General features: G+C 37.5%; 3 protein-coding genes and 3 long non-coding RNA genes across 8 annotated transcripts in view; 4 read left to right on the forward strand and 2 right to left on the reverse strand.

The window, feature by feature from the left end:
• Window positions 1-3,043: 3,043 nt before the first annotated feature.
• Window positions 3,044-17,654, forward strand: LOC116163344 (E3 ubiquitin-protein ligase CBL). The gene is made up of 7 exons (XM_031477231.1): window positions 3,044-3,798; window positions 9,604-9,750; window positions 9,800-10,069; window positions 10,121-10,343; window positions 10,391-10,543; window positions 16,216-16,290; window positions 16,345-17,654. The coding sequence occupies exons 1-7, from the start codon at window positions 3,257-3,259 to the stop codon at window positions 17,062-17,064; spliced, it is 2,130 nt and encodes a 709-aa protein (XP_031333091.1). The 5' UTR covers window positions 3,044-3,256; the 3' UTR covers window positions 17,065-17,654.
• A 1,836-nt stretch (window positions 17,655-19,490) lies between these two features.
• On the forward strand, window positions 19,491-27,946 carry LOC116163760 (UV radiation resistance-associated gene protein). The gene is made up of 8 exons (XM_031477863.1): window positions 19,491-19,662; window positions 19,716-19,795; window positions 19,845-20,031; window positions 20,079-20,605; window positions 25,360-25,762; window positions 25,812-25,977; window positions 26,051-26,568; window positions 27,291-27,946. Exons 2-8 carry the CDS (start codon window positions 19,721-19,723, stop codon window positions 27,827-27,829), a joined length of 2,415 nt encoding a protein of 804 aa, XP_031333723.1. The 5' UTR covers window positions 19,491-19,662; window positions 19,716-19,720; the 3' UTR covers window positions 27,830-27,946.
• A 1,740-nt stretch (window positions 27,947-29,686) lies between these two features.
• LOC116163508 (glycerol kinase) lies at window positions 29,687-40,010 on the forward strand. 2 transcript variants are annotated; one of them, XM_031477471.1, is made up of 10 exons: window positions 29,687-29,705; window positions 30,162-30,395; window positions 30,445-30,540; window positions 33,699-33,916; window positions 33,965-34,180; window positions 38,615-38,725; window positions 38,776-38,854; window positions 38,908-39,085; window positions 39,159-39,508; window positions 39,636-40,010. In XM_031477471.1, exons 2-10 carry the CDS (start codon window positions 30,173-30,175, stop codon window positions 39,812-39,814), a joined length of 1,650 nt encoding a protein of 549 aa, XP_031333331.1. In that variant the 5' UTR covers window positions 29,687-29,705; window positions 30,162-30,172; the 3' UTR covers window positions 39,815-40,010. The 2 variants fall into 2 exon arrangements, with proteins under 2 accessions (XP_031333331.1, XP_031333330.1); XM_031477470.1 differs by lacking the exon at window positions 29,687-29,705 and adding an exon at window positions 29,884-30,046.
• A 3,625-nt stretch (window positions 40,011-43,635) lies between these two features.
• On the forward strand, window positions 43,636-51,727 carry LOC116164793. The gene is made up of 3 exons (XR_004143997.1): window positions 43,636-44,384; window positions 49,017-49,106; window positions 50,307-51,727. It is a non-coding gene; the product is annotated as an uncharacterized LOC116164793 (long non-coding RNA).
• LOC116164792 lies at window positions 46,479-47,152 on the reverse strand. Of its 2 annotated transcripts, XR_004143996.1 has the most exons (4): window positions 47,096-47,152; window positions 46,904-47,043; window positions 46,670-46,853; window positions 46,532-46,585 (listed from the first exon to the last, which is right to left on the reverse strand). It is a non-coding gene; the product is annotated as an uncharacterized LOC116164792 (long non-coding RNA). The 2 variants fall into 2 exon arrangements; XR_004143995.1 differs by having other exon boundaries at window positions 46,479-46,853.
• Window positions 51,728-71,928: 20,201 nt separating the features above from the next.
• LOC116165117 overlaps window positions 71,929-72,089 on the reverse strand; it is a 434-nt gene continuing 273 nt past the window's right edge. Inside the window, exon 3 of the long non-coding RNA XR_004144075.1 lies at window positions 71,929-72,037. This is a non-coding gene — a long non-coding RNA (uncharacterized LOC116165117). The remainder of the gene's footprint in view (window positions 72,038-72,089) is intronic.

The raw sequence follows: 72,089 nt of genomic DNA on the forward strand, positions 1-72,089 counted from the left end.
TTTCATTTTTAAAAAGTTACATCAACCACAATGGCGGCAAGCAGCAGTAGTGCAGCTATTTATTTCTAGATGTCGCTAACAGAAAACCGTTTGGAAATTTTACACGATTGTGTAACGCTGTCCGTATCTTATGTCTATCCTACGACGTGCATTTCCTAAAAAATCACGGGTACAAAATAGTTATTTACATGGTTAGTGCAGGAACAGTTATTTTGCAGATGAGCGCGAAGTTTGACGGCGCGAGTGCGTAACGCGCACGAGCGACGCATGTCGCGCGAATCAAGCAAACAATGTTCACGCACGTAAAATGTATTCTATTTTTTGCACGGATTAGTTAAATCGAATTTATATAAATTCAAATCCTTTTCGCGAGATTTTTGCGACATTATAATTCTTTTGAAAAAAATCAAGTCCTCTATGCCGATAAAGTAGAAATCTAGAAATTTAAAATGTCAATTTAATGTTCAAAACTTCTGGTTTACGCTTATTTTTGCCCGTGGACTACAGGGAATGATGTAAAGTGTATTTATTTTTTTCTTTTTTACTCTCCCATCATACTACTTTTTAGTTTATGATCCGCACTAAATAGATAATTTCGTTGAATTTTTAGGCACTAGTGCGCGAAAGTAGATAGTCAATTGTAAAATTGATGTTCCCGACATTCGTGTTTTATTGGGAAAAGTAAAAAAATATGAATTGCCCCGAGTAAATATTTTTTCGGCACGGTTAATTTTTTACTTCACTGCACCCTCGTAGCATCCTCCCCTGGGCATCCTCTGTCAATTTCGAGGGCAGAATGCAGATATGGACTCCACGCCCTCTATAACCACAGAGTAGGATTTCTCCGGCTTGTCATATAACGAGCGATCAAAAAAGGATTGACAATCGGGTCGCGGATTTTCCGGGTAACCAAAAATTCCAAAGTAAATAACTCTGGTAATAGTGCATGATCGTTTTTTGCGCGTACCTTTAAATGTAATTTAATCTATGGCAACCAGCTGTTTCATCTCGTTAAAATAAGCAAAGGAAAATGCACAAGGTCATGGAAGGCAACATATAAATGTAATTTAATTTAGAGTATACACAAACCAATTGTGTAAGTAGATAGTACCACCTACTCGACACGATGTGGCAGCACAATTTATTTACTACAAAAATAATACTTCACTATCTTTCGATTTTTAAACATGCTGCGACCTCTGATATTTAATAGCTGAATCATGGTTGCCTCATTTCATAAATGGTTCAATTTCTCAATTCGTATGCCGTCCTTCGTTCCCATGGATCACCAGCGGAAATTCCGCGCCCCATCAATTGTTCATCCCCATCTCCGAAAGGAAATGTCGCATTCTGACTTTCCTTCTCTAAAGAAAAATCTTACTGCGCCTCGAAAGAGAGGGCGGCACCAGCGCAGAGCTTTATTCAAAGACTTAGTGGTGGGCCAGCTACTATTCGCAAAAAGAGTAGGACTGACGCACAGAAGCCGATGGCCAGGAAACGGCGGCTCGAGGGTAAAACCTTGGGTCAAGCGGGTCCTGCACCAAAGCCGTCTAGCTCCATGGCTTGGTACAATACGGTAAAAATCTAGAGATATACAATATGACGCAACATCAATTGTCAGACTGCAATTAGAATGACAGTTACCATTTTATGGCGTATAATGTACAATATTTTATTTGTTACTCATTTGTAAACGTAAATAATTAGTTCTTAAATTGATCTTGAAGAAATGTCTAAAATATCATGTGATCCATGTAACAGAGACTTCGCATTAATTCTGGCCAATGAAATTACTAGATTACTAACTTGTAAAATTTTTACAGGTCTGCTGTCAGTTTTACAGGTCTGCTGTCAGTTTTACAAGTCAGTAGCGTTTAAACATGACGTTTACCCGTTTGCGTTTTGTCTTGTTAATCAACGTTTACAACTGAGTAACAAATAAAAATATTTATCTTGGAGAGAAACAAGCGCTATAGCCGTTTGTGTTTAGTAACACTAAATTTACGAAATTTCGGTCTGAAAGGTTGTTTCTTCTTGGCGAATCGATAAATGTTGCAAACGAAAACATGCGTTCTACTGGCGCTGAAGATTGCAAAGGGATATTAAACTTTAGGAATACTTTTTTAACTAACTCATATTTGTTTAACATTTTGAAGTTTGTATGTGGATCTTGTAAATACTGCAAGACCTGAAGATCTATTTGGCCTTTTTGCTCATATCGGAAAAAACTGTGCAAGCACTGCCTACTTTATTCCAGCAGTCAAATTCGAAAAACTCGGATGATAGGCATGGTGCAGATGCAGTAGATGTTGCAGTGGCCCGATTATTATCTACACTCTTGAGACTGTCTTGATATAGTATTTCAATTTCCTTACATAATAACTTTTGAACCTTATTACTATCACATGTATCTTTGAACTTGAACAAACTCATCCATAAGTTTTAACATTGGACAAGTAACGCTTGCTGCTATTGCACTATTAGCAGTGCAATCATATTCAGATAATTGAAAATAAGATTTAAATTTTCTTTGTATGAATGTAATGCAACTTTCTAAAATCGGTTCCATGTATTTAAAATTGCTAGATTTAAGGTTTTGTAGCTCACTCAACTCACTAGTCCGTGCCATGTAGCTCCATTTTGTAACTCAAGTTACTTTTTTAACTATAGTTACTTTCCTAAAGTAACAGTTACAAGTTACTTCGTAAAAGTAACTAGTTCCAAGATACTTTTAAGTTATTTAAAAAAAATAACTAGTTACATTTAAGTAACTTAGATACTTTCAAGGAACTTAAATACTAATTACTCCCAGCTCTGAGTGTTGATAAACGCATCCTCGATCGATATCTAGAAACGCTCCCAGGGCTACCCCCCGACAGACATTCCCTTTTCCAGCCTGCACACGAGGCTGTGTAGGGTCGTCTGCGTGGACTTAGTTCGGCGGTCGTCATCAATGCAGAAAAAGTTGCCTACACTTTGTGGAAATGTCCCGCCACTGGAATTACGGTTAACCTGACTGCATTCAAGTCGTGTAAGAGACGTCACCCGCTAACGCAGCCAACTTCAGCGCAATGTAGAAGAATGTCAACTCTGTGTGTCACGAAACCGTTTAGTCCTCAAATAAATTAGTAATAGTTACGAAATTTTAGCTTATAGAATAATAAAATGTGATTTTACGCCATGTAATTTAAATAGTGTGTTCAAAGACTTCAACCGAACCGAGAGATACGTAAGCGAGGAATTTGTTTATACAATAATGGCAAACCGGAATCGTCCAGTGCAGCACAAAAACTTTTCGACGATCTTTTCCAAACTGCAGGGCGCCTTTTCGGAAGCGATGACACAGCCAAAATACGCGACAGATAAGAGGACTTTAGATAAGACATGGAAATTAATGGATAAGGTAGTGAAATTGTGTCAACATCAGAAGATGAACCTCAAAAATTCACCCCCGTTTATTTTGGACATACTGCCGGACACCTATCAGAGATTAAGACTTATTTATTCGAAATACGAAGACAAAATGTACGTGTTACATACGACCGAATTTTTTAATATATTTATTATTAATTTAATGCGTAAGTGTAAGCAGGCCATAAAACTCTTTAAGGAAGGTAAAGAGAAGATGTTCGACGAGAACTCACACTATAGGAGGAATTTAACTAAGCTTAGTTTAGTGTTTAGCCATATGTTGAGTGAACTTAAAGCTTTGTTTCCGAACGGAGTGTTTGCCGGGGACCAATTTCGTATAACCAAATCGGATGCTGCCGAATTTTGGAAGTCGAACTTCGGAAACAGGTGAGCATTTTGCTGGGACATTTTAACTGATTTGTTTACTAATAAAGCGAAAAGCGACTTTTAATTGCGCGAATAGTTTTTCATTGTTAAAATCCGGCGTGATTTCGCCTGTGTGAGTCGGGCTCTGTGGGTGGTTATGAATGGAATATTGATTCGGGTTTTTTCTACTACGCGAATCCAAAAATACGACACGCGCGCCAAGCTTCTGCGCTCGAAATTTTGTTTGTTGTTGTAGTAAAGACAGTCAATGTCATTTACTTATTCATTCATTATGAGGCCGCCGCAATGATTCACGCTTCGCCTTGATAAGATAAATCGAAGCGAGGAGTCTTCGCGTGGGCGCCCAAACTCATCATCTGACTTCCAAATTTAGCGCGCGATTTTCGTCGCGTATTTTGACTAAAAATACACACGCTCCTGGCCGGCGCGTCTCCGTGGATTATGTCGCAATTGGCCGGAAGCGTTTTTCGATTCGTCGGAAGTGAGGCCCCTGCATAATCGAGATACCGTTATTACTTACCGTCCTTGCCTAATTTGCATAACGCCTAATTAAATGGTATAGTAAACGAAATGGATGCGTACGAAGTCGCAATTTTCATTGCGTTGGCTGCGTTCAATTGTTTTGTAAGGCCTTCGTGTACGGAATTTATTAATAAGGCGGCACGAGGGTCACATTCAAATACCAAGCTCCACCTTTCAGGTATAAAAGTTTTGTATTCTGACCCGTTCGTGAGCGTGTACGGTGACCAGTGGCGGGTTGGCCGTAAGACACTGCTCATTTTCTCAGAGGTTTCTACTTGCTAGGTTATTCTAAAAGTGTAGTAATGGAAAAAGAACGTCTTTACTGAGGGTAAGTAATCTGTGCCGAGGGACCCTCCGGTGATACGTCTCTTTTCCAAAAACCTTAAGACTCTTATGATAATTTTCGAAACAAGGTCATAAAGGTCGAGATTGCTGAGCAATTTTGTAAAAGAGCATGATACCGGGGTTCTGGGGGGTATAGAATACCCCTAATATTAGAAGATTTGATTACCTTTTCGCTAAGACTGCCACTCGGACTGCTATAAAGATGCTAGAGGGTAGTAAAGGTGCCACCTTGGGCACCCCTCCCCTGCCTTCTTTAAGCCCCCCCCCCCAGAAATCCCTGTTTCCTATTGTTTGGCGTATACTCCGCCCCTCTCCCACTCCTTAAATCTGATAAGCCCGAACCCAAACCCAGATTCGCGTTCACATTTGTAGGCCAGTCATTGGGGATCAAAAATAGGGCTTACTTGGAAATAAGTCCGGAAAAAGTTTTGAAACTTTGCCGATTTGGATGTCCAGAACTAAAATTCATAAAATGCACAATCCGAGACATGCCACCGGCACCACCATCTTACCAAGATGGCGATTTTTTGCAAATATCTTCAAAACTATGCGTTTTTCGAAAAAGTATGTTGAGAGCAAAATTGAAGAGGCAGGAATTTCTTACAAGAAATGTTCTTAGCATATTTTTGCTAAAGTGACCCGTTTAGGCTCAAGAGCTGATTCAATGACATCATATTCTGTTAATTTCTATAAACTGTGTCCCTATCTCCGTATACCCGTGCGTATAAATTTATCTTTTATAGTAAAACGGGCTATTCAATTGGTTTCTCGTTACATTCATAATTTACTGACTAATCATAGCATAAGTGCAGATGCTGATGTGCACATCTGCAATAAACCGCCACCAGAGGGCGCTGGCTATTTACCCGTCATCTCTCTACAAGGCGCCTCGAAGCAGATGGTTTGTCGTGTCGCTTAGCAGTTGTACTGATTCGATAATAAGCGTGTTTGGTAGTAGATTCGAAAAAGTGTTACGTTTCGCACGTATTTAGCGTTTACGTGTTGATTTTACTTGACAGTAGTGCAAGTGTAATAAACTGATTGTGTTATTTCTACAGGGGATACCACGTTAAAAAAACGCGCCGTTTACTTTACCTCTTGGGTGGCGTGGAAACAAGTATAGCATTTTAAATCGAAATTAATTGATCATAAATTATTAACATGGATTAATTAATGAATTAATCGGTTAATTGAATAAAAGATATGCCATTATTTCGTGATAAATATTTACTAGGAATATTTTATAGGAAACTTCCTGCTCTTTAATTTTGCGCCCCACATACTTTTTCGAAAAACGCATAAGTAGTTTTGGAGATATTTGCAAAAAACCGTTTTTAGGCGCCATCTTGGCATGTCTCAGATTGTGAATTTTAGTTCTAGATCCCAAAACCTATAAACCTACAAAGTTTCAAAACTTCCAGACTTATTTATAGGTAAAAATTCCCTATGACTGGCCTATTGAGTTTGGATTCAGATTTATCCGAAGATTTATCAGATTATAGAAGTGGAAGAGGAGCGGGGTATACGCCAACCAATAGGAAATCTGGATTTCTGGAGGGGGCGGGGCTTAAAGGAGGTAAAGTAAGGGGTGTCCAAGGTAACCTCTGTACTACTAGAAAGAACTTCTTGAGCGAGGGTACTCTGCTGGGGGGTTTTGAGCGATTTTGATAATCAACAAAATTCTGGGGGTTATTGCGAAGATTTGATTACCTTTCGCTAAGACTACCATAAGGGTGCTGGAGGTAATTTGGAATGAACTCCATGGCTTAGTGTAGTTTCCACCGGGGGCATTCCAAACCCCCCAGATTCTCCAGTAATATGTTTTTTCGAAAAACCTTTAGCACTCCCACGATAGTTTTCGAGATAACATCATGAAGGTGTTGAAGGCTGAGTAACTTTGAACTCGTTTGAAATAGAACGTAATACCGGCGGGTCTGGAGCCATACTTGGAGGGTATTTCAATACCCCCCAGCATTCGAAGATTTGATTACCTTTTCGCTAAAACTGTCATAAGGGTGCTGGGAGTAATATACCGAGTAATAGTTGAGGGCCCAAAACAAGACAGGAATAATAAATAAATATAGTAATAATACTAGAAAGAACTCCTTGATCTAGGATACTCTACGGGGGGGGGGGGGGGGGGGGGGGGGTCAGACGCCCTCGGTAATACATTATTTTCCAAAAACCTTTAACACTATTACGAAAGCTTGCGAAAGATCACAATGATAGAGTAGTATAGGGGTCCCGTATACTATTCTTGGACACTCCTCACTCTGCCTGCTTTAAGCCCAGCCCCTTTCAGAAATGCTGGTTTCCTATTGGTTGGCGTATACCCCGCCTCTCTCTCTCCCACACCTTAAATCACATAAACACCTAACTTGAACGCGAGTCGGATGTAGACATTAAAGCCCAAACTTCACTTTGGGGTTCGCGTTCACGTTTAGGTTCAATTGGGTTGGATTCGTGACTAGTAAGTATTACATGTCCATTATGGGATGCAGATAAACTGCTAAATCTAAGCAGTTGGGTGTTAGCACAAATATTTCCTTGTCCCAAACGGGAAGGTCTAATTGACGTTAACGTCTATATCCGATTCGCGTTTACCTCTGGGTTTGGATTGGGGTTAATCAAATTGAAGGAATAGGAGAGGGGCGGGGCTTAAATGAGGTAGGGAGGGAGGGGCCAAGGTGACCTTTCTACTACTTACCTACTAGTAAGAACTTCTTGGCCCAACGTACACTGCTGGGGGTATTCCAGACCCCTCGGTAATGCGTTAATTAATTAATCCCCCCCCCCCCATTCGAAAATTTGATTATTTTCGCTGATACTGCCATAAGGGTGCTGGAGGTAACATAGAAAGAACTCTCTGATCCAAGGTACTCTCTGCGGAGCCGGGGGGTGTAATACCCCCAGACCCTCCGGTAATACGTTCTTTCCAAAAACCTTTAGCACCCTCACCATAATTTTTGGGACAAGATTATTAGGGGTGAGTGAATTTGTAAAAGATGTGATACCGGGGGGTACAAAATACCTCCCAACATTCGAAGATTTGAGTACCTTTTCATTAAGACTAACCCCCTGGTCCCCGGTACTACGTTATTTACCAAAAACGGCGGAGGGGGGGGAGTGGAACTCCTCATCCTTCATGGTACTCTAATGAAAGGTCTCAACGAAAGGCATTAATTTTTACTAACCATAGCCCTCCTCCTCGACCTCTTATCGTGATCGGGTATATTCCCTTATACCTCAAGAACGGAACGGAAGAGGGTACTCACTGAGGGGGCATCCTATCATAAAATTAAAAAAAGAGGTATAACTACGTACTGCGTGATTAGTAACTGGATTTATGTGGAATAGGTAAATAGGTAAGTACTTGAGCAATAGTTAGTATACATACAATAAACAATAATAAATTTTTTATCTTATAGCAGATGTTAGCTAAATTAACATTTTAATAGGTTTGAATAAGTAGGCTAACTCGCTCTTTAACCGTAAGGGTAGATAAAGTGATTGCTTTAACCGCAAGGGTAGATAAAGTGTAACAAATGATTGTGCATTCTAATGGCATCTGTCATTCTTATTAAAAATGGGACGCGGAGCACGAAATAAAATGAAGTTGAGAATAGAATACAATATTTTTTCCATGGCAGCGAGGGGACATAAGTTTGCTATTTTTGACGCGTAAATTAAATTCAGAATTTTCTTAAGCTTTATACCTAATGATTTATATGGCTTCTGCTGCAAAAGTTTTGTCAGGCACGTAATATTGGAAAAAATCGTGTTTGTTTTTTTAATAGACCCGCAGTGCTTAATGGGTTCGAAAGTACTAATTACTCAACGTACGAGTAGGTACAGCACTCACGGAGAAAGAACGTTTGAAGTTCGAATGCGCACTCGTCCTTTTTCATATATTTTAAGCGCAGTAACAAGGAATATCCAGTGGCGTAGTGGGTACATGTAACATTATGAGTTGTATTATTTTCGTAAGTTGCTTTTTATCACACAACCAAACAAATTATTCTAGGAACCACTTAAGGATTTTTGAAAACTTTTGAGGGCTAAAGAACTGTGTCCCGCGCTCTGTCCTCAAGTGTTTTAAGGCCCTTGAAGTCCTAATGGATTCTTACTCTCATTAAGACAGTATGTCCAAAGCTTTCGCGGCTTTCTTCTTAAAGGGAGCAACACAAAGGCCATTAAAAGATCGGAGGCTTTTTGAAGTATTTTAAAAGCTCCCAAGGACTCTTAAAGAGTAAAGACCTTTAGAAGGCTCGGCGAGACTCTCGGAGTCTCTTAAACACTTTCAAGAATAGAATTTTCGTCAATGTTGGGATCGTCTATGGCATTTTATCTGCCCAAATTTCAGGAGAATCGCACTATATTATGTATTGGATAATCCGCTTAATCGGACGGCACTGTAGCTGTTGAAACATACATTTGGACGTATCATTATCACGTTATATAATTTGTATATAATTAGATCACACGATGAATCGTCGGAAACGCCATTGTCAAAGGTAAGTAACTGTAATTTCCGTGCGGTCGTTACTCATCTGACACGATTACTATTTATGTCAATATTTCCCCGTTTGTGTCTACAACCACTTCGAGATAATCCTATCGCATCGCACACATTACATTGCAGGGCACTTATCTGAATGACGAACGCCGGAAGTGTCTACGAACTGTGTCTAATAATTAACCTCGGTTGCTGTCTTTGTCATTTTTGGACGTTTCAAGGGGGGCTTCTGCGATGTTCCCCAAGGCACCATATCGGGTCCTGTTTTTTTCGGTCACGCGAATAGAAACCATCGATTCGGATGCTCTCTTCGGCGAGCAGTTAAAATTTGAAATTGACATTGTCACAAAATTGGTTCTTTGCGCCGGATATTGACGCTATAACACTCATAATATTCTGAAATATTTTCTTTTGTTTTTCAGCACATTAGTACCATGGAAACTATTTAGGCAAGAATTAAATCAAGTTCATCCGATCAACTCGGGTTTAGAAGCGATGGCGCTTAAGTCGACAATAGATCTCACGTGTAACGATTACATATCAAATTTTGAGTTTGACGTCTTCACTCGGTAAGTGGCCTCGATCGGTCGGATCGTCCTCTCTTACTATCAGTTGCAGTTTATTTCAACCGTGGGCGACGCTGCTGCGAAATTGGCAAATTTTGGCGGTCACCCATCCGGGGTACGTGGCCTTTTTGACGTACGACGAGGTGAAGGCGCGCCTTCAGAAGTACATCAACAAGGCTGGTAGTTACGTGTTCCGTCTGTCGTGCACGAGGCTGGGACAGTGGGCGATCGGTTACGTTACGTCCGATGGTGAAATTTTGCAGACGATACCTCAAAATAAAAGTCTGATCCAGGCGCTTCTCGATGGGTACCGAGAGGGGTTGTAAGTACGCGTCAGTCGGCCGCAACCGATGCCCTTACCGCAAAATTTCAGCTACCTGTATCCGGACGGGCGATCGGTTAATCCGGACCTCTCCTGGGCGGTCCAGCCGACGCCCGAAGATCACATAGCGGTCACGCAGGAGCAGTACGAGCTATATTGCGAAATGGGCAGTACGTTTCAGCTGTGCAAGATCTGCGCCGAAAACGACAAGGACGTGCGCATCGAACCATGCGGGCATCTGCTCTGCACCCCCTGCCTGACGGCGTGGCAAATCGTAAGTAAAACCCTAACTCATCACCTTCCCCTAAAGTTTCTCCTCAGGATTCCGAAGGTCAGGGTTGTCCGTTCTGTCGGGCGGAAATCAAGGGCACCGAGCAAATCGTCGTCGATCCCTTTGACCCCAAAAAATCCCACAACAAATCGAAGGTGGCGGTCTTGGCGCAGAACATCGACGACGATGACCTGGAATTAGAGGTATCGTCATCAAATCATTGCACGAACGATTACACAAAATAGCTCTGGGCTGTGCTTCGTATTATATTTGTATTTAATATGCTTGAGCTTTATTTATTTTATTTTTTAATTTTAGTACGGTTAGGTTTGTGTTTAGCGTTTATTGTGATATGCACTATTCGCTTGTCGACGTGATTTTGGGTCATTTTGAAAATTTGCATGTACTTAACTTTATGTGGTATAATTGGCACTTATTTTTGTTAAATCACTTAGAGAGTATTATTTACAAATAATGGAAATTTTCGATTTCCTTGTATTATTTTTATCGAAATATGAATTAGTATTGTGTATTTAATTTAATTTACAACAATTATACAAATATATTTAGTTATCTAATTGTGTTTTTATTTGTGATTAACCGACGGTTCACGCTGCATGTACATTATAACATTAAATGTGCTTTCTTCTTTTTTGCGCCGCTTTCATATGCACGGTAAGTAGTGCTTGGCATACCGCATGTTATGTGCATGTTAATTTTAACGATTTGTATACCAGAAGGTGCAATACAGTGTGCCCTTGAACATTTTTTCCATTTGTAATTGTGTGCTTTCCGGTGATTGATCGATATGCTATTTACAGCATGGAGCAGGTGATGATGATCAGAAATGCTTGGATGGGAGAGGGTATCTAAGCGGGTTGATCCATGCGCATCACGTTAATATACAGAAAAGCTCTTGCTGTATTTTTATTAAGGATGTCGTTATTTTGTAATGGGTCACCCTGTATGTGGAATATCAATTTCTTAAAGTTTTGTTTAAATTGCTTATGCCCGTTTGCACTGACAAATTTAAGTTTGCCTTACTTTAAGCGTAGCTTAAAATCCGTGACAACCAAGCTCAGCTTAAATGTGGCGGTGCAAATGGCCATTGTGAAAATAAAATTATGTCTTAAAAGGTAGGACTATCTGATCGTATTTGCGCGTTGCATTAGAAGATTTTATCTGGCCATTGCGATATGAAGATTTTGTTATCGCATTGTGTAAGGTGAAATTTAATTAGTTTCAAGATAAGCCCGTGTTATCGGCGATACAAAAGGGTGGGCCAAATAGAAGTTTTTTTCAATTTTTTTCAAATTATATTGACTTTATTGGAAAAAACAAATATTCCCATTATTTATGGAACACGATTTCATTCATATGGCTCCCTCGATCATGCCTCGGTAGCGCTCTCCATTAACCGTCAGGGAGTAGCCAAATGGTTCACAATCTTCACCAAACTGTCTCTCTCTGAGGATGGATTGCTGCTTCTCGACGTCTCACGTGCGAGTTTTCCGAGCTTGTTAATATAGTGGCCAAGATGGAAATGCGCCTCATCGGAAAAAATCTACGTTGATTTCAAGCTGAGAAGCGATAACGAAGCAAATGGTCTTGGAATTTTAATTCTTGAGTCAATTGTATCTTGTGAGTAGCTACGTGGACCGCGAGTAGGTATGCCCCTCTCTCGAAATTTTTGCACAAATTTGCGTGTACAGCAGGCGCAGTGGGAGCCTCATTTCGGCCAGAATTTATGTTCAAAATTCGCATTGTTTGAGCTACACTACACTGACTTTGGAAATAAACTTTCAACGTTGTTCAAGTGTAAAACGATTCATTTCATTCCGCGGAGGTATGATACTGACTTTTTCATATAATAAACAAGACAGAACTGTCAGTGTCGAAATAACCTATGATTAAAAAACAAACCACTAGATGGCCCTCCCTTTAAAACAGGTGTGCAGTTTATTCTGAAGCTGCAGTTAATCAAATTTCTTGATTTCTCCATTGATACATATGATGTTCTATTCGGTTTATCCAACTTGAAATTCCCAGATTAATAACTCTCAATCCTTGCTTGATGAAGATAACTGTCCTGAGCTCACAATTTTGAAATTGAAAGCAAGTTCGTCAGCGACGTCGGAAGTATGGGTCAGAGGGGGCGAGTCGCCCCCTCAGTTTTTCACAAGAGGGGCCACGCTCCCTCTAAGAATGAGTAGATAAATCACTCAAAAGCGAGCTAGTTCTTTATTATTTTTTAAATAAAATATTAATGATCTACTATAGGTATGGCTATGGTTTTCTCAATCGAGTCAAGTATCCCTGAGTTGCTCAGTTGCATATAACTAGCCATCCTCCGACACTTTTTTAAATTTTTTTTCAAAACTTTTCTTTCAAAAATACATTATTTGATTGATTAAATAAACAGGTTTCAAGGTCACTTAAAAAACCCACTGCTTTGCATTAATTCGTACACAATTTTGCATGGGAGGGACCTTTCAGACTCCATGGTCGCTGTTTTTGCCCCCCCCCCCCAACCCCTATTCACTTCCGACGTCGCTGAAGTTCATGTGCATCTCAGGCAGATGGAGAACATTATTCTAACACTTTCGTTCGTATTATTGACGTTTCCAATGTATTGTCCTTCCATTGTAGAGTTATTTGCTGTCATAATTTCAAAACTTGAAAATTCACGAATGGATTAAGGTCCTTGCACGTGTGAGAAGTTGCGCTAGAATCCAAAATCCATTCTTTTTCTGGACACTTCAACGCCAGTGTAGCACAAAACTTGTTCTTGCCGTCAGTTTTCTTCTTATGACGTATGTCCGAATTCATGATATCTATACCACTTCACAGATTTCTTGAAGTCCCCAGACCATGGCCCCCCAAGAAATGCAGACCCTTCATTTTCACTGAAGTTTTTAATAATAAAAGCATTTTAAATAATAATAATATTGCCCGTATTTAACCAAAAAAAGAAAATAAACAGGAAAAGTGCAAGACGAAGTTCAGATTGATAATTAAATAATGCCATCTGTTCTTCCACTTAACCTCTTGCTATTTTGAATTCCGATGCACGAAAAAAAGAAGAAAATTACATTATAAAAATAATAAAAAAGAGTATGAGAAAAGATAAAGAAAAAAACAGATAAATACAAATTGCATCAAATTAGGTGTAGGTACTAATCTTTCAGGTATAAATATTTAGAAATGGAGCACTTACTTAAGCTGTATTTGTTTGAACCCTGTGCAGATCTGTGTGAATAGTTTACTTGTACCGGATGACCCAATAAGACTGTTCCTCGGCCATATCTCGAGAACCGTTCGTCATATGACTTAGGGGTAAACAAAATTATTGGGTAAATCGGTCATGAAGAATCGTTGGAAAATATTTTCAAGTTCTAAAAATAACCACCAGAGGGCGTAACTGCACTTTTAAATTTTAAAATTGTATTTTCTTTAAATTTCGCATAATAAACTAAACATTTTTTTTCACATTTTTAAAGAGAACCAATTTATCTAACATTTTCGTAAAAACAAAAACTCAGTTATTTCAAAAACAAAGATGGTGTGGGGCGTTCAATTGTTTTCGCAATATCCTACTTTAACTTCTTAACCGTTTGACCGATTTTAACAAATTTGGTGTCGTTGAAAAGAGCATTCCTTGGGCAATAAGAATCAACCAAAATATAGTTAATTTAGTTGAATCCTTCTCCGTCAGGGGGCTAGTTTTGACACTATGACCCAAATTCCTAAAAAAAATCATAAAAATCAAATGGAATGATATTGATTTTTCTTTATGGAAAAGTAGCCAAATAACATCCAAAGAGACCAGTGAAAACCGTTTTTCAAAATCTCGTTCCTAATCTCAAATATTGGGAAAATGAGATCAATTAATTAATTAATAAAAATGCTTAAATTGTATCTTAAATTTACTTTTGACGTATTTCCGGTTTTTCTCGATGGCGCGTAAGATTGTTCGGAAAAGCACCCTACACTTTTCGGTAGACCTTGGAACATTAAACAAATGAAACAAGATGCATTATAAAATAATAACAGAAGTAATTTGTAAATTATTCTACTGTGTTTACGCAATTCAATGGTTTACGCATTCAGAAAGCGCAGTTTTTTGAATTTGTAATCTTTTCTAAAATGTCGATTTCAAGCCAAGAAGCATTTAATATGCTAGCGATATATATTTAGTATTTTCAAAATGCGGCCATCGCTATCCGCATCTTCTATTTGCGTGATCCGAATCAACCACCAACCATCGCCGCCAGCATATTAAATGCTTCTTGGTTAGAAATCGGCATTTTAGAAAAGATTACATATTCAAAATACTGCACTTTCTGAATGCGTAAACACAGCACAATAATTTACAAATTACTTTTGTTATTATTTTATAATGCAGCGTGTTTCATTTTTTAATTTTCCAATGCCTACCTAAAAGTGTAGGGTGCTTTTCGCAAACATCTACGCGCCATCGACAAAAACCGGAAATACGTCAAAAGTAAATTAAGATACAATTTAAGCATTTTTATTATCTAATTAATTAATCTCATTTTCCTAATATTTGAGGTTTAGGAACGAGAGAGAGAAAAACGGTTTTCACTGGCCTCTTTGGATGTTAGGTATTTGGCTACTTTTTCATAAAGAAAAGTCTTATTATTCGATTTGATTTTTTTAGGATTTTGGGTCATACTGTCAAAACTAGCCCCCTGTCGGGAAAGGATTCAACTAAATTAACTAATTTTGATTCTTATTGCCGAAGGAATGCTCTTTTCAACGATACCAAATTTGTTAAAATTGGTCAAACGGTTAAGAAGTTAAAGCAGGTTATTGCGAAAACAATTGAACGCCCCACACCATCTTTGTTTTTGAAATAACTGAGTTTTTGTTTTTACGGAAATGTTAGATAAACTGGTTCTCTTTAAAAATGTGAAAAAAGAATGTTTAGTTTATTATGCGAAATTTAAAGAAAATGCAATTTTAAAATTTAAAAGTGCAGTTCCGCTCTCTGGTGGTCATTTTTAGAACTTGAAAATATTTTCCATCGATTCTTCATGACCAATTTACCCAATAATTTTTTTACTTGTAAGTCATACATACGACAAACGGTATGGCCGAGAAACAGTCTTATTGGGTCACCCGGTACATCCCCTGAACTAACTCTTGGCGGTCATTTCTATACCTGAACCCTCCAGGCCCATAATCATTTGTTGATATTTATCTGCAAGACCAGCCAATGGTTCCAATGTTCTTTCAGTTCCAAACTAACACTGTTTAGCTGTTTACAAATTCCTCCATCGATATAAGCAATGATCAAGCTTTATTTTTATAAACGTAGAAAACCAACTTTCCTAGTTAATCCAGACTCTTCAAATGCTTTAAAAAGAGTATCCGAAATTCCTTGGCATTTTTCGCGAATGTGGACGAGTAATAAGGGATCAAGCAATAAAATCAGCTTGGTTCTGGCTGCAACGAGTTCCTTTTTATCTCCCTCCTTGCCTTCAACAGAATTCCTCCATCTGGTAGTATGCCTACACAGCAAACTTCCAAGTATTTCAGTTTTCACGTCATTTTAATCTCTTCATTTGTGGTAAATTAGGAAGAGCCATTCTTGATATTTTCGCAGCGACTAATTAATTTTTAGTAAAAGAGCGTAGGCCAATAAGGTTTAAGTCCTCTAAAATGTACCTAGTCGTTAATGTGTTGTTTTAAATAAGTAGACGAAGTTCTATTTCAAGAGAAACTGACACTTTCACAGCAAGGGGTGATAAAGTAAACACAACGGAATGCACAATCTACACATACAAAATTAGATTATAAACAGCATCTTCATATCTAAACAAGAACTGAAATTGATCTTAAAACTTTGTAGGATGGTAGCGATTTGTGGAGTTGTTCAGGTAGCAGTTTGCAGGCGTTAGCTTTATCCCCGAGGTCGGAAATTTCTGTGAGTAGCTAACCGACGTTATAGGGAGACGCTGACGAACTTTCTCTATTGCAGAGTGCAGTAAGTCCAATGATATCGCCTCGTAGTAGTCCTAGAAGCATTCGTCGCAGTATAACACCGACAACGGCAATTCCTCCTCCTCTACCTCCCAGAAAGAACTCGCCCACGATGGAGCAAACGGTCCCGACGACGAGCACAAACGGTAGCGCAAGCTCGAACGGTAGTATAGAAGAATCAAGAATCAACCTGCAACAGCTACCGTTAGCGCAATTAACGTTGAAGAGCAATTCGCTTCAAGATATTAATCGGGAGTCGAGCGTTTCCACGACCGATAGTTTAGTCGAATTAAGTTCGCCGGCAACGATTTACGGCATAGTAATATCCGATTACAACTTAGACAGTAAAAGTTTTTCGAAGGAGAGTCAATATTGGCCGACGTCGCAGCTGAACGCGTGCCCAACGAAGTCGAACACGACGCCGAACTTTAACGATGCGCAGATCGACTTTTTAAAAAGTACCTTCACTCGCGAGCCGCCCTACGAAAACATCCGAATAAATATGCCGATGCCGCCTAGAAGCAAGGAAAGGTACAATCCGTTAACGTCCGACGAAAACAATTCGGTCTGCTACGAGAACGTCAACATCGACTACATTAAAAAGCTGGTGGGCGAGGGGTACTCGAGGGAGTCCGTGATAAAAGCGCTGGGGATTACAAGGAACAACGTCGATATGGCTTGTGATATTTTACACGAATTTGGTACAAAATTGGGATAGTGGGGCGGAGATTGGTGCTCCGTCCGGAGTTGGGCTGGGTCACACATATTTTGACCCACCTGGTAAACTGAATGTAAGAGTAAGTGACACAGAAAATTTTTTTGACCCAGTCTAACTTTGATCCCGTCTTGCAATAATTATTTATCTTTCGGCTTGCATTTGTACATCACTAATAATACCTACATGCAAATTATAAGTCTTGTAAAATCGTTCTACTTTGTGTTTGTTTCAAGTCGTGTATGTGTAGGTAATTCACATCTCACAATCAAAATGTATTTTATAGAAATTTCGATGTCTTCAAAGCAACTAAGTAGGACATATCCGCGGTAAGTGTGAACAATCGAATACTACAAAAAGATCTAAATGTATTTTAAATTAATTATTCTAAAGGCTCTCTATAGTTTTATTTCACTCTTATTGCGACGTGTGAATCAGTGGATCTGTAAGGATTATTATTTCCTCAGGACAACCCCATGCCAAAGTTTGTATATAGCGCAAAAAGTATTGGCTATGTTTTTTATTCATGTACATATTTTCTCATGTACCATTTATGTATGAATCGCCCTCGACCATATTAAAATTTAACTAGATTTGTCTTTATTGTATAATCTTTACCTTACGCTAGAATCTCCTTAGCTGAGCAGTATCTGCAGTCCCAGGCCTTGGTACCCTCGGCAAGTTCGGATTTTTTACTAGTTTAGCTTTGTATTGCCGTGGCCCCACGTTGGGCGCCAAATGAATAGTACCGTGGCCCCACGTTGGGCGCCAAATAAAGAATGCTGTGTGCAATAGCGTTCGTTTAACTACACTGCGCACAGCGATGTCGGAAGTATGGGTCAGAGAGTCGCCTCCTCAGTTTTTACACAAGCCCGCCCCCTCTAAAAATGAGTAGATAAATCACTCAAAAGCGACTAACCATCTTCTACTGCATGTGCATGCAGAAATTACAAAAAGTGTAGAAGTAGAGGATATATTGAAAAAATTTGCCAGCAAAACTGCGGAAAAGCGGAAAATTTTTGGATATATTTAGATTTTTTATACTTGCTTTTCTTTACAATGCTCAATGTGCAATAAATAGGAACAAATTTTTGTAACGTTTGTATGTTTTAGTTCTTCATTATTTTTTTAATAAAATATTAATGATCTATGGCTATGGTTTTCTCAATCGAGTCAATAAGTATCTCTGAGTTGCTCAGTTGCATATAACTAGACATCCTCAGACACTTTTTTTAATTCTTTTCAAAACTTTTCTTTCAAAAATACATTATTTGATTGATTATTAAATAAACAGGTTTCAGGGTCACTTAAAAAACCCACTGCTTCGCATTAATTCGTACACAATTTTGCATGGGAGGGCCCTTTCAGACTCTATGGTCGCTGACTTGTGCTCCCCCAATCGTTATTCACTTCCGACGTCGCTGACTGCCCACAAAACATCTGGCCAGCTACCTCCAATAAATCATTTTTAGCGCATTTTCCAACGAAGTTGGGTGCGCTATTGCAGCCACTATTTCTATCCGTCCGTCTGTCTGTCTGTCCGAGGCCTTAACTATTACAGTTTTCAAGATATTTAGTTCGTTCTTTTTGCATTCGGTAGCGTATCGCTCTGGCAGGGAAAATCTTGACGATTGAACTGCGCAATGTTAACTTTTTTATTTATTAATATATCTTGTTGAAATTTTAATCACAGATACTTGTAGTAAAGGCAAATATATCTCATATAGTAAAAATCAGATGTGCGCATACGCAGACTGCGCACTGCCAAAACTTTCTTATTTATGGAGATATTTCTTTGAAATTTTAACCAAAGACGCTTATAGTAAAAGCAAACGTATTGCATATTGTAAATATCAGATTAATAAGCGCATGCGCAGAACGCGCAATATCAACTGCGCAGCAAGTGTCAACTTCTTTATTTATCAATTGCACAAATTTTGATTTAACACTGGGCACAAATAAAAAAAAACTCAACGTGAGACTATCTCTACCGCAGTCTAAGGATAAGTCGCGTCCGAACAGATATAAACTTAACTGCACTCGGGCAAATGTTCCTTTTAATTCTAAATAACGCAATTTTAACATCTTATACTTTAAACATATTTTCCACGCCCACAAATCAACAATACTATTTTACTTGAACCATTTCCGCTAATTACAAAAAATATGAAATGCGTTGTAAATTTTATGCATCTTTACTGAACCCACAATAAAATATACCGGCTCCAATCCTCAAGCGACTTTGGGGAAGATAGAATTCCTGACTAAAATTTGCAATACATCTTGTTGACTGGGAAAATAGGCAAAATACATATTAATAAATTGAGTTCAAGGTGGAAACGGTTTTTTGAAGACTTAACAGTAACTTCAAATGAACTATAAACTTTAGATTGGACGACCCTGTATACTGTGCCTGTCTGGTAGCCACCTTGTTTCGTCAAATTCCCAGCAGATGGCCATCGTGAAAAAAGTTTTGTTTACATCTGTGAAATATTCACAATAATTTAAACAATTCATAAATTAGCCATACGAACCGAGGAAATATTACAGTTTTTTTTATATAAATGCCCGTTATTTAATGTCCGTTGTTTAGATAATGAAGTAAGTAGTGTTAATTTTCCGTGTATAACCTTTCCTACATTGTTACTTTGTAGATGATATGAATTTATCCATACCTGATTCAGTATTGGCCATTCAAGGATGTCGTCAATGGATTCCTCTACTAACACAGCAGGTAAAACTGGCCGTGGCCGAGAAGTGAGAATGGCAAGTTCGGTTTTCAGTTACGTTTGCGCCACCTTCAACAAGTAAGCGTCTACAACGTGTCGTCACGATCGTCCGGTAGCTTTTATTACACGCTCCATCTAACGACAATGTGTGCACCGTTTTACACGAGCGAAAAGAGCAATAGTTGCAATCCCAAATGGAAAGAGTTGGATGCCGAAAGCTTCACGACGCCTTCAGTGTCAGGTTCTGACACAAGCGGTGTTAGAAGTTAACTGATCGATTTCTTACAGCGTTCGTGATAAGAATCTGGGAGGTGCGGCAAAACGAAACGGATCTAGTGGTACTAACGTGGATCATTAATCTCTCCGGGCTCGTGTACTTGGGAGGCAAGCTGTCCGAGGTGCAGCCCGACTCGTTTAACGAGAACTCTGTGATATTTTATTTGCGCGGCGGTTATTTCACCAGTTACGTCTCGCTTCGAACCGACCTGCCGAGACCGCTGCAGTTCATCGACAACGTCAACGTGCTGAGTGACGAATCGGAGACGAAGGTGTTCAGGGTTACGACTACGAAGAGTTGTAAGAGCGAAATTAAGTGCAGTTATACCGTTAGCAAGCTGCAGAAGCTGCACCTGTTGCAGCTGAACATAAAAAACCAAAGCCTAGATGTACAAAGTTTACGCGATAAGATTATTAGCAGGTGCGGCTTGTGCAATAGCGACGAGGTGAAGAAACGGAATTTCACGAAGCCGCCTATTCAAAGGCAGGGGTCCCAGTTGTTGACGATGACCACTTTGAATAAAATGCTACAATGGCAGGTATTGTATTCGACATGGAGTGAATACATGCTATTGGTGTTCAATGGTATTATCTATTTTGAGGTTAAAAAACTTTTTTTTAACACACATGGTTTTTGAAGGTTTGTCTAAATGATCCACGCCGTTCCATACACTGCGCATATCTGAAGCATTTGTGTAATTTGCTTTTCAAAAAAATTTAAGGTCTGGGTCCTAGACCTAGACCACGAAGGAATAGCATACCTTATATTCTAATTGAGCTTTGCGCCTTTATACATTCCAAAGGAGATGAGGGGGAGGATCAAATGTGAGGTGCGCATGCGCAATCTATGGTACGGCGCGGCGTGGGTCATTTAGATTATAATGGTTATGGCCATTGCACTATAAACAACATAACTGGAAGGGAAACCGGTATAGACGGCAAATGCGTAGCGTTGAAGCCGTGCTACAGAATGAGGTGGAGCTATAACTATTTCAGTCACACTCATCACGCCCAGTTTATTTATTAATAATAATAATAAAACGTCTTTATTTGGCGAGGTTCATCCTCAGGCTGTTCTTGCACCTAACCATTAAATTCTCATACATGCATATGATAGACAGAGTAAACATAATATGTACATAAAAAAACAAGAAAGAAATCAAAGGAAAGGAAAAAAAATGATATTTTGAAATTATTAAGGTTATTATTATTATTAGCACACCTGATAGCAGAAAAGATCCTAAGGGCTATATTACAAACTTGTAGAGGTTATTAAAAGCTGTAAAGATCTGTTAAATACTTTCAAGGCCGCTGAAGTCTTTCCAAGCTTTTAAATATTCTTAAAGCCGTTAAACATGCGCATATTAAAGAAGGAGAGAATTTCGACTCGACGTTTCTAGAGCACCCTTGTAGACTCATGAAAGCTATTCAAAGTAATAAGTCTCTTACGGACTCTCGCAGCCAGTTTTTTTAGATTCTCAATAACCTTTGGAGACTTGGGACGACTGCTGACACTCCTAAATCTTTTAAAGGCTTTGCACGATTCGGCTTTCAAAGGTTCTTAAACACTAAATTGATTAATTGTTCGAAAGGGCTCTTGGAGGCTTTTGGAAGCTCTCAAATACGCTCAAAACACACATCCTTTAAGATTCTAAAAGTTCCCAAAAACATACAAAAGCTCTTCAAGCAACCCTTTTGAAGTGATTGAGGTTTTTTAAAGGCTTTTAAAGAACTCCAAAAGTCAGTTAATGGCTCTCAGAGCTTCTGGAACACTGTTGATCTTCTGGAGAGGATAACCTTAGGAGACTCTTTTTAATGAGATTAAAAACCATAATTCTGTTGATTGTTTGTAAAAGAATTTTTAATCGAATGGAGTTTTTTACCACTGTACCTTAACCAGAGCTGGGTCGAGCGATCTAATTGTCTCAAGAATGCTCGCGAGCATAGAGTTGTTTTTCAAAGCGAAACCGCTTGCGAATTCCGAGTACTCCTAAAAGTGGCGCTTAAGAGCTCCCTTTAAAACACATACCCCGCAAGATGGCGCCATAATTCCAAAGTTAGGTATATTTATTAGACACATTACTCTCGTATTACTGAAAATCCGAGTGAAAATCATGCAAATATGAGGATAAATTCTGATTCTACTATTACTACTTTCTATTAAATGAGTAATTTTTTATATAATTTGTAAAACCACAATGATTCAACTTTTTTTTCTCATGTTTCATAATTATCTTAATATATTTTTTTTTTGTTAAATTGTTTTCGTTAACGTATTACGCACTGTTTTAGCACGTTTAGTGCAACCGTACCCTTGTAAAATAAAAGAAATAAAATTTAAAAAAATAAAATTCTGATTCTACTAGTCAAGAAGTCTGTAATAAGCTTTTTTGGGATTTCAATTTTCATCATTAACCACAAAAACAAGGTTGAAACTTGAAACACTTAACATTTACTTTGAAGTAGTAGGTAATTTTTGAGATACCGGAATTAATTGCCCAAATATAATCTCTCCAAAATTGATAATAAATGAGTAATGTGGTTAAAACCATCTAACATTGACAACGAATAATTATCAACCATGTTGGCAAACCTAGTAAAGTTCAGGTATTCTCCCAGAGACATGGAGAGAGGAGATAGCGCATGAAACTGCGCGAAGTGACAAAACAAGGGGGCTGCCATTTTGACACCCATTGAAGCGCGAAATTTGAACAGGACTATAAAGGTTTACTGACGCAACCCAGAGACATCTAACGCAATCTTCATACACTACACTCTATTCGGCAGCAGCTCCGTAGGAAGAAACTAATATCTCAATCCAAATGAACAAAAGAAAATGCCAGTGACGTTGACGTTACAAAATAAACACTTAAACCTCGAAAAAAGCTCTCCTAAACACGAACACAATCTAAAATAACACCACTATAAACACAACATGACACAACGGGTGTAAAAATGGCAGCGCCCATGAGGTCGCACCCTTTCTTGGATGCGCACTCGTCGATCAGCGATCTCCTCTCTCCATGTCTCTGTATTCTCCCCAACATGGCGCCAAGAATTAAGGTATACTAAAGTCACTAGATATAGAAAGTACCGCAATCATCCACCATTTTTGGTCAAATTTGCTGCCAACTTAAAAAAATTAACAAATAAAATCTGAATAGCTGTAATTTTTTATAACCTAACTTCATAGTACTGTCATGTTTTATAAAAATATATACAGATATCTCCAAACAGGTGGAACAATCTCTATTAAAGTTACTAGAATCTGGTAACTTCCGCCATTTTTGGGCAAAAATCATGCGTTCTCTCTAACACACGCGCCCAATGGATTGTGGTATTTTCTATATCTAGTGACTTTAAGGTATACTAAAGTCACTAAATATGGAAAGTACCGCAATCCATTGGGCCCGTGTGTTAGAGAGAGAACGCATGATTTTTGCCCAAAAATGGCGGAAGTTACCAGATTCTAGTAACTTTAATGTTAGGGATTGTTCCAACTGTTTGGAGATGTCTGAGGCGCTTTCTTTCGGTGATCCAAACGCGTTTGGATTGTCAAATCACGTTCTTTCGAAATGTGATCTTATAATCATGATTGCTAAAATCGTGAACAAACTGAACATAAAAGTTTTATCATCACGAATTCCTAACCTATAAATGCAATGATATTTTTGCTCAATTGTTAGTTTAGTCAATATTTGTAACTGAAGAGGATCATAATCGTGCAAGTACTTCCACTTGTATTTAAATTATTTTCAAAATCCAAACAAAAAATATGTAATTCGAATGCAAATGTGTACTCCGTAAACTTAACCATACTTTGATTTAAATTCGCGCGTTCTTTCGTAAAACGTGATCCTACGAATCACGATTTTGAAATCATGATTGCGAAGTAGCCGAAAGAAAGCGCCTATTTATATATTTTTATAAAACATGACAGTACTATGAACTTAGGTTATAAAAGGTTACAGCTATTCAGATTTTATTTGTCAATTTTGGTTGGCAGCAAATTTGCCCAAAAATGGCGGATGATAGCGGTACTTTCTATATCTAGTGACTTTAAGGTATACTTTCAAGAATGTTAATAATAAAAATAATAAGAATAACTTTATTGCCCAACAGTGTATAAACCAATTATGAACAAATACAAAATACAACAAGTAAGTAAGACTTAAATAGCATAGACTTACAATTGAATAATTGAATAAGTGACTTAATTACACGTACGTAATTCCAAAGGAAAAGAGAACAAAACCAAAAAAAGATAAATGTTTAAATGTGTCCAGTGTGATTACCCACACCAATAATAAATACCACTTGCTTTTTTTGCCAAAAATAGCGGATGATTGCGACAGTGCCGCCTAGGGCCCCGAAATCCTGAGGGACCCCCAAAAGTTTGTGTGAATGAAAAAAAGTTAGTGCAAAATCTGCTGCCTTAAAGTAAATGCAGATTTAAACAAAATTAATGCATAGAGTAAGGGATACCGGTATGAGTATTGAAAATGATATTCTCTAAGAAATTGATTTTAACAATGTCATCGAAAACTTTGCGGTACTAAAGGTCCGAAAAAAACCTGTCTAACCTGCACAACTTGTCTAAAAAAAATAAATCTGTAAAATATGTTTTTGTTTAAAAATGTTTTTATTGATGGTAAGGGGGGCCTCCACGAACGAATGGCCCAGGGCCCCGAAAAACTTGAAAACTGCACTGAACTACGTTCTTAGAGAGTCTAAGATTGCGGTACCTTTTATGTCTAGTGACTTTTAGGCGCCCTCTATGGGGAAGCGGTGGGTGTTACCTTATAGTGACAATCGAATCTGCTGACTGAAATTTTATGAAAAATATCGATTTTTAGCGACTTTAGCGCCACGCTTGGCAAAATCTGGCAACTTGTTTTAAAGGCCCCTCTTAATCCTTTAGCGCTTGGGGCCGGTTAAAAGCGCTCACGAGCGAAAAAAAAACGCTCAGGAGCGGAAAAAGCGCTCGCGAACGGAAAAAGAGCTTGCGAGCGGAAAAAAACGCTCGAGCCCGAACACTAAGTAAACGCTCGAGTATCGAGCACCAAGCGGCCGCTCCGAAAAGTGCTCGCGAGTGAACCGCTCGCAAGCGCTTTTTCGAGCGGAAGCTCTGACCTTGACTGACTCACACACCTTTGACTATAGCAGGTATATAGTACATTTACTTCTGCGATTCCGCTGTGTAGGTATAATAAAGAAACTCTTCTGTGGTTTTTTTTTATTGTCACGTATTTTCTCCCCTCAGTATTAAGGATAAGCCGGATTCTTTCCGTAGGAGAAACCGTCAGTCGAGCAGCGGCGGCAGGTTACCAATCTAACGAAACAAATCGAAGTTGCCAAGTTCAAAACGAAGTTACTCGCGCACGAGAAGGACAAGAAAGCGGCGCACATTCGCCAGCTGGTTACGAACTATACGGCGGCCGTCGACGAAAGTGACGATCGCGGCCACCACCTGATGGAAAACTATCGGATACTCAGTCGCGACTCGGAAAAACTAAAGGATTGGTACACGAAACTTATCCAGTTGAAAGAGTTACAGCTGCACACGAACGCGCAGCTTCAGCATCGCCGCCAGCAACTCATGAGCCAGCTCCTATTTATGTACCCGATTAACCAGCTAAGTCCGCAGAAGCAGCTAATCGGCGGGATTTATTTGCCCAATTCGGATATGCTTCACGGTAAGTCGATGGAATGAGGGAAAACGCCGTTTGTAATCGTTTATCGTAGACTGTTCAGAGGATGGTCTCGCTGTCGCTTTAGGTTACGTCTCTCATATACTACTGATGTGTTCGTCATTTCTGCAAGTGCCCCTTCGTTATAACGTGACGTATTTCGGTTCACGATCGTACATTACCGATCACATTAATGCGGCGTTGTCGGATCGCGATAGAGAGTAAGTAGTCGTAGATTATGATCCTCAAATTAGTAATGAGTGGAGTGGCCATGATCTTTTGTTGTCATTCCAGCTTTCCACTGTACGCGAAGGGCAAAGACAAAATGCAATTCAATTACGCCGTCTATTTACTTAACAAAAACATCGCGCAATTGCGTTGGATCTGCAACCAACAAACTCCCGACTTGCGTGCAACTTTAGCCAACCTACAGCACTTATTAAAAAGTCCCGACGCGAGCGACGAACTATCCTCGAGCTGCCGAAGCTTAAAGAAGCTGGACTCGTCCATAGGCACCTTATACAAGTCGACCGATTTTCTGAGCCACTTCGAAAAGCCGTTTCTTGGATCGGCGTCGAATATCTCCGATCCGATTCTCGACACCCTCAAACTGGAATACCAGGAGCAATCGATGAGTCCTACGAATAGGAGCAAGAAAAAATCCGAGAGCGGTTCGAGACCGGGTCTCGGCGAGATTCTCGCCATACCCGAGGCGTACATGACGCAGGAGATCACCTCGAACGCTTTCAAATCGTTTACGAACACCGAGAAATTCAAGCAGTTAGGTTCCGCACAGGAGAGAATCGAGTCAGGTATAGATTGGCTGATTAATGATACTCGTTTTAAAACAGTCCCTTTAAGAAATAATCTTTTGAGCGTGAATGCAGTGTATACTTCCACACATAGGTTCTAAACCCCTCCATCTCTCCGTCGCATTTATCTCCAGACATACTTTCGTTCACGGTTACTAGGAAGCGGTATATGTGTCAATTTTCCTATGTTGAACGAAATACAAATTTTTTTAATGCGAGATTAACTCCTTTCTGCGGCCATGGTATTCACTGGAGTAGATGACCAATGTATGTTCTGGACCAGGAAGTGACGTCACACCAATCAGAAACAAGGTCATGATGTCACAGCCAATCAGAGACGGGTACGCCCTCCTACGCCTCTCTCTTTCAAGATCGTAAGGCGACCCAACAGCTTTTTCTTACAGGTTCGTGAAGCGGTCCAACATATTTTAGAACCGGTACCAGTCCACATAGCTGTTGAACCGGGTGGAAATGCTGTTGGACCACCTTCCGAACCTGAAAGGGAGGAGCGTAGAAGGGCCTATCCGTCTCTGATTGGCTGTGACGTCATGACCTCATTTCTGATTAGTGTGACGTCACTTCCTGGTCCAGAACATACATTGGTCATCTACTCACCATCTGGCCTGTTGTCACTTCAAAAGTTGTGTCTTAAAACTCAAAACATTACTTAAAGTGCAATATACGGTATATAGACGGTTATCTAAAGCAATTGTATGTTGCAGATTCGAAAACGTCCAGCACCAAATCGACTTATAGCGTAATATCGTCAGGTCACAACGTCGTCGAAGGTTTGGAAAACATCGAGCAGGGAACCGACATCCTGCACTCCGCCCTAAATCTCGCCTCCGATGCCGGCGCTCAGCCGATCGACGCGAAAACTGTCATCGTCGAGGAGCGCCCCCGAAGGGACAACTACGATAAGCTGTTAAAACAGAACCGCCGCATCAGTCGATCGGTCGGCTCGATCACTGAGGAGGACTTCGATCTTCATTCCAGTCTGGAGTTGGGTTCCGATCCTTTGATCAACGTGTCGGCGGAGGGAAGCAAGGGTTTCGATAGGGGTCGGCTCGACGACGGTCAACAGGAGTTCCTGCAGAAGTGGCTCGATAGCGGGCCGGCCTTGGTCTGTTCCGAGGAAAATTTATACCCGGACGAAATTTTGGGGAGTACAGCCGCCATTTCCAATTCGGATAGTCCCCTAAGTCTACGTACTGACGCACTGTTAACAACGACATCATTTAATTTAATTAAGCCGAAGTGATGATCGACAAATGTATTTAATTCTTATTTATGAAAGTTTATTAATGTTTGTTATTATTTTATTAGTACTGTATATAATACTGCTGTACAAACATGTATTATAAACATTGAACCATTCTGTACACATGTAATCAATTAACAAATTTATCGCTCTCATCTGGTGTCGTGTTCAACTCAACTGAAATATCCTTGGTTCAAATTCGTGACTCGTTAATTTGCTCTAGTTTACACGGTTGGAAATGGACACTTATCTCGAAAAGGTACACGTTGTTATCGGCAGACATACGTTTGTTCATGTTCGCAATGTAGCGGTGCGTGTATAAACTTTCCCTTCGGAAAAGGCGGTCTTTTAGTCCATTTGTAGAGTTTTTGGCCGACTCTTAAAAATTCCGAGGTCCTTTCTGGAGCAAGGCGAGTCTACAATGGTCTAGAAAGGGCTTGAATAGGAATATGAGATAAAGTTCAGTGCTATAATTTGCAGCGTCGTTTTAGCCGCCTATAAGAAAGCCAAGATGCCGTGTCTAATTATTGTTTTCTAATTGTTCCCGTCCAGATATTTTAATTATTCTTGTAGCCTCCGAAAGCTTTTGCTATTTGGAAAACAGGAAATTAATATTTTGGGATTTCTGTTGCGTTAATCAAGGTCGCCAGAGTACGATACATAACGGAGACCTGCGCCAGACTTTAAAATTCAAATCCACAATGGATGTTAACTGGATTACCGAATTTTGGAATTTCGACCCGGCCAATGAAGTAAGCATAATTACTGATAGGTAATCAGATGTGTTGCAGCAAATAGCGTCTGATTGTGGCTGCTAATTATTACCAACTTTTGACTTCCACCAAAAGTCAACATATTCATCGTTCACGCCTTAACACATTCAACAGCTGCGTCGCTGAACGTACCTACCCATTGAGATGTATCAAACGAAGTGCGCTTAGTTAACATGAATTTTAAGCCGTTTTCAGGTTTTTGGTATGACAGTTTTATTTGTTGAACGTTATCATTCGAATTCGCCGTGCTGTTTGGAAATCCCAGAGTTCCGATTACAAAATTGTCGAATTTTAGAAAAGGGGAGAACGTGATTTAGAGGGGTGCTTTTCGCTTTTGCTTCGCGGTAACGTGTGCATTTAGGCTTATCGAATTTTTAACGCATTTTACAACGGAATTGGGTGCATTTTCTATTGCAGTCACGTTCTCAGGTTGATGGGGTCTTCGTCGGGCCCGAGCCTACCTCCGTTGTCCGGGCTAGGATTAAAGACTGGTTAACCCGTCAATTCCAGGCTCAGTGGCAACAAGCAATCGGACTCAGACAGTCCAGGGCCTTGAGCCTCTTGGTGGTATGTCACTGTGACGCTTTGATCAGAGACAGGTATCAACCCCGTGGAGACAGCTAGCTGTGACCAGGGAGGGTGAAGCTTAGGCCATACATATGGTCTAAAGGTGGGTTCATAGCTCTCCGTTCATACGTTTCCGTTTGTCCGTTAACCAATCAGAACGCAGTAAATTTTTAAACCGTACGTCGTCCATTTTCAACGGAAAAGTTGGTTGAAGTTGAACATTTACGTTTCCGTTGGTCCGTTTTTTAACAAGAGTAAGGTTATGTTTGTTATATAATTGCTGACGCCTTTCGCTGACGCTTAAGAGCAAATTTAACAGTATTCGCCTATTGTTCTCCGCGGTGTTAATCTGATAGTAGTTTCTATGCAATGAAGATTACGGTGGGTACCTACAGTACAAAATAAAATTTAGGTTATGGTTATACCTTGTAAACGTCCGATATGGACGGATTGCTATGACGTTTGACGGATCAACGTAACGGATGAACGGAGAGCTATGAACCCGCCTTAAGGGGTGAACAATAAACACTATATAGGTACGAACTTTTGGTCCCATCCTGTATTATCCGTATCTACCTATTTTCTGGACTTATCAAGGGTTATTTCAAAATTCAAAGTTCAAAGTAAACATAGCATAGATAAACAATAGTTTTGTAGATAATTTTGAGTTAAGGACCAACGTCTTAAGATTTCAGTATTTGTATTATCTTTGTTTATTCATTAGTATATATTTTATGAACTTACAATATTCATCTTAGCTTATAGCTCTGTTAGTGCAATGTTCTATGGTTTTTGAGTCAACATTTTTGAATGCCCAAGGGGATTCCCCGTTTGTATTTGGAAACGTAACCATAAAATCAGTCTTCCTAATTTCTTGGTAATTGGCCCCGAGTACTCGAATTAGATAAATTTCAAAGTACAAATTGCTAACCTCACATAAGTCATAAAACATGCAAATTACCTACGTTACGTGATTGTTACGTTTTTTTTAGTGTAACGAACAATGCCAGAATCTGCCCACCAGACGAAGAAATACATCGGCGTAATCGACGCGGGCACTCGCACCGTGAAATTTTGCGTTTTTCCCACTCAGAGCCTGACAGAGTACGCCGAACATGCAGTCGACGTTACCCAACACAGTCCGAAGGAAGGGTGGCTCGAGCAGGATCCGATGGAAATCTTGGACGCCGTTAATCAGTGCGTTAATGCAGTCGCCAGTAGGCTAGGTGAGATACGCAGTCCCGGTTTCGCATTTAACGTTAACTAACTTTGCAGACGTATCCGAGATTGCCACCGTTGGAATAACGAATCAGAGGGAGACCGTGATAGCTTGGGATAAAACGACGGGTGAACCATTGCACAATGCCATTGGTAATAAGCACTCTGCATACAATTTTTTAATACATATACTGCCGTTTAAACGAATTTTAACTGTTCATTCTTGCTTTTTTGGCTTTATCACTTTTTTTCTGCATCGTTTGTGGATGTTTTTCTTGATCTTGCACATTTTCGTTGGATCTTTGCTTGCCTCATTTGTTTTAGGGGTCTTTTGTAAATGCTCAAACCATCTTTTGATTGTTTTAAATTTATTTTAAAAAACCATGTCCTAAAATCAAGTAGACTAATAATGAGAAAGCAGTTCCTCCACTATTCCTTTTTTTATCTTGTAAGCTTCTTTAATTTCAGTTTTTGGTTTCATTTGCTCTGATTGAACATTTTTACTTGGCCACTTTATGTTTAACTCTTTCAATATTTTATTATTTCTTCTTTATTTTTCTATTCGTTCTAATTTTTTTGTTTTTCTCTTTGCTCTGTCTTCATCAATACTAGTTTTATTTGCTAAAGTCTGTAGGGCTGTATGCTTAGTGCCTAGAGAATTCCTTTCCCTTAAAAGTACAAAGAAATGGTGGGTAATAATAATACTGTCATGTATTGAATACATATGGGGTGTCAATTTCAAAACTTGCAGTCGGCCATATTTTCCAAACTAAGAAAATATTGAAAATCGCACAAAACCGTTTCGAGGGGGAACCAGAATTACGTTATGAGTGACAACCCCCCACTCCCTTAACCCCCCAGCCTCTCTTTCAAAAATCCTAAATGGCAACCCCATACTTGTGAGTTGTGACACATCGTTGAAATTGAAGAATGCTTTCCAGTGGTACCAATAAAGTCAATATTCATTTAGACAATTTATCAAAAAATGAATAATTAAAAAAAAACTAAATGTTGACATTGAGGGGTTTATGGCAAATTGACCAAGAACTTCAACCTGAGCTGCTTCATTAAGCAATCTTGGTTGCTGTCTTTTTTTATTGATAACAGATCCCGTTTCTTCGAATTTAGGGACCAAATCTTGAACATATAGGCATGCCTTAATTTTTATTTCTTTTTGCTAATTATTAAATTTTTGTTAAATTGTCTTAATGAATATTGACTTTATACAGGGTGTTTTTTTGGGAGCTTTAGTTAAAAGTTTCTGGGAAAGTAAAATAGGTAGGATTTTGAAAATTTGTACTTAGGTGTTACTCTGAAGGCCGAATCGATGTAAAATATTTTCAAAATGGCCGCACTTCCGGAAACACCGGAAGTAGATAGTAACTTCGTTATTTTAAATGGCAACCCCTATTTTTTATTGCATTTTTGGATTCTACGTGAAATTTCAGTTCTTTTGATACCCATATGTCATATCTGCCATTTATGGTTTTTAAGTTATTTTGACTTTAAGAAAAAAAAATGGCGGATGCAGATGGTACCTTGATAATTGATTACTTGAAAAAGGTTATAGTCATGGCAACCCATTTAGAGAATGAATAGGGCTTTCTTTTACTGTACTTAAAACAAAGTTAAGTTGCGTACAACCGCACCTATGGAGATCCAAATTTAAGAAACTTCAAAGTCTATAAACTCAGTTTTTTTTAAATGGAATGACCATGTTCTTAATATTGCATGAGATAGAGAATCGAAATTGGCATATTTTGATATTACATGTTCCTATAGCTATCTTTAACAGTTTCTGATTTATTCCCATTTCATTGAATTGATCTCGGAATTGATGCCATTTTTTTTCGCATTTTCTTTTTAGTAGTTGGCCATGATTTTATAACAATCGAATTTTAAACAAATCAAGGAATGGATTCTTTAATACCACTGATTCTAGTTCTAGTCTAAATAATTCATTAATAAATAACTCATTTAATAAGGATATAGGACAGAAAATTTTTGAAAAATCTAAACAGAGTCGGTCAACTGAATTTCTTAAACAACGTATAAGTCTGGAAATTAAGAGAGGTAATGCGATATCTGTTCTAGCAACAATTCCATACCAAAAATGTTTCAACAAAGTTTTTTATATTTTGCATTGAATTTATTTTCTTAATCTTGCATTTGCAATTCAATTCATTTTCTTAAATATTCTCTTGTAGAGCTTTGTATAACTTGTGCTTCAACGGTTTGTAGTGCATTAGGGGTACAAAATTTCAAAAATTCATACAATTTCGTTCTAGTTTTCGAATGAATGTACGGAAAGCACGCGCCGCGATTCTGCCCATTTCACCATAAATAACAATTAAATTCCAAAATAGGTGAAACCACTGCGAGTCATTTTTCGATTTTTGAAAAACTTATGTTAACCTATAACAGTGGGTGATGGATTAGTGTCACTAGATTTGTTTAAAATTCAATTGTTATAGAATCATGGCCGACTACTAAAAAGAAAATCCTAAAAAAATAGTGTCAATTCAATAAAATGGGAATAAGTCAGAAACTGTTAAAGATAGCTATAGGAACATGTATTGTCAAAATATGCCCATTTCGATTCTCTATCTCATGGAATAGTAAGAACATGGTCATTCCATTAAAAAAAACTGAGTTTTTAGTCTTTGAAGTTTCATAAATTTGGATATCCATAGGGGCGGTCGTACGCAACTTAACTTTTTTTTAAGTGCACTAAAAGAAAGCCCTATTCATTCTCTATGCACTGATAAAAATAGGTTGCCATGACTACAACCGTTTGCAAGTAATCAATTATCAAGGTACCATCTGCATCCGCCATTTTTTTTCTTAAAGTCAAAATAACTTAAAAACCATAAATGGTAGATATCGACATATGGGTATCAAAAGAAGTGAAATTTCACGTAGAATCCAAAAAAGCAATAAAAAATAGGGGTTGCCATTTAAAATAACGAAGTTACTATCTACTTCCGGTGTTTCCGGAAGTGCGGCCATTTTGAAAATATTTTACATCGATTCGGCCTTCAGAGTAACTCCTAAGTACAAATTTTCAAAAACCTACCTATTTTACTTTCCCAGAAACTTTTAACTAAAGCTCCCAAAAAAACACCCTGTATATTGATATATTATATATTATTGGCACCACTGGAAAACATTTTTCAGTAGCCTTCCAACGATGTGTCACAAGTATGGGGTTGCCATTTAGGATTTTGGAAGAGGGGGGGGGGGTTGTCACTCATAACGTCATGTTTTAAAATTGACACCCTGTATAATAGATAGTCAATTTTTTTTTTCAGTTTGGAGCGACATTAGGGCGAACGATACCGTCGACCAAATTCTGGCCAAACTACCGGAGAACAATAAGAACCACTTTAAATCGCTCTGCGGCCTGCCCGTATCCCCCCTTTTTAGCGCGTTCAAGTTTAAATGGCTCAGGGATAACGTCCGAGAGGTCCGGAAGGCGTGCAAGGCGCGTACCTGCCTTTTTGGTACCGTGGATTCGTGGATTGTCTGGGTAAGTGTGCAGGGGGTACGAGCTCGTTTTCGATTGATTTTTTTGCAGAATTTGACGGGCGGCGTGAATGGCGGTTTGCACATTACGGACGTGACGAACGCGTCGCGGACGTTTTTGATGAACATTGACACTCTGTATTGGGATCCGGTGCTTCTTTACACGTTTCACATTCCTTCGTATTTATTACCGGAAATTCGAAGCAGTTCGGAAATTTACGGCAAAATTAATAATGGAACTGTTTTAGATGGAATACCAATATCGGGGGTGAGTATGTGAAGGACAAGGACTGTTTGATTTGCAGGAATCATCATCTATCATTTCTGAATCACAGTCCATCTCATACCACAATGTATCTTGAAAACAATTATTTCCAATAGAATATTAGCAGAATATTATGAATCCTTCTGTATATTTTATTTACAAAAGTAAAGTGGCCCCACGTTGGGCGCCAAATAAATAATTCTGTGTGCAATAGTGTATGAGGTCACTTAACAGACACTTACCTAGATAGCTCAAATTACTTAATTAGTTTTTCCTTTTTAAATGTTTCCTCAGGGCACAGCTGGGTTCCGACAAGAATAAAATCCTAACATGGACTTAAAACTGTACACAAAAAAATTAAATACAAGAAATCCCGTAAGAAAAAAATTGTAAAGTTAACAGTGCCTTATAAATAGAACACACCCGGTTTGCAAACAGTCGATCTAAAAACAATTTAAGAGATCTCTTAAAGTACTCGGCTCTGTGAATAATAATTCAATAAACTGACCAGGACAAGATATATGCGATGTTCGACGAAACTCGCACTTTAACACGAATCTGACAGATTCCACTAAGAAACAAAAACAACTCGCCCGTAAAACACCACAACTGGCTCGAAGACTTATCTTTGTGACTGCTCGGATAGTAAAATTCCACAGCCGGCTGGATTACGGGTACCAAAAATTAGCATCACAGACAAATACGCTCTCTTTCAAAATAACCTGAGACGGTGCTGTTTACTCTTAATTCTTGCTATTTAAGCAAAAACCACCTCCACTATTAAAATCAACATAATTATTCCCGACGACACTCGAAATTCCATTTACGCCGCCAGAACTGATAACCACCTGCATCGTTTATCTCGAACGTGACATTGTTTGCCAAAAAACTTTTTATCAACACCTGACAAGTTAATAATAATAATGTCTTTATTCAATGTATTTACAAATACATTTAAAGACGAAGTTCAACTTCAGTACCTGAAATATAACAAAAAGAAAAAAAGAACAATTGCAACGTAGTTGGTCTTGCACTTAACCCGTACATTTAAATTAATAAAAAACAAAAATCTCAGCAGCAGCATAAAACTTAAATTTAACATGTTCTCGTTCGGTATATTACATGACAGAGTTTTGCATAGGTGCCTTTTGCATTCCCGATAAAATGGTCGTTCCTTCAGGTTTTTTATATTGGGCGAAAGACTATTATATAGAAAAGGAAGATGATTAGAAAAAGACAAAACTTGATTATTTTTTATATTAATTAAAACTTTAAACTCACATATGCGCATTTATTATGTCAACGCCCGTATTGCACTAGGCCCCACCCCATGCTGGGTGTCGTTCAAGTCTCGTGCCCAACGTAATTGGGCTTTCATCCGTGTGTAGTTGGACGGCCATATGATTAATATTCGTGAATTGTTTTAAGAGCAGACCCCTAGCCCCCTTACGCACTAAGATTGGCGCTCTCGTGCTAACCTCCTGAGAATATAAAACTTGTGACGTACCCAGGCCAGCTCCGAGAGATTTAAATTCAAAACTTTCCCTCCCAAACTAACTGAACCCCATGGCACATGATCGTCTAAACAAAGCTACCTAACCTGAAAAACAAAATAGTAGGACCACTTACTACGTTGTGTTTTTAAAAGTCGCTACAAGATATGTGTTGCTTGTCAGAGTGAGGATCAAGTAAGGAATACAATTAAAACAAGTACATCGCTTTAAAAACGGAGATTTATTCCAAATAATTCGCATTGTAAGATTAAATTTAGAAAATGGTAGTTCACCGAGTACAAATATGACAATAGGCTGGGGAAAAAAAGAACTGACCAAGAAAAAAACCAGCCAACAAATTAATATTGAACTTTATAGCAAAATTAGTTGTCTGTAATGGCATGAATGCATATTATGATGGTTGTCAAGTAGATTAATATAATGTCGAATCACAGGCTCCACTGGAATTCCTAAAGAATCAATATTTCACACACATAACAAAAAACAATCATTAAAACAATAAATTCACATAATAAGTTTGGATATTGGATGGCCTCTCCAAATCCCACACCGAGTAGTCTTTAGTTGCTCTGGTCATGACGTGTCAGCATTGTATGAAAACGCTAGGAGTTGGCCTCTCAGAAGAGCATTTCATACCCTAATGGATACAAAAAAACGAAAGGATACAACGAGAACACGCCGCATGCTTTTAGCAGATCCCTGCGCAAGTAAGGCCGGGCCTATCCAGCGCCCTCATGTACGACTAAGCGGGACCCCAACTCTTTCATTCACACATCTCTAGGGCCAGTCCAGCCTACCAGTTATAAAGTGCCGGGTGATAAAAGACCGAACTCCAGGCTCTCTACCATGAGTACTGACAGTAATCGAACAAAAATAACAGAGCAACCATCGGCAAACTCGCACGCATACATAATCATAAACAAAATATATAGCATTTATGTAGGCTTTGACAGTTGACATATTTGCACTGGCATAACAAAGATTGACACAAACCCAATATTCAGACACTACATGTCAAGGGTCGACTCAACGCATTGATTAGCAATATCGGCAAAATGGCTCTTTTCTAAGACACAAAAAAAACCAGTACATAAAACATATATCTCTGCGTATGGCAGTTCTGAACTTTAGCCAGCCTCTGCTACGTCAATTCGAGATTAAATATCGGTATCAAATATAACACAGTACATATTCGAAACAAGTCACCCTGCCAAATATTAATAATCATAATCACCCGGTTCAAATAAATAGTAGGAGCATAACGTTACGTATCACATTGCAACAAAACAAAGGAACATGTAATGGCAAAACATTAGAATAAAGTAATTAATTCTAAATGCCAAGTGCAATATGTAACAATCAACCACCTAACGTACGTCACTCGCCCCCAGATGAAGCACCCTGTAAATAAACAGTAATATATTCATACTAAAAAAAAGGGAAATGTGCTGCAATAAATTCAATTATAAATTAAAATGTAGTTCTGTATACTTGTATTGAATATCAGCCCTAAGGGAACATACTACTGCATCTAAATATAAATAAAACACGTAAATCGGTCAGTAATTCATATTGTGGTTTGGGGGGGCAAAACCAGCGCTTGGAACAAAGGGTACTGTAAATTGGAAAACAACATATTTACGTAGAATCTCTATGCATTTAATTCAAAGTATGACCAGTATAAATAAAAAAGTGCAATTTGTATTTAGAATGGGTTATAAATGGCAATAATCATGGTGTACGAGAATACCGTTAAATTGGCAAATAATCTTAACAATCATGTCATTACTGCAATAGACGTAGAGATAAAAAAAGAGTATGTCGCCTTTGCTCTCTGCCTAAATCTCCCCTTTTTAAGCAAATCCTAGACGAAAATTGTTAATATCGACCATGCTCCGAGACGTCCGGTCGATAAGGATCATTAAGTTCCCTCGCATAGCGTTATATTTGACACTTTTATTGTAAATAAATTGTGTGCTCCCATAATCTATTTCATTATGAGCGAGTTTTTACAATTTACGCAGCAGAGCGTAATTGTCTCGCACTTATCTAATCGATGCTTAGGATACTTAGGACATATATCCTCATTCTTAGTGCAACGCACCTGGGTAAACCCCAATGCATCTTAAAGCATCTCATAATGTGTATATCTCTTCCACTCTCGCCTTAACCGAATCTAGATTAACCATACCGTCTTCCATTAATACCCTAAAGTGTGCCGGGCCCACTTTTCACTTTGTGAGTTTCTGCATTTACGTTGTGCCCACTATCCTGAACGGAGGTGGCTTATCTAAGACATTTGCTGATCCACAACACTAACGCTTTATGGTCCTGCACCGCCAGATATTTGAGCGTCATTCGAGTACCTTCAACCTCTTCTCCACTGTCTCGCCTTGCTCTTTTGAAACGGTTGCCGCTTTTATTTGGTTTCCGAGTATCTGAAATCAGGCATTTGCTGCCCCTTTTACCTACCGCCCCAGAGTAATAGGTGCCCCAACGGTGGGCGAGTTCGTACACATAATACGCAGACGGTCAGTCAATGTTTTCTTGAACGGCACATGCGCTCGGTTCACTTCGCGCGCCCGGGGAATCACATGCCACCTATCAGTCAATGTTTTTTGTAATTGGACATACGCACGGTTTCGGCGGCTGCGCCGCCTCACCTCGCGCACCCAGTGGGCTATATACCGCCTGCCAGTCAGTGTTCTCTTGGACGGTACATACCGCTATCAGTCAACGTTTTCTTGGGCAATGTTTTCTGTGACGGGCCATACACTCGTTTCCGCGGCTGCGCCGCCTCACCTCGCGCTCACATTAGGGCGCAAAATGAACTTTTTTAAAATGAGGACGTTTAATTTCTCTTCTACGGCACATACTTTATGTCCACACCTCTTGGAATCCCTGACTAAGTTACACATTTTAGATTTTAGGCAACCAACAGTCGGCTTTAGTGGGCCAACATTGTTTCAAGGTAGGCCAGGCGAAAAACACCTACAGAAGTGGATGTTTTTTATTGTACAATACGGGAACGCAGGTATGCAGCAGCATCTCTTTTGTTTTATCATTACAAAGGTGACGTTTCAGAAGATACAATCCTCGCACGGGTTAGTCACGACGATAGCTTATCAATTGGGAAATTCGCCGCCAGTCTACGCGCTGGAAGGTATTGAATCGCCTCGTTTTGCTGCGGCAGTTACTTTAGTGAACATATTTCAGGAAGTGTCGCGGTTGCTGGGGCTGCAATGAATTGGTTACGGGACAATATGGGTTTCATCAACGACGTGCAGAAAGACACTGAATCTCTGGCGAAGGAGGTTTTTAATACTGGCGACGTTTACTTTGTTCCGGCCTTTAAGGGACTCTACGCCCCCTATTGGCGGCAGGATGCTAGAGGGTGTGTAAGTTTCACTTTTATCGTGTCACTTTCGTCAATTGCACTTCTGGTATATGTAATTCGGCGATTTCAGAATTATATGCGGCCTAACGGCGTTCACCACCAAGAAGCACATCATCAGGGCCGCCCTCGAGGCGGTCTGTTTTCAAACGCGCGACATTCTAGAGGCGATGAATAAGGACTGCGGAATAGCCGTTACCAAACTGCACGTTGACGGGAAAATGACTACCAATAATTTACTGATGCAGTTACAGGCGGATATTAGCGGCGTTCCGGTCTTTAGGGCGCAATCGCAGGACGTCACCGCGTTGGGCGCGGCGATAGTTGCCGGTAACGCCGCCGGCATCAACGTCTGGAATATCTCGGATATACATCGCGAGTCGGTGCCCAGCGATACGTTTCTTCCGACCACAACGGATGACGGTAAGAATAATTTCAGCAAATCGACATAACCTTAGACTTCTTGAAAACTCCTGCGTATTCTTCATTCAAAGCCTCCTTTGAAAGTCCTTGGACTGACTCATTTAATTGTTTTTTCTGTTGTTCGTAGAGCGCGACGCCAGGTATACCAAGTGGAAGATGGCCGTTCAGAGATCGCTGGGGTGGGCGACGACGAAAAAGTCGATCGCAATGACGGACGAACGCTTTCGGCTACTCTCAAGCGTGCCCCCCAGTTTATTTCTCATGGGAAGTTTTGGTTTATTACTGCTTTCGCATGTTTTAAAATGAAAATAATAATTTGTATTTTAAGTGCAAAAATAATTGTTAAGTTTTAAATGTGGTAAAAATATGGTTGTTAATTTTGTTGTACTTAATATATCCTCCGTACTTATACGTACATTTCTTAGGCCATCAATATACATTTGTTTTTTGTCTTGTTATGTTGCCATTGTTAAAATTGAATCAATAAACTTTTTTTTTATTATTTCAATGTATCCATCTCTGCAGCGCTTACAAAAATAGACATTTGCACAAATTTTGAGGTTAACAAATTTTTTTGACGTCCTACGCCATCTTGAATTTTTCTTAAATGGCAACATAGGTCTGTGATAGTCATTCGAAAGCTTATTTTTTTCTCTTTGTTACTATCTTAATCATGTATTTAAATTAACAGAACGTCAAAAATTAACAAAAAAGCAACGAGTAGGTATTTTAACACCATACATGTTTAAGGTAGTAAGAAAGAGAAAAAATAAATGACGTATCACATGACCAATGTTGCCATTTAAAAAATATTAAAGATGGCGCCGCACTCAAAAACCATATCCAATGTTTTCATAAATGATGAAATTGTGCTTCAGCCACTCTGCCATCTGCAAGTACAGATTGCAGATATGTCTAGATGAAAGCAAGCGACTGACAAATGAAATTTACTAGTTGACTATATGGTACAGTATGTGTGTAATATTTTGAGGCTATATGTAGCATGTTCAATCACCTAATCCGCTAGGGGATGTTCTTAGGGCAGCTTCCGAATATCTTTGAAGAAGCATATGATAACCGTTCTGAAGTTTCCCTCCAATTTCAGCATGCGTTACAAGTGGCTTTGCCAAACGTCTGCTACATTCCCAAAAGTTGTAAATTACCTACTTGCCAGAGCTAGTTTCCAGATCGCCCATCTAATGAAGTTGGCAATAGCGTTTAAAGCTACGGCGTTATGTACCTAGTATAAAAAAAACTTTCAACGGTCAGACCCGTTGAGGAGGTAACCCATTATCCCTAGAAAACAATATTGTTAATACCTTATTACACCCACAAAATTAATCCACAATACTTCAGTGTGTAGCGAAGAGGTAGAAAAAATTGCCCCGCACCATTGGGGGGTTGCTAGCTCTAAAGGAGGTGGCGCTAAGTCGGACGATCATAACGATTGCATGTGGAAGTGATGGGACGCAATGGGGGTGCTGGTGTAAACGTAGGACCCCCACCCTTGAAAATCAATACAATATTCCAAAACCTATGACAATGGTAGAAACTCAAAATCACGCTAGCGGGCGCAGGACCAGCGGAACACAAGGCGTCGAAATTTTATTCGAAACACTTGGAATAAAAGCAAATTTAACGCCAGTTTTAAAATTTGGTTTTGCGCATGCGCAGTGCCAACACTCTTATTTATGGAGGGATTTAAATGAAATTTGATTAATAACGACTTGGAATTAAAGGAAATATAACGCCAGTTTCAAAATTTGGTTTTGCGCATGCGCAGTGTCAACTATCTTATTTATGGAAGCATTCAAATGAAATTTGACACATAGCCACTTGGAATAAAAGCAAATGTAGCGCCATTTTCCAAATTTGGTTGTGCAGTGCCAACTTTCTTATTTATGGAAGCAATTAAATGAAATTTCATACATATACACTTTAAATAAAAGCAAAACTAACATCAGGTTTAAAATTTGGTTTTTGCACATGCTATAGCCATACCCAGGAGCTCGTTTTCTATATTTGTTTAGTTGATTTAAAATGATAAATTATGCCCGCTAAAAGGGACAGTGGCGACAATATAGTGGCTAATTTTCGATTGGTCGTTGAGATCGGCCGCCATTTTGCGTCAAATTTCACGTGTACAGATTTCACATCCTAGTTGAAGAGAACATGAAATTCGGAGACGAGTACCAAACTGGGAAGGCGGTTGTAATGCTCCTAGGGGTCAATCGAGCCGACACTGAAAACGTTGACTTACCCTATACTTACCGTTGGCAACTCTGGAAGAAAACTACAAGCAGAGCCACCTACCTTTCAAGTCGAAACGATTGACGTTTCGCGGCACTTTTGAATTTGGATGGCAGTCGGCTCGATATGGGTGGCACGAATTAACTCCTACGTTGTGTAATCGGTTCTTGTACGTGTTGGGACGTGCGACATACTCGGGAAGAGAATTAAATAAAAGACAGAACTTTTGTGCGTAAAAATGACCAGAACAAATAAATTAATATATTACGCACACTACAAGACCATGCCAAGGAAATCTTCTACGGGACTAAAACGCGGGCATAGGCCACACAAATAAGTACATGAAATAAATCACCTACAGCAATAAAATGCAAGAGAAAATACACATCAATAAAACATCTCAAATTGTATGATAAAAATGCAATTAGAAAAGTTTATAAAAACAAAATACACAAGACATCATAAATGCAGTGGGAAACATGATAAATCAATTCAGTACAAAAACACATCAAAATACCTGTACGATCAATTAAGATAACACAACTCGTAAAATAATAAATTGCATGTACATAGCAAACATGTAAATGGTGTGGCTCTACTCCAGCCTTCCGTTAACATAATTTAATTTAACACGAAAAGTACATGTGTGCCAATGGCCAATAGCAAATATTCATGTGAAAATCGATTATCGCTCAAGCAGAACATATTTTAAATAGTGGAAATGTTAATGAGAGGGCCCCTTCTCGTATTGCTAAGATGCTAAGAACTACAATCCGCACGAGACGAGTAGGCAACAGATACAGCGAAAGATCGAACTGCATGAGATACCTACTCCACGGAGACAGGTTGAACCACTCGCACACACACACATCGAAACATCAAGTAATAGAGCCCCCCTTCGTTTAGCTAGCGCACAAGAACTGCGGAGCGCCACTAATCAGAAAGTAACAGACACAGCGAACAATCAAACTGTATTAGGTACTTCGCTCACGGAATAGTTACGGATCAATCGGACAGAGCAACATCGCACTGATAATCAACTCCTCGTGAATACAGAAATAAATACTTAATTAAACAAAATAATGGCATAATCATCTGTATAGTATAACAAACACGATTTATCTAACGGTACTCAAAACAAAGGCATGGAGTACGTCATGATTCAGATATCGTAGTTTATGCAAAATCAGCAAAATGTAAATAATATCAAATTGTGGCAAGAAATTCAATGATTAAATAGCTAGTACCTACAAGAAAGAATAAAATGGTTACTACCTGTAAATACACCTTCAAAACACCACCACCAAAAATAATCAAGAATAATAAAAAAAAAAACCGGGAAAGCGTGTGCCTTCGGTCGACCTCGTCGCCATCTTCTTCTCATTCTCGCCTAGCTTCGTTACGAAAATCCCCTAGTATTCGGCATCTGCGCAAAACGGTCGTTGGTTATGTCGGCCCGTGTAGCGCAGTTCAGTGGAAGCTCGACTGCGGTACAGGGTCCCTGGTTCGAATCCGGGTTCGGGCATGGATATTTGTAAATGTATAGTGGGTTGGGTTGGTAGAGCAGCCTCGGCTGAAACCCCGCCCACTTAAAAATAAAGGCAAAATAAAATAAAATAAATAAAAAATATACAGCTGAGCATATTATATTTTTGTTTCAGATGTAAACGTGTGTTGCCTAACCATCAGGGTGGATTATCACATATCTATCTTTAATCGTTTAGCTGTACCAACCATTTAAAGTTGTACCTCTTGTCCGCGTTGGCATCAATAATATCTTTGAACGCTTATCGTAGATTAATGGTTGAAGTTACTGTGATATATGACAGCGTGGCGTGAGCCACCTCCGAACCTGGTCCCTGTGGACCATACTTCTCTTATATATAATGCTGTGGACGTGATGTCAGTGTTGTACTCTTAGTGCATTCCGTTTCCTATTCATCCCTAATTATACAGAGCATCCTCAATGGCAGTTTTATTAAACAACTCCCTTTCACTTTAACCACATACGTAACAAATACATATATGCTACCGCGGACTTTTTTGTAGGAAATTAAATTCTCTACAAATTATTTCTTCGTTTTCACAGCGTTTGCAATTAATGTACTCTTGTTGTGACTGAATATAATATTCAAAGTTTGTGAGCAATTTTATGGTAGATAGTGCTTTACGACTCGATGTTTTCCTATTTGTACCTTTGCTACGTACTACTGTTACGCCCCTAGTAATTGCAACTTATTATTTTACCTCTTTCATCATTTAAAATACTTGCTATTTGCAACTTCTGGAAAGTAAAAGTTTTAACATAGTACCTAGTAGTGCTTTGCTTCCGCGCCCTTCTGACAGTGTATTATTAGTATTATGGGTAAAAATAAGTGCGCTTATGTCAATTGCACTAACAATAAAATTAAAAATAGGAACATATCATTTTTTTCATTTCCCATAAAAAACCTTGCGCTTTGTACAGAATGGCAGAAAAACTGTGGTAATCGTAAAATAGCCCTGAAAGACATAAACGAGTTAAAATATAATTATTTGTGCGAAACTCATTTTTTAATAACGGATTACCAAACGACGACGAAGAGGAAAGTATTAAATAAAAACGCCGTTCCAAAAAGATATGAGGGTAAGTGTAGCTACAAGTTACGTATAGGCAATTAACATTGAGTTAGAAAACTAATGGAGGGAATCAAATGCTTGGCCAAACCATATATACTTTGTTTCAAGGGTGCTGAACCTTTCGTCACACTATCTGACGTCATATCAAAATTAAGGCAGGTCGTAAATTAGTAGTTGGTTTACATATTGTCACATTGACGTTTCAACTTATTTATTAAGGTGTCACTATCGTTCATTATTATCAGACCGTCCAAGTTGACAATCACTTGTAAGGCATCTGGTCCTGATAGGTTTTTTCCTGTCCCCAGGTTTTATAATGGCTAAATGGTCATGTATTTTATGTAGAGGAACTCCGTTGGTATGAATTAAACTCGAGATTAAACTTTTTCCACCGTTTGTAATCACCTCATGTAACCGATTCTTTGCACCGACGACAGTCGAAATGGATACTGCCAGAGCATCAGAAACTCTTTGAGATGAAGTGTATGATGGTTACAGAAAACGCATAGGAACATTTGTAACTTAAAGTTTGTTTAGGCAGTTCGTAAATTAATATTTCGTTTACCTAATGTTGATGTGAAATTAAGCATGCTACCAATGTGAAGAATACGCGTTAAGTTGCGCGAATTTTAATGACCCTTAACTAGCCATTTGCAGAAGTAGAATAGGCCATGGTTTATCGGTAAGCCTTTCGCATTTATATATCTTACAAATTTGAGATAAAGCGTAGGCATTATACCACAGGCTCATTGAAATAACAACGCATACATACAGTTTCTGTTCTTTTGCCACACACTCGAGATATTCGCATAAGGATCTTGAATATCTACTGTTCCGATTTATTAAAAAAAAAACGCAATTGTGAGAGAAAACAGGTAGTGAAGATATTTATTCCTGAAAAAACTCTCAAATGTTCATATTCAAATCGTATGTACAAAAGAAAAAAACGACACTACACCACAAGTAGGTATATATGTATAAACGGCCCAAAATAATATTTTTAAACACGCTGATTCTCTTCTGCCTCATGAATATAATCATCATAATAATCTTCGTCACTATCAGATTCGTCCAAGTTGACAATCACCGGTAAGATGTCTAATGTATCAATATGTTGTTCCCGTTCCTAGGCCTGGTTTATAATGCTTCTGTATGATCAAAATATCTTTTCCATTTTTCCGGTGTAACCTAAACAATAAAGTTATTAAGTACTGTTTCACAAAACAGCATATAAAGAGGTTACTTTGTGCAGTGCCTCATTCCATAAAGACAAAACGGCACTGTGTGTGACAGGCTGAATTGAACCGATCCTTGCATCGTAATGCCGTTTGCATTCTGACCATACCATTTCGATTGGATTATACTCGCAGTGATATGGAGGAAGTCTCAAAACACGATGACCATGTTGTAATGCTAATTCGTTCAATCTGTAAAAATCAACATGGAGTGAAAAAAAACCATAACAATCAGCTTCCTATCCAAAGGTCTACCTAACTGCAACCAAACATTTAATTATCAGCGATGCCTACCTAAATAGTTTTGGTGGTATATGATTTTTCACTACTTCCCAGATCTGATCTTGCATCATTGTTGGTGCAAATGTAATGTCTCGTGATGTTAGTCACTTTATAAGTGACATTTTTGTCCAGCATTGATTTGGACTTTTTTCTACCAATCCTGAATGGTAAGAAGCGTTGTCCATAATTATAAGAGAAGGTTCATCCAAGTTCGGGATCAATTGTTGTTCAAACCACTTCTCAAAGTTAAGGCAATTCATGGAGTCATGATAGTCTCCGGACTTGCTACCAGATTTAAAAATTAGACTTGCGTTTGGTACAAATCCATCTTCTGATCCTGCATGGAGTATTATATACCGGACCCCTTCACCACTTTTTTTTCTAACTGTTTTGAGAGTACCATCTTGCCAGCTTCTTCTAAAAGACCCTTTACTGTATATCCAGGTTTCGTCTAAAACCACAGGTCGTAATGGAAAGAGTGAAGTTTCGTTGTGTTTAAAGTCTCTCAAAAATTGTAGTCTTCTTTGAGCTACATAGAGCTGTTCCATTAAAAATAATCTATTAGAAACGGTGCATCTCCGCCACGTGAATTTCAGTTTCTTCAAACTGCGGGATAAAGAGGTAGCAGATATTTCTACGCCATCAAGTCGTTGAAGATTACTGTGTAAAGAACGGAGTGTAACATTCTCACCTATAAAATCAATTCCATAAGTGTTCTCGCGAACGTCTTCATTTGAAGCAAATCTTCCCTTAGAACATAAAGAATGTTATTTACCTGTCGCATACATTGCATAAATCCGTGTCCTTATTACATGTTCATGTATTTCATGCAGCGAAGGTCCGTGAGATAAACTAATAGCCACACTTTTTTGCGATTTGTAATCGTCATCTTTTTTAACACCTCTTGTACTAATTCTTTTTACAGTCCACAACGATACACCCAGGGCAGCACAAACCCTCTGTGATTAAGTAAGCATATGATTATAGCAAACGCATAGGAAACACTTACATCATATACTGCGCTTACGGGTGTTAAAGTTTTGCCTGCTTCTTTTTCCCCTTGGAAGTACTGAATCAACTTCAAAATCAAACTTTGCTCACCTTCTGTGTATCGGTTCGTCATATTTACCTAATTGTAACGGTAATGACCTAAATTCATGATATGAGCGAATCGAACGTTTATGTAAAATTTTTAAAATACTTGTCTGTTAACGGCGTTGCTGCACTGTGGACTTGCCTAAGCGTTTTCAACTTTGATGATATTTACTTCACTTTTAACACAAACTACCTAATCAAAAGGCATTTAACACTGGAAATCTGTCTATAACGAAAATCGTTTGACGGATTGATATTATTGACAGATCAATAATTGGTTTATTTGTCACGACTTACGTTAATGACGTAATTTTTTTGTCTCAATCGATTTAAATGTAATGAAGAGAGAATCACATTTATGACGTCAGGTTCAGCACCAGTGAAACAAAGTTTTTTTTTTTTTATATATACTTCTTATATATATGGGCCAAACGTAGACCACGGGACCGAAAAGTGGCCTCTGTCTGTGATTAAAGTACCACACCACTTCCGTTATCATTAGCGTCTCACTTCAGTGGCGTAGAGATATAATTTTCTTTCCACTAATAGGAATAATAACAAAAAAATGTATAGAAAGAGTAAAATACATGCTCGTGGTAAAGTAAACAAAATAGACAAGGATGGGAAAGTATGCAGATTTAATATAATCATTGATTACGAATCTAAATATACATTGATGCGTTCCAGTAGTAGTATAATTAAGGCCAGTTTATACTATAGCCACTACAACTTGACAACTACCATTAAATTCGTTGATCAATTGACGGGTTGGTCTCAGGTTCATTACAACGGCAGACAGATTCAATAATAATTATTGTTTATTGGTCTCAAAATGTATCCGCACTCGTAAAAAAACTCACACCTGATATCCATATTATAAACTCACACGTTAAGCTGTAAAAACAAATTTTGATAGTAGTACTGCATATTTGATGAACATTTTCCGGTGCAACTTTTGGTCGAAATCACAGTCAATGAAGCGTTGTGAGCACAAAAGCAAATTTCGAGATATGTTCTTGAGATATATTTACAAATGTTAGGTAACCATTTTGCTCGAAGTACTGGTTCGTTTGGAAAACTAAGAAACATAATTCCAGTAAATACTAGGTACCTACAAACTCGCCTACAACATAATAAATTACATGTCTTATCGATGAAAGGAAATGCCCTGTTTCTTCCCTTCATGAGAAATTTTGCATGATACGCAGCTAATCATTCTCAATTCACAAAATTGCGTGTGATAAAAAACACTATGAGGCGGTTAGTTATTTATATAAACCAGAGCATTACTTTAAAATGGCAAATTTAATAAAATTTGAATTTGGTGGAAAACTGACAGTGACAGGACCCCTTAGACCATATAGTACATGGACTGCTATTCGCCCTATGCTTTCAATACAAAATGGATGGTCACGAATAGAGGGCACTGTAGTCGTGGGTATGTGAATCTCAGGGTAAACTAAAGTCGTGTAAACACCACTAGGATCGCTTAAAGAGCAGCTTTATAGTAACCGCGTAGTACGGGAAGCTTTAAATACTCTTCATTATTTACTATACGTCCTCAAATAAGAATAAGTCTGCTTTTTTTGGGATATCTAGGCGATTAATTAATTGACGTTTGTTAATTTATAGGTTGACAGTCTCAAATCGTGTCTAATCGGACAACTTCGGACAGACTCGTTTACCCTGAAACTCACATACCCAGGCGATGTCCTTGACCATATTTTAGTTACAATTAGCAGTTCATGTACTATATGGTCTAAGCAGGACCCCCGTTTTCATATGTCAAATAATGTCGGCCAAAATGTACCTTCACGGGAACCTATCCACGCGAGTGGCCTCTATCTGTGGCAACTTCCGTCTACAAAAATTCTTACCCCCTCTACCATTATATTCCCTCCATTAGTTTTCTAACTCAATGGCAATTAATCAATTAGTGCCTACTATGAGAGTCAAAAGTTTAGGTGGCTCACTTGGAATGCTTACATTAAGTAAGTACTACCTACCTACTTCGATTTTTCTTGTAGATACTACTCCGACATCGCCAATAATCAAGAATCCTAGGAAGCAGCATTGTCCAGTTTCAACTACTCACACTGATAATGAAATGTCTATTGGTAGGTAAACGAATCAATAATTTATAAGTTTTACTAGCAGATTTACCTACATCTATGAATATGAATAATACAACTGCAATTTTAAAAATGCCGGTGGAGATCTAAATGTTGCTTACTTAATTTTTCAAGGTATCCTTAATCGACTGTAGACGGCATCTTAACTTTAAAAAAGTATTCGGGTATTTTGTTGAGGGCTGTTAATGGCAACGAGGGCTTTTCCGCTTTTAGGTAGATTTCTATTTTCTTAATGTAATGGTACCAGCATTTTTATAGGTTTATATATACAGGGTGGTGCCTATAGTGCGACGCAGCATAGGGATTTCAATTGCAAATATACGTTTTTTTAGAGAAAAAAATACTGCATCTGTTCATACTATTACTTATAATTTTCCGTTTTTCAAAACCGTAGAAATCGACAAACTAAAAAGGTTCATTTTACAATAAATCAGGCATGCCTTGAATTACCTAAAAAACAGCGATAACTTTTCATTATTTGTTTATGAATTAGATAGTTAATCATAAAATTGTTTATCATATAGGTATTTCACTAACGAGAAAGTGGAAATGGTAAAGTTGTTTTATGCCCGCCAAGTAACGTCTTTATTTAGTGTGAAGCACCCCAATCGCCCGATTCCAAGCAGTACCACAGTGACAGAATTGTGCGCAAGTTTCAAAGAACAGGCACGGAATTAAATAACTGCAAGTGCAATAACGTTCAAAATGTCCGTCAAAACCATCAGGAAAAGAGATGCAATGCGCTTGTAGTTTGTTATAAAGATTCCAAAGCATCACTGATTTATAAAAATTTAATTTTGTATTATATCGACCTCTGCAGTTTTGAAAAATCGAAAATTATAACTAATAGCACAGATTTACTAATAGTATGAACAGAAGCAGTATTTTTTTCTCTAAAAAAACGTATTTAGACTTTTGCTCTAAAATAATTAGGGGAGCTAGTAATTGACTATAAAGAAATTACCATTGAAATCCCTATGCTGCGTCGCGCAAGGCACCACCCTATAAATCACTACCAAGAAACACTTTTGTAATTATGAACCGATTTTGGCCAAACTTTAAGGGTTGGTGTAACTCATAAGCCATAAATATCTCGCTTATGTTCGTGCATCAGCCAATTAATTATTTTTTGATTTTTATTGGAAGACTCGTTTGAAGGATATTCATTCAATGTTTTATTTTCAGACCTCCCCGAAATTACTAAAACGTATTTACCTAAAATGCCAAAGACATCGAATCCATCACTACCCGAAATTGACACATACAGCGAAACAACTTCAGTCGCCAGTGTTATGCCCATGAAAACAACCAAATTGTCTCCAAATTGCAGAAGGTTAACCTTTAAAATTGGCAACTTACGGAGAAAACCTAAAACAAAGGAAAAACCATACTGACGTCTAAAGTATAAATCTGCATCTAATTCCACATATTCCAATATATGCAACAGTTTAGTAAACAAAAGTGTGGATGTTCAAACTTTTGTAAAGATGCAGTGCTTTCATAAAAATAATACAGTGTGGAGTGCTAGAGAAAAACGGTTGTCCATTTCGTTGTTCTATAAGTCACCGACTGCGTACAGATTTATGAGAGCCTCATTAAAATTTGTGTTGCCAAGTGTAAAGACAATACATTCGTGGCTTAAAGTTACAAATTTACCAACGGGCACGGATACAGTTTTAATAAGAAAAATGAAATAAAAAGTGAAATGTATGAACTAGTCCGAAAAACAGTGTGTTGTGTTATTTGACGAAATTTCTTTAAAAAGAAAATTAGACTATAAATAGTGCATTAGATGTAATAGAAGGATACCAAGATCTAGGTTCATTGGGCAGAACCAATTTAATTGCCAACAGTGGGTTAGTGTTTTATTTAAGAGGCTTGTTTTATAACTTTTGCTTATTACGTTTCTTCAGAGGCCGTGAAAACAAGAGGACCTTATTAAAATACTTAAAGAAGTGTTAAAAACCATTATCGATATGTCATTAAAACCCAGAATGATAATGTTCGACCAAGGCTCTAATAACCGCGGTACTTTTCTAGGATTAGGCAGTACAAAAGAGTATATTAACGGTGAAAAAATTTACACTGCTTTCGATTCTCCACATTTAATTAAGTCTCTGCGCAATAATTTTATTAATCCGAAATTGAAGTTTATCGTTGATGGGAAAGAACTATCTTGGCAATGTGTTAACAGCGTATGATGAAGACGTAAAAAGTGCAACGACCAGAGCTATGTCGAAGATTACTCCGTCCCATATCAACCCTAACAATTTTGAAAAAATGAAAGTTAGGTATGCCACTCAAATATTTAGTAGGTCGGTAGCGACCGGTGTTCAAACTACCCATACCATTAAAGATCGAGGTAGTAAAACATGGAAAAACACAGTTTGGTTTATAAACAGTAACAATAATTTGTTCGATTCGTTAAACAGTAAGTTTCTGAACGATTGCAATCCAAACCGCAGGCCCATATCGATTTACAAGCAACTTCCAAAGGACAACATATCAAATGGGAAAGATGTGTTCGATAGTATATCCGTCTAAGAAGGTACCAAAAAAGAAACAATATTTATTGTATCGACGGATTTAAACACACCATGAACGCCGTGTTGTTATTGTGAGAAGATCTATGGCTTGATGACCACAAATACCTTGTAACTGGATCCGATAGAAAACTTTTTTTCGGTTGTGCGTCATCGTGGGGGATACAATTCCTATCTCAGCGTACAGAATTTGAGAAGAGCAATGCAATTAAATATTTTTATTAGATTGCAAAAAGAATGGGAACTGCGAAGAAGACTTCGAACAAGTTGTTGATGAAGAAGCGCTTCCAATTTTTATAGGAATTGAATATATAAATGATGACGAACAATAGCCAAGAACCAATGATAATCTGGGTGCTAGTACCGCAACAGTTTTACCTTCATCTTCATCTACGAGTGTAGAATATAACTTTGAAGAAAATCTTATACTGGAAGTTTGTAATAACTATAATACTTATGTGGCAGGGTTTATTGCATACAAATTGTTAAAACTAACAAAGTGTGATGCATGCGAAAGTATAATTATAAAAGAGGACAGCGAAGTTATTGGTCCTACAGAACTTCAAATTTTTTAAAAAGATTTAAAAATGTTGCAATTTAATCAATGGTTTGACATAGGTATATAAGTGTCAAGAGAAAGTTATGACGACAATTGTTAAACACATAAAAGAGTTTGTAGATCCAATAATAAGAGGTATTTGGAATTGTAATCTTCATGTAGATCTCTGCATAAAATATTTTGTCAAAATATTAATATTTCGAAAAATAAAATAACTTTGAAACATGACAAAAAGTTTAAAAGAAAACTAATGGCATTGCAAAATTAACTTATTATTATTATTACATAAATATTGTACATTTCAAATTTGTTTTTCACTACTAGCGTCTGATTACATCATTATTGACCTTTTTTCCACTTGTAAAGTAGGTTTTCTCGGCAGTTTTTCAAAGTGGTCAATAATGAGAACTGTCACGCTGTCACTTTTAGAAATCGCAACCGGAAATTTCGCTCAATAAACGTTTAGACAAGTTCTCTAAAATGAATAATTGCCACCATCCGTCATTTCCAGAGAAATTACATAACTCGCCAGGAAAGATTGCCGGTCACAGAATATTTGATCCCGATCTACAATCTGTGTTTTTCTAAAGATGTGAGCGACATCCAGGATAGTATCGTGTTAATGTTAAACGAAAAGACTTTTCGTTCAACATTGGCACGATCCTATTCCGGAAGTCGCTCGCGTCTTAAGAAAAATAGATTGTAGATTGACACAAGGGGTGCTGTGACCGGCAATCTTTCCTGGCGAGAGTTATAGTTAAAATTATCACATTTTGAAAAAATCGAACAAAATTACTGTTTGAATGTACCTCAATGACAGAACAAAATACGGCCTGCTTGCCTTTTACTTCCACGTACTTAATTGACATGTTAAATTAATAAACAAAGAATTCTGTCCAACCGTTCACTTTCTTATCAATGAAATTTGTTAATATATAGGTCTTCAAAGTGCTAGTAGTGAAAATAATAGTATATATACCACGGTAGAGAAGTGTTGCAAGCGCCTTGGGAAATAATCTTGGTGCTCAGGCAATAATGCTGGACTTCTCTACCTGATATATAAATGTATTTCTAGAACTGATTAATTAAAATTTCTTTAATTTGGAGCATTTATACCTGTACCTCCTACACCGTAATAAAAAATAACACAGTTTAAATTTTTTCAACGCTTCGATCCCAACCCCCAAAATGTAGGTACTTGAAATTATTACTAGATGCAGGATCATAGGTTCGAGTCGTACGCCGGGTTCTTTTTTAACTAAAGAGGTTATTAGCGCATTTCCACAATAAAAAAAATGCGCTATTGTGGCCACTTTGTCCGCCCGCTCGTTTAGAGACGCTACTAGTTTTTTTTATCTTAAGAGCTATTGTTCTACTTTTTTCGCTATTTGGTTCGTTATCGCGTCGAGTCTTGCACCAAGGAAGGAATTTTTTCTGTACCGCTTACAAAAAAAGTTATTGTAAAAAAAACCAAAAAACCGTTTTTTACATGTTCCATAATTTTACACTTTTGTCGTTTATTAACGATCCTAGAGATCGTTTATAATTTTGCATTGCTGCCTGTCGTCTGCCTGTTGGTCTGTCAGTCTGTTCCTTTGTCTGTCTGCCCCTCTATCTGTCCGAGTGAACGATAACTTTGTTTAGAAATGTCCGATCGCTTTTACATCTCCGTTAGTTATGAACTGAATTGCATGAAATTCAATATGGGCCATATAATACGCAATGCCAAAAGTTGAATCGAACAAATTCAAAATTCACAGTGCCCTTTTCGCATATCGACCATTTATAAACCGAATTGCAAACTTTTTTAATTATAAAAGTATTTCAAAGAAATTTGATATACCTATAGCCACTTGGAATAAAAGAAAATTTAACGCCAATTTCAAAATTTGGTTTTGCGCATGCGCAGTGCCATCTTTCTTATTTATGGAGGGATTTAAATGAAATTTGATACACAGCCACTTGGAATAATAGTATAAGATACAAGTGTATAATCAAGTCTTTAAAGCACGCGCAACGAGTTTAAGGGCACGACGCAAAGCGGAGTGCCTTTAAAGTTGCAAGTGCTTTAAAGACCAATTATACACGTGTATCTTATAGTATTTTTTATTATACCTGCAGTATAATTTAAAAATAGGAAATACAATGAAATCATATTGACGTTATACTCGAATACATGTCTAATTAAGTGGGCTGGGTGTTCGTAATTTCACGATTGCCATGGAAATGTCACTTGACGTTTACTTATAAAAATCATCGTCTTTATGAATTAAACGATTTCCATTGAAAAAGATAATACACCGTCCATTAAATCGATTGTTGTAAAATCTAAACAAATGTTGGTAGGTGTAAAATCCAACTTCAGTAAAGCCTATTATACAGAATATGAAAAGTTGTTTCCATGGATGAATAGGAAGTTACTTACGAATAAAGTCTTAAATGCATCCATAATGCTGGCATATATGAAGGAAATGTCAAAGGTATTTAAATCTTCTATATTTTGGTGCATTCATTCAAAACTTTAAAGCAATGCTGCGATTAAAAAGTGGAACAGATTTGGAAGCATACCCTAAATTACGCGCGTTTGTGAAAGCTTCAACCAAAGGATAGGTACAACAGCCAAAGAAATGTTCTGCATTTACAGAAACCGACCTAAGAGGATTTTTTATTTCAGCCCCAGATGACAGTTTCAAAAGTCATACTTGAAGTATCGTTACTTAGCAACTTTAAAGCACGTGTGTTTTAAAGGCCCTTTTTCGCACGCATTTGAGTGTTTAAAACGGAGATTGTGATTCAGGTATAATAAAAAAGCAAATTTAACGGCAGTTTCAAACTTTGGTTTTGCGCATGCGCATTGCCAACTTTTTTAGTTATGGAAGCATTTAGATGAAGTTTTATACATAGGCACTTGGAATAAAGGAAAAGCTAATGCCAGTTTCAAAATTTGGTTTTGCGCATGCGCAGTGGCAACTTTTTTATTTATGGAAGCATTTAAATGAAATTTGATACATAGCCACTTGGAACAAAGGAAAATCTAACGTTCAGCTTCAAAATTTAGGTTTGCGCATGCGCAGTTCCAACTTTCTTATTTAGAAAAGCATTGAAATGAAACTTTTCTTATAAACTGAAATTGAAGTAGCACGTCAAAAATGGATTGCACATGTGCAATGCTATCTTTCATATTTGTGGCCGGATTTTTACAATTTTAACAAAAGTTGTATCTTACAAATAGGAAATGAATGCAAGTGGAAATGCGCTTTATGTAAATCGTTTACGATTACTTTTTAACTTGTTATAATTTCAAATTAAGATGTGCGTACATTTTTTACAAACGCTGAGAAAACAAAAAGAGATACAAAAAAACTTATAAAAGATAAATTGTAGAGAATTTCAGCATTCAAAGATATCATGAATATGATTGTCACGGAACCTCAAGTTCCCATTCAGTTAGACTTCTTCCTAATTTTATATTCAAAGCTGTAGCTAAAATAGTATCGTTCTGACATCTAACGTTGGCGTAAGTACTATTGTGCCTGGTTCTCGACGAGTAACTGGTGCTCGTCGGGCTCCTCCCGTACTTTGAACATATATAATATATGACTTTGAACCAGCTTATACATAGGGTACACGGACGAATAGAAAGAAGAAAATTTGGGAGTGTAATGATCTTAGCCTCCTACTATCTTGGCGGGCTAACGCCAACTTCAAGTCACACGGGAATATTTGACCATGTTCTGTAGTAATGGGAATGCCAAACTAACATGGCTGCCTATTTGAATATTCTCGCTTAAGTTTCCCGCGAGAATCTGTCACTCGGGGGCCAGTCCGATTGCACTAAGATCGTGATCGTCATGTAGGACACCTACGTTGTGTAGTAACTGAGTTCTAAGCAGGCACTGAGGGCGTTTTATGGGTAAGGAACACCAAAAGCAATAGCTGATTAAGTTTATATTGAAACTAATACCAATACGGTGTCCCTGCAGAGGGTCTTAAGTGGTTCTATACTACTCCGGCATTTACCTTATGAATTAGGAAAATTGCAGAAAAACCTAATTCGGAGTAGTCCTATAATGAACAAAGCCTACAGCTAACATCTAATGTACAGCACTTTTGAGCCCTCTCGAAACCGGGGTAAGTACTACATACACGCTATGAGTAACCAAAATGGAATCGAGCCATTCCCCAGGTATTACAACACATACATCAGACAAAACTAAGAGATATTAAATATACCTCGCCGGGCGGGAGGATTACCCAGGCCCAGTGGGGTGCCTGTAGGTGTGGGTTAATGCTGTTGGGTTTCGGAACATGTGAAAATGTTAGTGTTAGGTTCACCAAGGCCCGCATAAACTTGAATAACTCGATCCCCTCTAAACAAGCACACTTCCCTCTTGATTACTCACAGTCCACAATAGGCAAATATAATGAAATGCAATGAAATAATCGAGAGTGACTAAAACACAATACACAAATAGGTACATATGCAAGTATGTACAGCACAGATACAGCCCTACCGACAATGAAACATGAATGCCAATACCAACAAAGGTTACACATAAGTAAAGGGTTACAATCTGCATTCAAGTTAGGTACACACATTTATAGATTAATTCAATAAAGCAACTACTTCACCTGATAAAAGCAAGAGCACACAGCAATGATTAAGGTATAACAAAATATTTTAAGATAAGCCCGACTTTACATCTTAAGCCGGTTACAAGAAAAAGACCATGAACACACATGTTAAAACCTATTTATTGACCACCCCAAGCCACGCGGTAATTTGATCTGCTAATTCCCCTAAAAACCACCCGAAAATCGCCCATTCTCTGCATTTCACGCATTTCTAGGAAAAAACTGGACTGCAGGTGTTTGAAATGGTAAACACATGTGGTGTTCCAAGAAATTCCATCCGTCTCATCTTCGCTCTCTTTCCCTTTTCTGTAATCCCACCAGATTTCGGTTGGCAGCTCGTGTAACTAACATGATGTATAGGGTGCTTCGTATCGACAATCATATTCACAGGACGTTGCTAAGGTTGGGGCATCTCAGGAGTCATCATAGATTCCCGTGTGACCTGGAAAGGGCACATTCAGTCCATAAGTCAAAAGAACACTGCATGCTTATGGGCATATAGAAGGACAACCTATACAGACAGCACCTAATTGAAAACCCCGCTCATTTTCGCCATGTATGCACTTCTGGGACAAAAACCATGGGGCTGTGGACGCCGAGGTTCGGAAGGTTTCTTATATGGCTTAAACGATTGGGAACAGGTGAAGAATCAATGCAGTCTTCGACACCATGGACCGATATGGAAGGAAACTCTTCACAAGACCTTTGACAAGATGGATGTGGTCCGGACTTACTAAAACCAAAAAGTTTAAAGGCATATGGATCAGCTTCTCTCTTGGTCAGTACAGGACCGTTTTCAGACAGAGATGCTAGCCATCATGACCTGTACACTGGAGAACCCCAGTAGAGGTAGATGCGGTGACAGTCAAGAGGCGTTGAGGTCCGATGTTCACCGGACCAATCGGCGCTTTGTGGAGTAATCCTTATTTAAGGACCTGGTGGTGGGCCAGTTCCTATTTGCAGAATCCAGGGATCATAACGATTACATTTGGAAGTGATAGGTGGTTCTGTTGTAAATATAGCACCCCTCCTCTCTTTCTCTCTCTTGAAAGTCAAAGTTTTTGTTCCAAAACTTATTAGGGTGCGCTATCTCTAGAATTTATGGCGCTAGGCCTGAGGATTGCTTTTGGAAGTGATCGGATGCAAATGGTGGTGCTCTCATTCGCCCATAGTCAAGCGCTTTTTTTTGCAAAATCGATAAATGCGGCCAGTGGAACCAGTGTTGTGATATCCTTTTCAAAATTTGTATCTGTATCTACAATTCAGATACTTTTTTTTAATCTAAGATGTTAGGTACATTTTCTATTTTCTTTATTGTCCAATTCCAATTCAAGTACTTGTCTAAAAGTCGCACAAATTAGAAATTTTATTTGCATATAAGATAAGTGATAGTAGCTAGTAGGGAATCGTAGGTTAAGGTTGGTAGCACGTCACGTAGCGTAACAGTAACAGCACGCCTTTAGTATCAAGCATGGAAAATAAAGTATCTGTATCTAGATCCTTTTTATTTTTGGGTATCTGTTTTGGTATCTAGTTACAATTATTAAGTTGTATCTGTATCTTTACCTCCAAGAATGAAAGTATCTATTACAACACTGGGTGGAACCTTTGAATATAAAATTAGGTATATTCAAAGGTGGAACTGAATAGAGACCCTAGTGCAATCTTTCTTTCCGAAAATGTAAAATAAATTAACGGAGCCCAATTTTCGCCACCAACTTCACTGTATGAGGGGTACTGAAACTCCATTGAGGCGAACCTCACCGCCTTTACTAATTCTGTCAATTCTGTGTATCTTAGACGGAACGTTTTATACGCGCCACGCTGTAGATATAAAAAAAATGCGAAATTAACGCGCGCGATTCGCACCTGCGACCGTCCCCGCTAGATGTCGACGCGGTGAAGCAAGCGTAGTTGATATGACTTGACAGGACTGACAATAATTTAGTTGAAACTTGAATTTAGTTCAATGGTAGTGTTTGGTTGGGAAAGTGGGTTTGATGTGGTGTAAACATGGTGTTGAAAAAGAAAAACTCTCTGTACAGTAGGATTTTCCTAATTTCGAATCATGACCGAGGGATTTGAAGAGTAAGTCGTGAAAGTTGTTCAATTGTTTATACCCCAAGTAAAGGGATGTTAATTGACGGCCTCCATTTTAAGAACGATCTAGTATTATTATTCGCTTAGAATTAGTATGAATGCGTACGAAAATGTGGCAGGCAACCTCTGTTTTAGTCATTCGATTATTAACCAAAGTACGACCATTCATTTTGTAGTGTGCAACGGTAATCAATGGTTCTCATTCATGAATCTTTCGGACGTTTACGCTCTGTCAGTGCATTCACACATAATTCGAGTTTATTATAGTTACATACACGCCCACACTAAATAGAAAATATGAATGAGTAGCTTATCTTAAGGTCTCAATTATCGCGATTCGATGCCTACAACTTGGAGGCCGTAATGGCAATTTCACCGACCGTGCCTGTATAATCTCTCTTAATAAAGTACCGGAAACTCTAATCTAAAACACTTAAAAAAATCTCAAAAAACAGGAAGAGATAACGTTAAAATTAACATGATAAATGTCTAAGTTTCTCGAATTAATTTTAAAAAATAAATTTTCGAGTAATCGAATACAACGAGAGGTAGCCGTGTGGCACGTAGTAAAAACCGGTCCCTTTACTGCATTTTTTTTCGATTTTTCCTCCTTCATTATGTAGGTTTACCGAACAGTTGCTCGGTGGATTCGACACAGGAAGTGGTACATCCGTTTTTTTTTCGCTATTAAATGCCCCCGTATATTTTGCGAAAGAAGAGTTTTGAGGTCATTTTTTTCGCTTTTTTGTGAAACTTACTCACATTCTGTTTTCGCCAAAAGCCTTGGAATTTGATTAATAGTAATTTTAATGATGGCGGTAGGTACTGAGGTGGTTAAATAGTCACGAGTTACCGGGAAATTGTAGGTGGTTAATTCGGTGATGATGATGATAGATGCAAAACCGCAATTTCTTATTGTCCCTGCCGATTCTGTTTAGGCAGTGGCGCCCATAGAACGTTTCGGTTGGGAGCTGAGGGAGTGACGCTACTGATATTCCTGGATAAAGAAAGAAAAACGTTTATTTGTCCAATAACCAACCAGCAATAAATATGCATATTAATAGATAAGTCTCGAGATAAGTCCTATCAAGGGGTGCCCTGTACACTAAATACCTACCTCAAATCTTGAGATTGATATTTTATCAATCCCTAAATAACGCCAATAAAATGTACACACTCGGACTTCTTCTTTTAGAAATAGTGTTTCAGACTAGGTCGTTTTTCTTGAGGTTTTTTTGAGGTATTGGTAAGTGGGACCGGAAGAGTCCAATTTAGGGCTGTTTCTACACTAAAAACTTGAAATTGATGTATATCAACCCTTAAATATCGTCAATATACACACAGTCTCGCCCACAGTCTTAGTCTTAGTATTTCAGACTCGAGTTCAGACTAGATCGTTTTTCTTAGGCATTAGAAGCGGTGAAGGATGAGTCCAATTTAAGGGCGTTTCTTCAAATCTTGAAATTGATGTATCAACCCTTAAATAACATCAATAAAATGTATATATGCAGACTTCTTTTTTTTAGAAATAGTGTTTCCGAGAGTGTTTTGGACCAGGTCGTTTTTCTTAGGAATTTGACGCGGGGACGGACCAGTCCAATTTAAGGGTGTTTCTACAGTGAATATATTAAATTGAAATGGATGTATCAACCCTGAAATAACTTCAATAAAATGTATTCACACCGACTTCTTTTTTTTAGAAATAGTGTTTTAGTAATTTAGCCTAGGTATGTCGTTTTTCTGAGGTGTTGGAAGTGGGGACGGACGAAACGAGTCCAATTTAAGGGTGTTTATACACTAAAAACATCAAATCTTGAATGGATATATCAACCCTCAAATAACGCCAATAAAATGTATACACGTAGTCTTTTTTTTAGAAATAGTGTTTTAGACTAGGTCATGTCTGAGGTATTGAAAGCGGGGACGGACGAGTCTAATTTAGGGTTGTTTCTACACTAAAAACATCCAATTTTGAAATCGATGTATCAACCCTTAAATAATGTCAATAAAAGGTATACCACACAGCCTTCTTTTTTTAAAATAATGTTCCAGACTAGGTCGTTTTTCTTAGGCATTTGAAGCGGGGACGGACGAGTCCAATTTAGGGTTGTTTCTACACTAAAAACATCCAATTTTGAAATCGATGTATCAACCCTTAAATAATGTCAATAAAAGGTATACCACACAGCCTTCTTTTTTTTAAAATAATGTTCCAGACTAGGTCGTTTTTCTTAGGCATTTGAAGCGGGGACGGATGAGTCCAATTTAGGGTTGTTTCTACACTAAAAACATTCAATTTTGAAATCGATGAATCAACCCTTAAATAATGTCAATAAAAGGTATACCACACAGCCTTCTTTTTTTTTAAATAATGTTCCAGACTAGGTCGTTTTTCTTAGGCATTTGAAGCGGGGACGGACGAGTGCAATTTAGGGTTGTTTCTACACTAAAAACATCCAATTTTGAAATCGATGTATCAACCCTTAAATAATGTCACTAAAAAGTATACACACAGCCTTTTTTTTTTAAAATAGTGTTTCAGACTGGGTCGTTTTTCTGAGGTATTGGAAGCAGGGACGGACGAGTCCAATTTAGGGTTGTTTCTACACTAAAAACATCCAATTTTGAAATCGATGTATCAACCCTTAAATAATGTTAATAAAAGTTATACACACAGCCTTCTTTTTTTTTTTAAAATAGTGTTTCAAGCTAGCTTGTTTTTCTGAGGTATTGGAAGCGGGGACGAACGAGTGCAATTTAGGGTTGTTTCTACACTAAAGACATCAAATCTTGAAATTGATGTATCTACCCTTTAACTAACGCCAATAAAATGTATACACACATGTTATGTATGTGACTTGTGCAACATGTAATTAAAATAGTACAAACAAATACAATTCAACATAATTAGATTTATTATTGCGCACTGTCATTTTTACTTTCCGTGGGTTCAGTTAGTAATAATACTAAAGAAATTCCCTAGAATGATAACAGTGGCGTACTTAATTTAATAGTTGAATTATACGGAAGCGCTGAAAGACCAAGAGGTGATATTTTCTGTTCAACCCGGCCGGCCGACTTTAAACTCAGCTGGCCGGACTTTGAATTCGACTTAACGAGTTTACACCCCTCGACTTCTACCAAATCTTTTAATTTTTAATTTTAACACTAAAAACTCACACTAATGCAGTGGTTCTCAAAGTGGGTGCCGTAAAATTTTGTAATACATAATTAAGTTAAAATTACTTTAAAAAAATTAAAACAATTGTAAAAAAAGAATATTACTAATTTTTTAATTGCAAGTCTGTTTTTTATGTTTGTATTTTATTTATTTATTTGGTTACACACGCTACACGGTGTTGTTAAATTGTAAATATCATTTATAAAGCGGCAAGATAATACGTATTATTAACAATAATCTTAAATTCAATTTATTTATTTTATAGCATATGTTAAAATGACATTTTAATAGGTACGTTTCAATGAGTAGGCTAAATTACTCTTTAACCGGGAGGGTAGAAAAGTGATCACTTTAACCCGAGCTTTAACCGCTAGGTGAAACAGACGATTTTGCATTCTAATGTCATTCCTACTTCAAATGTCATGCAGAGTGCGATATAAAATGACCTCTGGAATATATGACAATGCTTACTAATTGTAAAAAAGGCAAAAAATAATAGGGTGCCGCGAATTTTGTTTAATTATTTTAGTGTCCCACCAGACAAAAAAGTTTGAGAAACACTGCTCTAATGTACACTCTAAAATAAATAATCAGTGTTTCTCAAACTAGGGGGCGCGATATCACTGATACAAATAAATACAAATAGATACCTTTACAATACTTATATTAGGTATTTTTATGTAAAATTGTATTTGACGAATTCTTACAGGAATAAGAAGGTGTACTCGATAAATTCGCCTTTTGATGCTGATGAAAGCACCGATGTTGCACAATGTTTCCAAATGATAGTGTATGTACGATTTATGATGATGCTAGAATTTATGTAGGTGTTGACAGTTGACATATTTGCACTGGCATAACAAAGACTGACACAAAACCAATATTCGGTCACTACATGTCAGGGATCGACTAATCGGATTGATGAGCAATATCGACAAGATTGCTCTTTTCAAAGACACAAAAAAACATAAAGATATATCTCTGTGTACTTATGCCAGTTCTGAACTTTAGCCAGCCTCTGCTACGTCAAATCGAGATATTAAGTATCGGTATCAAATATAGCACAGTACATATTCGAAACTAGTCACCCTGCCAAATATTAATAATCATAATCACCCGGTTCAAATAAATAGTATGAGCATAACGTTATAGGTATCACATTACAACAAAATATGTCGTGGCAAACATTAGTATCAAGTAATTAGTTCACAATGCCAAGTGCAATATATAACAATCAACCACCTAACGTACGTCACTCGCCCCCAGATGAAGCACCCTGTAAATAAACAGTAACATATTCATGCGAACAAAAGCGAAATGTGCTGCAATAAATTCAATTATAAATTAAAATGTAGTTCTGCATACTTGTATTGAATATTATCCCTAAGGGAACATACTGTACCTAAATATCATTAAAACACGTAAATCGGTCAGTAATTCATGTTGCCAGCGCTTGGAACAAAGGAGTACTATGACAAGTATAATTAAAAGTGCAAGTTGTATCTAGAATGTGTCAAAAATGGCAATAATCATGCTGTACGAGAATAACATTAAATTGGTAAATAATCGAACACGATCATATCATTATTAGATGGATGCAATAGACGTAGAGATAAAAAAACGAGTACATCACCTTTGTAATTGTCGAAGCTGCACTCACTATCCGCAACGTAAAAATTACTTCTGCCCTCAACAAATACCTCTGCCGCAATCTTCCCTTTTTAAACAAATCCTAGACGAAAATTGTTAATATCGACCGTGCTCCGAGACATCGGGTGGATAGGGATCATTAAGTTTCCTCGTATAGCGTTGTATTTGACACTTTTATTGTAAATTATGGCCCATTTCAATGTAGAGCAGAGAAGAAAAAAACACGTGTTCCACGGAAACGAAACAAAGCGCAATCTTGATTTTTTTCGTCGCGGCAGGGCCGGTTTCGGGAATATTTAAATCGAATTTTAGCGGGCAAATTCGGTTCCATCACAACTTGACTCAACCAGTGGAAATAGCATAGCCGCATATTTTTCTCTTGTAACGCTCAGTGACTCTAGAGACCTTAAATGTGATTCTAGAGTGTCAAACATGACAATTAACGCTTTAAAATTTTAAAATCTCTTCTTCAAAGCTTCTATCACCTTACTGGTAGTTGTCATCAGCCTGAGGGATAACTTGACACGACGCCATATGCTTTGGAGCCTTTTGTAATTGACTGAACCAAACACTGAAACTTTTCTGAAACAGGCAATTGCGTATCTTCGTGTATATTTTTGAATTGAGCCCAGAACCCTTTTAATTGTAATTTTTGGGTATTTGGTGTTGTGTGGAGTTCGTACATTTAATGTAGACGAATGTCCTTCACTAACTACCACATTTGAAGCTTTATCATTAGTCGCAACCCTTTTACCTTCAAAGTAGTTTTCAGTTTTGATTTTAGCCATCCTATAAGATTCTCTATACTCTTCTTGTGCGAGAAACTCAGTTTCTTGCGAACCTTCTCCTATATTATCATCTTCTGCCATTAACTCCAAAATATTACTGTCATAATCGTCGATTTCTCGAGCATTCTCGTGTAAATAGCCCAGGAAGAATAGGTTTTAACCCTCAACTAATTCGCAACAAGCTGATTTACGGTTTATAATGTTCGTATTGCTGTACTCTTTAAAATATGAAAAGTCTCTAAAAATCTAGGCGGAGCTTCAACCGCCATATTAAAAAAATTTTTCGGTAATACCATGTAATACTGACCGTTTACTTGTAAATGGACAACATTTGTGGTGGTAGACGTGAAATATACCAAATTCATCACCTAACAACTCGTAAGTCAAAATTATTTTGTTTTTGAATTTAAAACCTCTACTTCTACATCGACTGCTACTAGCCGCCAATATTGTACTTAAACGTCTTTTTACCACCGTTGTCTTTTCCAGAGAAAGAGGCCGCTTGAAAATTATACATTCTTCCAAATTTGTATGTTTATATATATATAGCAACAAAAACAAAAGTACATATTTGTTAATAATTAAAAGTATTATGTCCTGCAAATAGTATATTAAGAAACACGTGTATAATCAAGTCATTAAAGCAACGTTGCAAGTACTTATACACGTGTTTCTTATAAATAGTATTTTTATTATCCTGCAATATAATTTAAAAATGGAAATACAATGAAATCATATTGACGTTATAGGTACTCGAGACATGTCTAATCAAGTGGGCCGTGTGTTCGTAATTCCATGATTTCCATAGAAATATCACTTGACATTTGCTTATAAAATCACCGTCTGTGAATAAAATGATTTCTGTTGAAAAAGATATTACACGGTCCATTAAATGGCTTGTTGTAAAATCTAAAGAAAAGTTGGTAGGTGTAATTCAAATCCAGTAAAGCCTATTATAAAGAATATGAAACATTGTTTTCGCGGATGAATAGGAAGGTATGTACTTGATCGCTTTATTTTATTTTTATTATTCTGACATTACATTATTATTTACTTGGCAACTCGCTTAGCAGGCAAATAAAAAATTTTTAGCAACAAATAATGAGAATCTTGATCTTCTATGTGTTGCACACTCTCCGCGATGGCGCTTGTTATCGCCAAGAATCACCAAGAATGTTAAATGTGTCCAGTTTGATTACTCACACCAATTATAAATACCACTTGCTTTTTTACCAAAAATAGCGGATGATTGCGATCTTAGAGACTCTAAGATTGCGGTACTTTTTATATCTAGTGACTTTAAACGCTCTAAAGTTTAGGCGCCCTCTATGGGGAAGCGTTAGGTGTTACCATTATTACAATCGAATCTGCTTCTGCTGACTGAAATTTCATGAAAAATATCGATTTTTAGCGACTTTAGCGCCGCGCTTGGCAAAATCTGGCAACAAAGGCCCCTCTTAAGGTGCGCATTATTCTTAGACCATATGATTTAAGGCATTTTATTACAATTTTTTTAATTCTGTAATACTGTAAAGTTGCACAACATTCTATTTAATAAATATTTGAAATATAATAAATACTAAATAGAAATATGAACTACGTTTACAGTTCAAGCTAACCAAACAATGAGATACAAGTTATTCCATTTGCGTTTGACTGCTATGCGTACATTTTATTTTATTATAATCTAAATATACTTATAATGCATTTTGATGTCCATGAACCTAACAGAGCAAGGTCAGCAGAACACAATCAAACATAATTGCATAATTAGGTGCTAATTAAGTGCCCTATTCTCGAATTAAACGCTCCTTTTTTTTTAAATTATTGCATGTTCTGCCGGTTGGCTTAGTAACGACAATCAACATATTACAAATTCTTAAGTATAAACTTTATGTTTTAGAAGATGTCGTTTCAAGTAACGTTTATTATTTGTCTCATAATTGCAATCAGCACATTTAAAATCCTTTGAAGCTTTATGTGTTAAGAGATGTCGTTTAAAGTAGTTTTTATTGTTTGTCTTATAATCACAATCAGGGCATTTAAAATCCTTAGGAACTTTGTGTGTTAAAAGATGTTGCTTAAAGCTGCTTTTATAATTTGTCTCATAATCACAATCAACACATTTCAAATCCTTAGAAACTTTATGTGTTAAAAGATGTTGTTTAAAGTGCCATTTATTATTTGTCTCGTAATCACAATCAGCACATTTCAAATCCTTTGAAACTTTATGTGTTAAGAGATGTCGTTTAAAGTAGTTTTTATTGTTTGTCTTATAATCACAATCAGGGCATTTAAAATCCTTAGAAACTTTGTGTGTTAAAAGATGTTGCTTAAAGCTGCTTTTATAATTTGTCTCATAATCACAATCAACACATTTCAAATCCTTAGAAACTTTATGTGTTAAAAGATGTTGTTTAAAGTGCCATTTATTATTTGTCTCGTAATCACAATCAGCACATTTCAAATCCTTTGAAACTTTATGTCTTAAGAGATGTCGTTTAAAGTGGTTTTTATTGTTTGTCTTATAATCACAATCAGTGCATTTAAAATCCTTAGAAACTTTGTGTGTTAAAAGATGTTGCTTAAAGCTGCTTTTATAATTTGTCTCATAATCACAAGTAGCACATTTAAAATACTTAGAAACTTTATGTTTTAAAAGATGTCGTTTGAAGTAACGTATATTATGTGTCCCATACTCACAATGAGCACATTTCAAATCTTTAGAAGAAACCTCGGAAGAAACTTTATGTCTAAGAACGTGACTTTTAAGATAGGATTTGTAATTTGTCTCAAAATCACAATCGGCACATTTCAACTCCTTAGACTTTTTATGTATTAAAAGATGTTGTTTCAATAGCCTTTTATAATTTGTCTCAAAATCACAATCGGCACATTTCAACTCCTTAGACTTTTTATGTATTAAAAGATGTTGTTTCAATTGCCTTTTATAAATTGTCTCATAATCACATTTACCACATTTGAAATCCTTAGAGCCTTTATGTATCAAAAGATGTTGTTTGAAGTTGTATTTACGATTTGTTCCATAATCACAAGTAGCACATTTGAAATCTTTAGAAACTTTATGTCTTAAAACGTGTCTTTTAAGACCGGATTTATTATTTGTCTTATAATTGTAATCAGCACATTTAAAACCCTTTGAAGCTTTATGTCTTAAAAGATGTTGTTTAAAGTGCCATTTATTATTTGTCTCGTAATCACAATCAGCACATTTCAAATCCTTTGAAACTGTATGTCTTAAGAGATGTCGTTTAAAGTAGTTTTTATTGTTTGTCTTATAATCACAATCGGTGCATTTAAAATCCTTAGAAACTTTGTGTGTTAAAAGATGTTGCTTAAAGCTGCTTTTATAATTTGTCTCATAATCACAATCAACACATTTCAAATCCTTAGAAACTTTATGTTTTAAAAGATGTCGTTTGAAGTAAAGTATATTATGTGTCCCATACTCACAATGAGCACATTTCAAATCTTTAGAAGAAACTTTATGTCTAAGAACGTGACTTTTAAGAGAGGGTTTGTAATTTGTCTCATAATCACAATCGGCACATTTCAACTCCTTAGACTTTTTATGTATTAAAAGATGTCGTTTAAAGTGCCTTTTATAATTTGTCTTGTAATCACAATCAGCACATTTCAAATCCTTAGAGCCTTTATGTATAAAAAGATGTTCTTTTAAGTTGTATTTACGATTTGTTCCATAATCACAAGTAGCACATTTGAAATATTTTACTGTTTTTCTCCTAGTGAAAAGGAGACGAAAGTCAGCGTGTCGTACTTCTTCATCACAAAGAGATTCAGAACACTGTGTACCAATGGTAATTTCATCCTTTACTGTCACCGAAACTTCGTTGCTTACTGAAATGTGTCCCTGAAGATCAAAATGGATTTCTTCTTCATGTTTTGGTTCGATTTTAATGAGTAGTGTGTCATTATCTCCATCCATACCTAACAACAATAATCTTATCAATAAGACCCGTTTCACAAAGGACAGATGATCAGGGCCTGCCCATTGTTTTGTTTTTTGTATTGTCACTTCTCAAATAGGTAAATGTCGACGACAAAACAACTTACTGATGATCGGTCAGCTGCACTGATCATCCGTCCTTTGTAATAGGGTTCTAGATGCCAGGGCAACTCCACATGACATACTTCTTGAGTCACAGAATTTGTTTAATAAGTCTGAGACGGTTACACCCTTCGACTATGAAAGTTCGGTTACACCACGTCACCAGTAAATCCAGTTTTGTTGGTTATAAAAAATTGCTGAGTGCAGAGAAGATAGGCGGCGTTGCCACGTTTAAACTGGCATACAATTCAAAACAAGACTAATTAAGCGAGTCCGCCCTACCAGTATATACAGGGTGGTGACTTGCGTAACGCATCATACCGATTTCAATGTAAAATTCATAACAGGCGATTATTGGCTCCCCAAATTATTTTAGAGCAAAAATGTATTAAGGTTTTTTGTAGAAAAAATTTTTTTACGTATAACAACCGTATTAGTTTTCAATTTTTTGCATACTAAAGACGGAAAATTGGAAAAATAAACCCCCATCTTTTTCAATTATCTGCGATATGCCATTCTGAAAATTGCATAAGTATCAACCAGTACAAAACACCACAGTAAAACTTTAATAACACATAATTTTTAGAATTTAACTCATTTGGACAGCAAAGTTGTCAGCATTGAACCTAATTTCTAATATACAATGTGAGTAAGTACATATTCTTGAAATTAAAACGTATTTGATTGATAGGCCAAATAGTCAGATGCTTTACATTTAGTTCATCCCATAATAGGTGTAGACACTGCACCATAATCAGAAAGTCGTAATCGTACTTTAACACAAGATGCTGTACTGATCTTAACCCACCCCCAGGCTCGAAGTGAAAATGACAGATTTCGCGGCAAAGTGGCAACGTTGCAATCCCAGTTTCAAAACACGGTTCCCGCTCAAAATTCAAAAAGAATGGCACGTGATCCGATCGTCTAAGGTAGGGCCCCCTTACGTTACACCATAATATAACACAATAGTAAAACAACGCGTTTGAATTTTGGTTAGTTCATATTTGTGATTGCTAGATGTCTCACGAGTCGATATATTTGTAAAGTGGTGTGCGCCCATGATACAACATTCGGTGCTACCAATTGTAATTGAATCTTCCCTTCAGTAGATGTCGCTGAACTCAGTACAGTTAACCATATGAAATGTGTTTAACTTCAACAGGGTAATATCTATATTACACTGGCTTACTGTAATACCACGCCAGGTGCATGTTACAGTTATCATTTAACATTTATTTTTCTAGATTAGAATATCAACTCCATTTAATTCTTCGTTTCCACCCATTTTAATATACTATTTTAACACGTTTACGTTCCATTAAAGGTCATTATGTCAATAAAATATATAGGAAGTTCTTCATTATTAAAAGAGCTCCTAAGCGAATTCATGATTTCTGTCCGTCTGTCAGTCCGTCTGTGTACCTACATGATAACTCCCGAACGATTTCGAATTTTCAAATTCTGTTTTCAGTAATAAGTAGGTAGACTTGACCAGTGATTAAATTTTGGTCAATAGGTACTCGTTAACCGGAAGAGACCTTGTCGCTCGTTGTTTATATTGGTTTAGTTATTTCCTTTTCTTCATCATAAAATTATATTGGGTTGCGATTAATACATTCAACGGGTAATCATAAATAAAAGGTGATGATCTATGATGAATAATAAATTATACCACAGTATAATACATATTATGATTATAGAGATGTGCGGTTAATTGATAAAATATTTCGATCCCCGTCGTTTTGGTCCATCAATTTAATTGTGCAGAAACGAGCACTAACGAACTATTTTTTCTCCTAAAACGCAGCGTGAAAATTGCATGTCTCTTCGAGAACTGATTACTTCACGAAATTAACAGTTATGGTCTAAATTATTTTACAAAATTGGGCGTTTACTTTAATGCGAACCTATTTGATTGCTATTAACATTACCAAAGTCAATGTTATTGATAATGAATTTCTTATACAATTGCCTTGACACCAAATATATAAAATAAACAACACCAAAAGTTTTAAATTTTTAGTTATTTGTACAACTAGAGAAACTAATTTTAACATTGGAAATGTTTATGGTTTCGTATAGGTATGTGGTATACCCGTATACATCGTTGCAGAAAAAGCAACGGTGTCGCATCACCGATTGTACCGTACTCGACCGTGATCGGTACGTGAAGGAATAGCCGCGGAAACTGTCGATACGTTTTGTTAATTCCAATCTAAAATTCTCGCACATCTCCTTTGAATCAATTAAAAATCAATGTCTCCCCATAATGAATATGAATATAACGAGCATATTACGAATTACGATTACGTTATGATGCTTATTATTGAGAAGGGTGACGGGTAATGGGTGATTCGATTGAATTTGACTAATGACCGTTTGCACCGACAAATTTAAGCGGAGTAGTTTAAGTATAGCCGTTGAGTGAAAAATAGTAAAGAGGAGCAACTGTATATAAAATTGCGATACCCTTAAGACCTCTTTCTTTTTCTAAGGCGACATCTATATTTCCACAACTGACAGATTTTTAAAAACATTTGGTACCTATTCAGTGGTTGGCATGCTCGTCTAAATCATCCAGGCTGATCATATACGCGAATGTTCAATTCAAAGTTCTGTCTGGATGATTTAGACGTTAATACTTATCTCAACGGTTTAGTAAAATGTGGACTAATTTCACTTATTGTTATAACATTATGTTACAGTTATTAACGATACGGGTAATTGAAATCATTAGGTATTGAAAATTCAGTGTTCAGTGTAGAGAAATCCTCATTTAATACAAATGAGGTTTTATAACCTAACAAAATTACAAAACTAATCTTTGTCACTAAATGTACAATTATTATAAACTTTTAGAATAATTGTGGAATTATTGCCTGGTAGCAAATTAAGAACAGTCTCTTCTGCTAACTGTCGAAGTTCTGGAGGAGTGGAAGGAAGAATTTCTTCGCACATTATTAACTTTTTATTGAAAAAACTAAAATATACTGCACAAATTCGTATTTGACGCGCTTGTTAAATTTTTTCAAAATGTAGGGTAGCCAACTTAATTTCTTTATTGAAAAATTGTTGGTGTTGCTTACTTAATTTCTTTATTGAAATATTTATTACAGAAAATGTCAGAATTGTTAATTTTTTTAATACAATTAAAATGCTCAACAGAGAAAATAGTATAAAGCATAGGTATGTTGCAGAAGGCCTTTCTAGCACTCGTTCATTCGAACCTTCGCCGCTACGCGGCTCAGGTTCGAAACTTGAACTCGTGCTAGAATATAGCGCCTTCTGCAACTTATGCTTTAATATTAATATACTATTCCACCCATTAATTTATAACGTACAAAATTTTCTATATCTTCTTTTCTTCCAGCTGTAATTAAAACAAAATTTATTTTCAATGAATTTTACTTTATATGTAGGTA

The sequence above is a fragment of the Photinus pyralis genome, unplaced genomic scaffold, assembly GCF_008802855.1.
Source record: "Photinus pyralis isolate 1611_PpyrPB1 unplaced genomic scaffold, Ppyr1.3 Ppyr1.4_LG2, whole genome shotgun sequence".
NCBI classification, from domain to species: Eukaryota; Metazoa; Arthropoda; class Insecta; order Coleoptera; family Lampyridae; genus Photinus; species Photinus pyralis.

What these genes read in the sequence shown, in the direction of transcription:
- LOC116163760 (XM_031477863.1), top strand. Translation starts at nt 19,721, where the DNA reads ATGAATTTATCCATACCTGATTCAGTATTGGCCATTCAAGGATGTCGT. An exon ending in CACGACGCCTTCAGTGTCAG is followed by an intron (nt 20,032 to 20,078) that starts GTTCTGACACAA and finishes GATTTCTTACAG; the next exon opens with CGTTCGTGATAAGAATCTGG. An exon ending in ATAAAATGCTACAATGGCAG is followed by an intron (nt 20,606 to 25,359) that starts GTATTGTATTCG and finishes TTCTTTCCGTAG; the next exon opens with GAGAAACCGTCAGTCGAGCA.
- LOC116163508 (XM_031477471.1), top strand. Translation starts at nt 30,173, where the DNA reads ATGCCAGAATCTGCCCACCAGACGAAGAAATACATCGGCGTAATCGAC. An exon ending in TGGATTCGTGGATTGTCTGG is followed by an intron (nt 33,917 to 33,964) that starts GTAAGTGTGCAG and finishes ATTTTTTTGCAG; the next exon opens with AATTTGACGGGCGGCGTGAA. An exon ending in TGTACAATACGGGAACGCAG is followed by an intron (nt 38,726 to 38,775) that starts GTATGCAGCAGC and finishes GTGACGTTTCAG; the next exon opens with AAGATACAATCCTCGCACGG.
- LOC116163344 (XM_031477231.1), top strand. Translation starts at nt 3,257, where the DNA reads ATGGCAAACCGGAATCGTCCAGTGCAGCACAAAAACTTTTCGACGATC. An exon ending in AAGTCGAACTTCGGAAACAG is followed by an intron (nt 3,799 to 9,603) that starts GTGAGCATTTTG and finishes TTTGTTTTTCAG; the next exon opens with CACATTAGTACCATGGAAAC. An exon ending in GAGTTTGACGTCTTCACTCG is followed by an intron (nt 9,751 to 9,799) that starts GTAAGTGGCCTC and finishes TATCAGTTGCAG; the next exon opens with TTTATTTCAACCGTGGGCGA.